This window comes from Azolla caroliniana, unplaced genomic scaffold, assembly GCF_043228905.1.
Source record: "Azolla caroliniana isolate FFs.n. ecotype wild unplaced genomic scaffold, voAzoCaro1.0.p SCAF_9, whole genome shotgun sequence".
Taxonomy (NCBI): Eukaryota; Viridiplantae; Streptophyta; class Polypodiopsida; order Salviniales; family Salviniaceae; genus Azolla; species Azolla caroliniana.
The window spans coordinates 1562066-1632199 of NW_028230444.1; the positions used below are offsets into that span (position 1 = coordinate 1562066).

The 70134-nt window shown below is 36.9% G+C and overlaps 7 protein-coding genes, 4 non-coding genes and 1 pseudogene across 13 annotated transcripts in view; 7 read left to right on the forward strand and 5 right to left on the reverse strand.

Annotated features, from left to right (window-relative positions):
- The window catches only part of LOC147859763 (ABC transporter F family member 1-like), a 4795-nt gene extending 543 nt beyond the window's left edge, over window positions 1-4252 (reverse strand). The window contains exons 1-6 of the mRNA XM_087324750.1: window positions 4119-4252; window positions 2279-2522; window positions 2070-2143; window positions 1768-1978; window positions 904-1138; window positions 1-782 (exon numbers count right to left, since the gene is read on the reverse strand). The exon at window positions 1-782 is cut by the window's left edge and continues 543 nt beyond it. Of these exons, the coding sequence (XP_087180876.1) occupies window positions 1-782; window positions 904-1138; window positions 1768-1978; window positions 2070-2143; window positions 2279-2500 (1524 nt within the window). The 5' untranslated portion in view covers window positions 2501-2522; window positions 4119-4252. The remainder of the gene's footprint in view (window positions 783-903; window positions 1139-1767; window positions 1979-2069; window positions 2144-2278; window positions 2523-4118) is intronic.
- Window positions 4253-12120: 7868 nt separating this feature from the next.
- Window positions 12121-18292, forward strand: TPR3 (Tetratricopeptide repeat (TPR)-like superfamily protein). Its single transcript, XM_087324751.1, has 8 exons — window positions 12121-12398; window positions 12942-13035; window positions 13253-13303; window positions 13492-13671; window positions 13760-13942; window positions 17291-17410; window positions 17612-17745; window positions 17895-18292. Exons 1-8 carry the CDS (start codon window positions 12265-12267, stop codon window positions 17950-17952), a joined length of 954 nt encoding a protein of 317 aa, XP_087180877.1. The 5' UTR covers window positions 12121-12264; the 3' UTR covers window positions 17953-18292.
- Window positions 18293-19335: 1043 nt separating this feature from the next.
- On the reverse strand, window positions 19336-27306 carry LOC147859765 (uncharacterized). The gene is made up of 8 exons (XM_087325018.1): window positions 27047-27306; window positions 26328-26384; window positions 25221-25397; window positions 24212-24317; window positions 21029-21074; window positions 19999-20095; window positions 19594-19643; window positions 19336-19517 (listed from the first exon to the last, which is right to left on the reverse strand). The coding sequence occupies exons 1-8, from the start codon at window positions 27239-27241 to the stop codon at window positions 19397-19399; spliced, it is 849 nt and encodes a 282-aa protein (XP_087181144.1). The 5' UTR covers window positions 27242-27306; the 3' UTR covers window positions 19336-19396.
- Window positions 27307-31082: 3776 nt separating this feature from the next.
- Window positions 31083-31206, forward strand: LOC147859766 (U5 spliceosomal RNA). Its single transcript, XR_015530289.1, has one exon. It is a non-coding gene; the product is annotated as a U5 spliceosomal RNA (small nuclear RNA).
- A 2664-nt stretch (window positions 31207-33870) lies between these two features.
- On the forward strand, window positions 33871-33994 carry LOC147859767 (U5 spliceosomal RNA). Its single transcript, XR_015530288.1, has one exon. It is a non-coding gene; the product is annotated as a U5 spliceosomal RNA (small nuclear RNA).
- Window positions 33995-37006: 3012 nt separating this feature from the next.
- On the forward strand, window positions 37007-37130 carry LOC147859768 (U5 spliceosomal RNA). The gene has a single exon (XR_015530284.1). It is a non-coding gene; the product is annotated as a U5 spliceosomal RNA (small nuclear RNA).
- Window positions 37131-38745: 1615 nt separating this feature from the next.
- On the forward strand, window positions 38746-38868 carry LOC147859769 (U5 spliceosomal RNA). Its single transcript, XR_015530290.1, has one exon. It is a non-coding gene; the product is annotated as a U5 spliceosomal RNA (small nuclear RNA).
- A 1553-nt stretch (window positions 38869-40421) lies between these two features.
- LOC147859770 (U5 spliceosomal RNA) lies at window positions 40422-40538 on the forward strand (annotated as a pseudogene).
- Window positions 40539-41609: 1071 nt separating this feature from the next.
- On the reverse strand, window positions 41610-46576 carry LOC147859771 (uncharacterized). The gene is made up of 2 exons (XM_087324280.1): window positions 44502-46576; window positions 41610-44369 (listed from the first exon to the last, which is right to left on the reverse strand). The coding sequence occupies exons 1-2, from the start codon at window positions 46417-46419 to the stop codon at window positions 41848-41850; spliced, it is 4440 nt and encodes a 1479-aa protein (XP_087180406.1). The 5' UTR covers window positions 46420-46576; the 3' UTR covers window positions 41610-41847.
- Window positions 46577-49965: 3389 nt separating this feature from the next.
- LOC147859772 (eukaryotic translation initiation factor 4B2-like) lies at window positions 49966-53143 on the reverse strand. Of its 2 annotated transcripts, XM_087324503.1 has the most exons (3): window positions 51936-53143; window positions 50496-50832; window positions 49966-50360 (listed from the first exon to the last, which is right to left on the reverse strand). In XM_087324503.1, the coding sequence occupies exons 1-2, from the start codon at window positions 53069-53071 to the stop codon at window positions 50541-50543; spliced, it is 1428 nt and encodes a 475-aa protein (XP_087180629.1). In that variant the 5' UTR covers window positions 53072-53143; the 3' UTR covers window positions 49966-50360; window positions 50496-50540. The 2 variants fall into 2 exon arrangements, with proteins under 2 accessions (XP_087180629.1, XP_087180628.1); XM_087324502.1 differs by having other exon boundaries at window positions 49966-50832; window positions 51936-53142.
- Window positions 53144-55840: 2697 nt separating this feature from the next.
- On the forward strand, window positions 55841-58838 carry LOC147859773 (eukaryotic initiation factor 4A-3-like). Its single transcript, XM_087324371.1, has 4 exons — window positions 55841-56032; window positions 56972-57078; window positions 57198-57628; window positions 58029-58838. The coding sequence occupies exons 1-4, from the start codon at window positions 55974-55976 to the stop codon at window positions 58662-58664; spliced, it is 1233 nt and encodes a 410-aa protein (XP_087180497.1). The 5' UTR covers window positions 55841-55973; the 3' UTR covers window positions 58665-58838.
- A 4808-nt stretch (window positions 58839-63646) lies between these two features.
- Window positions 63647-70134, reverse strand: part of LOC147859774 (protein ARABIDILLO 1-like) — a 7543-nt gene continuing 1055 nt past the window's right edge. Inside the window, exons 1-13 of one of the 2 annotated variants that reach the window (XM_087324776.1) lie at window positions 69980-70134; window positions 69368-69874; window positions 69097-69255; window positions 68929-69009; window positions 68704-68835; window positions 68025-68152; window positions 67820-67907; window positions 67618-67712; window positions 67462-67525; window positions 67150-67325; window positions 65857-66078; window positions 65683-65767; window positions 63647-64237 (exon numbers count right to left, since the gene is read on the reverse strand). The exon at window positions 69980-70134 is cut by the window's right edge and continues 1055 nt beyond it. In XM_087324776.1, coding sequence (XP_087180902.1) covers window positions 64049-64237; window positions 65683-65767; window positions 65857-66078; window positions 67150-67325; window positions 67462-67525; window positions 67618-67712; window positions 67820-67907; window positions 68025-68152; window positions 68704-68835; window positions 68929-69009; window positions 69097-69255; window positions 69368-69874; window positions 69980-70134 — 2081 coding nt within the window. In that variant the 3' untranslated portion in view covers window positions 63647-64048. Of the gene's footprint in view, window positions 64238-65682; window positions 65768-65856; window positions 66079-67149; window positions 67326-67461; window positions 67526-67617; window positions 67713-67819; window positions 67908-68024; window positions 68153-68703; window positions 68836-68928; window positions 69010-69096; window positions 69256-69367 lie in introns of both variants that reach the window. The other variant, XM_087324775.1, reaches the window with a different exon arrangement.

A 70134-nucleotide genomic window follows, 5' to 3' on the forward strand; every position in this document is an offset into this window, starting at 1 on the left:
CCTTTGACCATCAGATAAGTTCTTCATGGGCATAATTTGTGCCTTCCCAGTAAGGCCAAACTTCCCGATCGCTGCACGCATCTTTTCTTCTTCTAGACCAGGATACTCTGACATCATGTATTGTAACGCGGGAACATCAAGATTCAATTTATCAGCCAAGTGTTGATGGAACTGGGCAATCCTAAGATGGTTGTGACGTCTTACCATACCATCAAGTGGGGACAATTCACCAGTCATAAGCTTCAGTAATGTACTCTTACCCGCTCCATTAGGCCCAACCAAGGCTATCCGTGAATCCAAATCAACCCCAAAATCAATATTCTTATAAATAAGATGTTCTGGTGTATAGCCAAAATCTACCTCAACAAACTGCAAAACTGGTGGAGGTAACTTCCCAACATCAGTGAAACGGAATACAAGAATTTTGTCCCTTGAAACCTTTTCTGTAAGACCACCTCTTTCCATCTTTGCTAGAGTCTTCTCTTTACTCTGTGCTTGTCTAGCAAGCTTTGCTGAACCATGCCCAAATCTAGCAATGTACTCCTTCATATTTGCTATCTGATCCTGTTCCCACTTATATTGCTTCATCTGATTCTCCTCTAAGTCCCCTCGTGTTTGCACATACTGGTCATAGTTTCCAGTATATAGCTTAAGCTTCTTGTTCTGCATATGGATTATATTTGTGCACACCCCATTCAGAAAATCTTGTGAATGGGATACAACAACCAGGATCCTTTCAAAATTCTTTAGCATTTCTTCTAACCAGACACAGGCTTCAAGATCTGTATAGAATGGACATCTTTTAAAAACAGTATAGTTTGCAGCCAACATAAGTGAAAATAGTGATAATACATTACAATTGTTGAGCAATAAAGAGAATGAAGTTTAAACGACAGAACTCACCAAGGTGATTAGTTGGTTCATCCAGGAGAAGTATAGTTGGGCACATAAACAATGCTCTGGCTAATGCTATTCTCATACGCCAACCACCAGAGAAATCTCGAGTTTTCTTGCCTTGCATTGTTTTTGTGAATCCCAGACCATGAAGAATTTCAGCTGCTCGTTTCTCTGCTGTGGTTGAATCCATGGCTTCAAGACGCTCATATATTCTTTCCAGCGCTTCACCACCTCCAGCATCCTGTAAACTCCAAAAACCAATTTATTTTTCAGGAATGCATTGCTTTCTTAGCATCGTGATTTGCTCGCTACCTTGAAATTGGTTAGAATTTTGTAGGTTGCAGTAATTTTCATTCAGAAAGTGACAATTTTACTTGCAACAGAAATATTCGCTTGTAATGTCTAGAATCAAAATTTCAAAAAAAGGTACTTCCTAAAATATCAGATGATTGGGTACCAAACAATGGGTGTAGATGAATCTCCAGACATTACTCATTGACTACTCGCTTAAGGGGAAGAGAGTATCGTCACCTCGGGGAGGTCATAATCCTTACGTTAGGGACCATGATTAAATTCAATTCAATGTCTAGATGAACATGTATGAGAAAATACGCTAATTCAACTGGGCAATATCATCTTCTAAACCAGAATGAAATACAATTGAAAGAGTCTACACCATACGATGTCATTTAAGAGGAAGTTTCAAATACTTTTTAATAATAATGCCAATTCATGAGTTCGTTTATATAAATACCAATTGATGCATCTCAGGTCCACTCCATTATTTCATTAAGAAAAGAGCAGAAACATGAAAGTCAAAACCAGGTCGTAAGGTTCTCCACATTCAAAAAATATCAATAATTGAACTACCTGGGCAGATAAAATTTCAACTTCCTTTTCCAGCTTCAACCTCTCAGCATCCACGTTCATGACAGCTTGGAGGGCAGTAAGTTCTGTTGCCTCAATTTCCCTTGTCAAGTGATATATATCCATATGGTCTGGAATAGGGAGTTCTCTGCAGCCTATAGCATCCAAAAGTGTGGATTTACCACATCCGTTCAGTCCCAATAAGCCGTATCTCCTATCAAATAAAAAAGAATGTCATTGTAAATAGAGTAATCCAATCACATCCAGAGAAAGCAAAACCCACCCAAATCCACAATTCATAATACCTTCCATAATTAAGTTCAAGGCTGGAATCAACAATCAACTCATGCCCATGGAAAGTGAGTGTCAAGCTCTCAATCTGATGACATAGACATGATTGTTTCAGCATTAGTAAATTGCAGTTACCAATTTTGTCATGATGTTTTAAGACATTTATGTAAAGCATCTATAACATGCATAGATCTAAATTCCTGCAAATTTTGTGATTCCTTACATGTATATCCCTAGATAATGCATGTGAGGTTAAGATTCCTGTGCAAGTTCTGTCGCTTATTTGCATTGCCGCCAATTCATCAGTTACTCCATTGGTTTGTCCCTCTGTGACTTCATTGTTTTTTGATGAAGTTGCAACCACAGATGCAGACTTCGAGCCTCGTTTTGCAACTGCAGCTGCTTTCTTTTGAGCAGCTTTCTTCTTGCTTGCATCAGATACCATCTTGTCTAGAAACCTTGACGACCTTTAAGAGAAAAGATGGAACACCAGTAAATTGGGCGTTACTACCAGATACTTATTAACATACTCGTACAGGATTTGACACATTAAATCAATACATAATCATAAGTGCATAAACAGAAATATAAAGCTCTAAAAGAGTGAACACAAAGATTGTTCGAAGTGAGTCGCATCCCTTTCTATGACACGTGTAATGTGGAATTAAAGAGAATAAGCAGAATAGAACACGCATGTGGAAAGAAAATTTCAGAAAGGAACTACATAACATATTAAAACGGTGAAAAAGCTGAATTATCCAGACCAGGGCTTATTAGAATCATACAAATAATAATGTGCTTCTACAGATATCTAAACTCATAAAAGTTTATATGTTATTTTACTATATTCATGATTACATATTTTTCAGAAGAACATCACATTATGATTGGTCACCAAATAGCAGTCTAGCAGGACCAGGCTCTCGATGTTCCAGCCAGCAGGACTAAATTGAAGCATATAACAGCAATTATTCCAAATAAATACAAATATATATAAAAAACAAAGACGAAAGTAACCTACTACAACCTCTTCTTATATTCAAATAGGTCGAATAACTAGGAAAAAAGAGACCAAGTATGTAGCAAACCAAATTTCAAGAGAAATGCATGCAGCAAGAATAGGAAAACTCATCCAAATGATTCTCTGGGAAGATTTAAACAACTACCAAGTGTGAAAAGAACTATATTTTCAACAGTTGCATATTTGAGGAAATTCCCAAATAGCGGCCAAAAACGATCATCCATAAGTAGGGAAAGAACAAAACATAAAGAATGATGCAGCCTGTTCATCTCTCCTGCTATGCCGTTTTAATAAACGAGATTACTGAGATTTCAACAAAGAAGAGTTCAGCAAAAACACAAAAGAAGATCTATCCAAAACATAAAGAATGAACGATATATCCAAGATTTCATTCTAGAATCTATAGAGAATTAGCGACAAAAAGACAAAATCGGTACGCAGAAAATAAAATTCTAAAGAAAATGAAACATTAACATCCACATACCTCTACATTTTAATAATCAAGAATAAGAACAAAAAAAAATGTTTTTTGCGACATACATATAAGAAGGGCACGAGCAGTGACTCGTATTTCTTACTGTTCAAACTCGAGAGGTACTGGTAAATAAGGAGCAAACGGGAACAAATATTTGTGCAGGAACGCACCTCTCTCAGGCATGAGTATATAACGAAACTGATACAGATCCCTATAATGCTACAGATCCCTACATAGTATGTTAATGCCCCATAAAGGAAACAAAGAGGGGGCTAGTATGCAGAAAATACCTCTTGAAGATATAATAGGTATACAACAAAACCACAAAGAGAGGATCACTCTTATCTCTCTATAATGTTCTAGTATATCATCGGATACAGCTAAATAACGCATGAAACAGAACTATCATGAATACAGGAAAGCAGATAGATCCATGATTTCCTCAAACACGTGAGCTAATACAGCAATAAGATGGACGAAAGGGAAAACACGACATAGCCAAGACACGATACGAATACAGAGAAGATGCAAATATGCAATTTGTAAAAAAAAAACGAACACATGTACCTTTTTGAAGAGTTTCTGAGAGAGTCGATAGAAAGGATCAGGGGGGTTATGCTGGAGGCAAAATAGGGTTCTGCCGGAGAAGCAGGTAGCAAGCAGAGATATGTAAAAGGACTGAATCCTGATTCTCTCCGTCTTATTTGCTGAAGCTTTGTGGTGCTGAGCCCTAGTCCTTCGTCTTCTGCAGAGGAGAAAATGGCGATGGAGAGCTCAGAGAAGGAAGGAGAAGCTTCGGCCGCACTTTGTCGTCTCCTTTTCTCTTCTTCTGGCTCTTAACACAGGGACGTGTGAGAGAGCGAGAGAGAGAGAGAGAGGGAGGGAGAGATAGGAAGGAAAAAAAGGAAGGTCATCTGTGTGTCTCCCTTTCCTTTTATAGGCCGCCCCTCCCTTCTCCTTTTGGCCATGGCCTTCTTGCTTTCCTTTATTTCCCCATTTGCCCCTCCCTTCCCCTTTTGGCCATGGGCTTGCTTTCCTTTATTTCCCCATTTGCCCCTCCCTTCCCCTTTTGGCCATGGCCTTGCTTTCCTTTATTTCCCCATTTGCCCCTCCTTCCCCTTTTGGCCATGGCCTTGCTTTCCTTTATTTCCCCCATTTGCCCCTCCCTTCTCCTTTTGGCCATGGCCTTGCTTTCCTTTCTTTTCCCCATTTGCCCCTCCCTTCTCCTTTTGGGCCAATGGACCATGGTTTTCTTTATTTCCCCAATTGCCCTTCCTCTCTTCCACTTCATCTCCTTCTCCTCTTGGATTGTGTTGCCCTTGTGGCCGGCCATCCGTCCCAATTTTACGTCCACAAATCTTCACATGTGTCTTTCACCCTTCTTAACTATCTATTGTGTCAGTTCATCTGTTTTTCCCCGGTCAGAAATATGTTGAATTTGAATGCATAGTCAGTCATATCATCCCTTGTTCTTTCCATACTTTGTTACCTTTATAGAATGCTTGTTTGTTCCTCGATCTTTCTTCAGACACTTGTCTGGTCAATTCATCTATTGTTTCTCTCGATTGTGATCATGCTATTTGATTCAATTATAATTCTCGTGCATGCTACCTTTCGAGTAATGGTATTGCCTCTACCATCTCCTTTAACTTGGTTTTATCTACTATTTGAATCAATTATATGCTCACCCCATCCCCTCTTTTCTCATTTTTTTAAGGGTTATCTCAAGTCACTCATATGGATAATGGAAACGTTGGCCATTTCATATATCAAAGAAAACTTCATCATCCTTTTAAAAATGTTTGTATGATATCTTTTTGGTTTCTTTTTTATGAGATTGGTGGCTTTGCCTTAATGATTGTGCTTAGTTAAAAGCTATGCCTTCACCCATTTGAATCAATATTAGGATGAACTCTAGTATGCCACGTCTTTCAAAATACAAGCAAATGCTCAAATCGGCATGTTCGAGCTCCTTGTTCAATACTTTAGAAGTATGCGTGGCTAGATGGCTTGCCATTCACCTACGAACTCATTTACTCAGTCAAAGAGTAATCTCTTGAAATGGTTGGCAAGAGGAGTAGGCAACAACTTGTATCCATCTCATAATTGGGAGGAGAAAATTCAATCAAAACCCTCAACCTTTTCTTCTTAGTGATATTTATCAGGTAATGGAACCACTCTCCCAAAGTAAACAATTATTTTATTGGAAAGCTCCAATGAGGATTTGGTTCTAGTTGAGATGTTGAGAGCCATAGGTGTACCACATTTTCCATTAATTCTCTTTGAAATGTCATGTCAAGGAACTTTGAATTTATAGTATTGTAGCGTGAGTAGGTAAGAATTCTCACTTTCCAAGAGAGAATTGATCAAACCAAATCTTGATTGTTTGGATAGGAACCAATGTACATTTTTGGGTGGCGACCGAATGTTGTGATTGTTCCCCTTGGTGAATTGGTTTGCATTCCACATCATTATGCCGTAATTTAGCTTTAGTGACTTTATCATGTGACCACCTAACAAAGGGTCATTCTCATGCTAAAATAGTTTGAATGCCTAGTTAAGAATTCATATGTTTGCGTTTTGACACAAATCAACATAGTAGATCGGTCTCACCTGGTTTCATCCCTTTGGACAAGTAGCTCAAGTCAATGTGTCACGCTCTTGTTAGCTTATTGAGAGTTACTCTATCAGCTTGTTAATCATTGTCTCATGGAGGCATGGTGCCACCTCATAGCACAATGTTGCTTTCTTGGCATCCATTAACTTATTGGGAAGATTCTTACATTGTGCCACCGCTCAATATCTTCCCCTCATCTCGCCACTTCCTCCCTTCTCGACAAGTAGCTCAAGTCAATGTGTCACACTCTTGTTAGCTTATTAAGCATCACTCCATGAGCTTGTTAATCATTGTCTCCATGATGCATGGTGCCACCTCATTGCAGAAAGTTGCTTTCTTGGTATGCATAAACTTATTGGGACAATCCTTCATTGTGCCACCGTGTTATTACCTTCTTTGGGTTCGTTTATATTATTGCATGGGCTTGTACCATATGCATAAGGGTTGTTAGTGGAATCTACTCAGCCATAACAATGTGCGTTTGCTTCTCGTAGTTGATGTTCCATTATTGCTAGTTTTACCTTGGGGTACTTCATGAATCAAGGAATGTGGTGAAACTCTATATATGTTGTGGCTAGGGTTTTGAGGCTCTTTGTTAGCTATGAGGTTGTGTCTAAGCCCCCATCAAGATGTCACGTGTTGATTTGTCCTATTTATAGCTCTCCGAACAACCACCATTGCGGTCTACTCCCACATTTCCTAGTTTACCATGAATAATAAAATGCCATAACATTATAATTGTTGTATAGAGTAAGGTCAATTAAAATATCTGAGATTGCTTTGGATTGTCTTACTTTTCCCTAGTCTTACACCAACAATGGTCATTTTAAATATCCAAACTCATACTTTGATCCACGTAGTTATGAAGTTATAATTGTTGGGGGAGTAATGGAAAAATATGTTGATTTGTTGTGTTTGTTGAGATTTCTTCTCGAAGCGGAAATGGTTTCTTACTACTTGTCGCAATGACTGTGGGTAGCTCTTCTCTTATGTATGACAAGGGCACTACATTCTTATGACAAATGTTATGAAAAGAGAGTGAGCGATTTTTCATCCATGTGATTATACATCATGTGAACAAGTAGGTTTGTTATCTCAACAATTCTTTATATATACAATATTGACTATGATTGTTTATAGTCTATGTCTCATTAATCACACAAGAGTAGAGGATAGAGTGTCTCATTAATCACAGGGTGTCCTGCTTAGGGATGTCCATTGTGTTGATGTGTGCATAGAGAGAGAGAGAGAGAGAGAGAGATTCTATTATCGTATTCGAAGGTCAAATATGACCTATGAAACCAAAAAAATATCACAATTCACATGATGTGTGAAAGTTAGTAGTGATTCTCGATGTTCAAGAACTCTACCAATGAATGTTGCAATTAAGAGTGCACATTGTGGCTGTGAGAGAAATTTGTGCAATGATTGGGCTTGGTCGAAGATGTGTGGAAAGCATGGTCAAATGTGATCGATGGCTGACCATTGTATCAAAGCGTGATACTTAGACTCTCGAACTCGTTTAGAGCAAAGTGTGCATAGTCGACCACTCTCATCAATCGTGCCCCAACGCCCCGTCTTACATCGCAATGCATGTGAGCTAAGTTGCATGGAAGCAATGGTTCGAATGGCAGATAACGTGGTGGGCTCTAACATGTATCGATGTGTATGGTTTCCCCGTTCTATGAAGAATATGGTTTTGTAGTTAGGTGCAACATGTGTAGTATAATGTGTGAAGCATGAGCTTCCACATTTTCCCCATGTCATGATACATTGGTGTTGGAAAAAGGCCTCACTTACAAAGGAATCTAGTGCAACATCATGAAGCAAGTGTTAGGAAACGGGTCCCTCCAAATGGGAAGAGAAGAGACGAGTTGATGAGGAACTCGGCCGAGGCTGAAACCGAAATCGTGTAGACAACCAACTCAGAAGACTATACTTGTAAATAGTCTAAATATGCCCTTATGGGCTACACTTGTAAATAACCCAAAAGGTGTACTAGTATATAAGAACTTAGGGCAATCATAAGATGATGATGAGTTGTTGTTGAAAAGTTACTTAGAAGGTAGTTGCCTTAGTAATTGTGTACCTATAAGTGAGTGAGAGTGTGAGAGTGTGCAACTCTGTAGCTGTCTGTTGACGAAGTAGAATCTTGAGGTCGTTGCCTCGGAGCTTCTAGTTGTACTCCTCATTTTAGTATAGTGATTTTGTTTCTCGAGGTTTGTGGACCCCCATGGTTTTTCCCATTTCGGGTTTCCATGTTAAAATCATGTGTTTCTGTCTCTTGTGCTATTTCTATTTTCGTACTCTTTTTGAGTGCATTATATTTTACGTTCCCTACACCCAAACATCCGAATGCAAAACCGGTTGTGGCCGGTCACGATTCTCGACAGCAAGTGTGTTACATCCCATCTACCAAACCATTTTTCCATATCTTGCATCCAACCATAACACAAAATATGTGTCTTTTGGATATTTTTGCTTGCTTCCCATGCAATTCTAGAAAGTTGATGTGAGGAACTTTTGTGAACCTTAAGCATGTATTCAACAACCTTTTCCAGGGCCAATATCTCAATGGGAAGTGATCATGTCTCAAGGAGGAGGAGGGTGTAGGGTGTTTGTTTCTTAACCTGTAGAAACTTTGCAAGAAAATGTTATTGGACATTTTCAAACTCTTTCCAAGTAGATTTAGGGATGCTACCACCCAATACTTCCACTCCATAGAGAAGCACTAGTGTCACCAAAGTGTCGAAAAGTTATTTCTTGAGGGCCCAACACTTAATATCTCCATGATTGCATGTGTTCTCAAATGCATAATATGCTCGCTTTCCCGCCTCTAAGTGGCGAGTAGCACATTCATTCCATCTATGATTTGCTTGCATCCCATGCAATTCTAGGAAGTCGATGTGAGGGACTTTTTTGAACCTTAAGCATGTATTCAAGAACCCTTTCCATGGCCATGATCTCAATGGGAAGCGATCCCGTCTCAAGGAGGAGGGTGTAGGGTGTTTGTTTCTTAACTTGTAGAAACTTTGTAAGAAAATGTTTTTGGACATTTTCAAACTCTTTCCACATAGATTTAGGGATGCTACCACCCTATACTTCCACCCCATAGAGAAGAACCGGTGTCACCAAAGTGTCGAAAAGATATTTCTTGAGGACCCAACACTTAATATCTCCAAGATTGCATGTGTTCTCAAATGCATAGTATGCTCGCTTACCCGCCTCTAAGCGGCGTGTAGCACATTCATTCCATCTATGATTTGATGGAACTTCAAGGCCAATATATTTGAAGCTTTCCACACATTCAAGTGGCTCATTGTTGTACATAATGCATGGTTTATCTCTTTTTTGGCTCTTCACAAGCATAATCTTTGTTTTAGAGCTATTGACACTTAATTTAGTATGCATGCAAATTTTTTCCATTGCCTTCATAAGCTTTTGTGCATATCCTAAAGTATTTGCAAAAAGCACTACATCATCTGCATATAGCAAAAGCATAATCACGACATTCCCAATGGCAACTTCTTCAACACATTCTTCCTTTGCAAACTTGGTAACCTTTTCTTCCAATTCATCAATGCATAGACTAAATAGTGTTGGTGAGAGTGGGCCTCCTTGCTTAACACTAGTAATGCTATTGAAAAAATATGAAAGTCTATCGCTCATTTGCATACAACATATAACCTTCTCATATATATCAGGAAATTGTAAGTATATCACTTGGTGCTTCGAGTTCTTCCATTTGCCTCAAAAGATGCTCATGAGGTACCATATCAAAAGCTTTCTTGAAGTCTACAAAGCAACAATATAAACCTTCACCTCTAAGGCGACTTTCCTCCATTAATACTTGAAGCGTGACAAGGTTATCAATGGTGCTACGGTGTTTTCGAAAACCAACTTGTCTATAAGCTCTCTTACCATTTTTTTCAGCCCATGCACTTATCTTTGATTCCACTATACATCCAAATAATTTTGCCATTAGCAAGCCAACCATGATAGTGTGATAGTTGTTTACATTATTTACATCCCACTTTTATGTAAGGTTTGATCCAATTTGTAGTCCAATCGTACGACATACCATGTTGCAATGCATGATTAAACATATCAATTATCCATACATGTGCTTCCTTTACTATTCAATTGAGCATTTCAGCCCTTATACATTGAAGGTCGCTTGCCTTGGAATTATATTTTTATTTTTATTTTTATCGTCCATAAAGAGGCCAAATTTGACCTATGGGACCAAATTATACATGTGTTCTTGATATGTGTCTCCTTCCTAAGAAGGGGTATTCATACATTGAAGCACAAAGTCTTTATGCGTGAATAAAGCACACACATATGAGCTCAACCTTCTCAGTGGTATCTTAAGTAATGACACTTAAGTTATCACTCCCTCTTAGTATGTTTGCATATCTTGAACAATTTGCACTACATGTCGAGCATGTGAAGAGCAAGTGACATTCATCCTCTACAATGCCTTCATTGCATCCTTTGCATGTCTTCAAGTCCGTTACATTTTGATACCATGATGCAACTTCAATACCTAACTTGTGAGATCGAGTGCAAAGTAGTGTAAGGGCTTTATGAGCATTACTACTCATATTGGTAATGAGAGAGAGAGAGAGAGAGAGAGAGAGAGAGAGAGAGAGAGAGAGAGAGAGAGAGAGAGAGAGAGAGAGAGAGAGATGCATCATAATTGGAATATGCGCAATGCTTTTGTATTTGATGGTAGGCATGGAGTGAAAGCATATTTGCGAAAGTTGAAGGTAGTACTAATGTGACAATTTTCTTTATTGGAGCAAGTGGAAATTCAACCATACTCCATTGTGACACCCAATGTAAGCAGTGTTTTTCACACACTTTTATTAATATAATTGTGTGTTTTCACCAAGAGAGAGAGAGAGAGAGAGAGAGAGAGAGAGAGAGAGAGAGAGAGAGAGGGATAGATTGAAACTTGTGTAACACCACGACAATATGATTGTTAAAACTCAAGTCGTTGACATCGCCTAGATATTGGCTTGCGACTTGCAATGATCAATGACATTCTCATGCACTTCCAATCCCAATACTATAGAGCATGGCATTCATTAGTTGGACATGCAACAGGGTCATCACTCATTCAATTGATATCCAAAAGAAAAGAAAAGAATAGTACGCATAAACAAGTTGAAGTTTAGTGAATGATCCTTTTTAAACTCATTATTGTTAACTTTCATTGATTCTCCTTTTATGACTAGACAATAAATGTACATTATGTAGATGTGTCTAGTGCTTACACCCAAGTCATTGAGGTCTAGTATACTAGACCAAAAAACCTTTTGTAGTAAAGTGGTCATTGTCACGATTTTATAACGCAATTGCAAGCTGTAATTGGGCACCATTTCTAACATATGTCAACCTTCAAACATATTGACAAACCACAATCAACATTCACACTATGAGATTATGTTATGCTATGCCAATGCCACATAACAATGCCCTTTCACAACATGCAAGTCCAAGTTAACTAAATACTTAGCTAGTAAATGGATATTTTAACACGAAGCCCTTTTAGAAAAGGACAAGAATAGTACCCATCCAATGCTTACCGGGAACTCTCCACACACAAGAGTAAAATGATGCCTTGCTATGAGCGTTGAGGGGGGGAGGCGGTGGATTTTTAGGGTTCGGGGTTTAAGGTTTTAGAAACTTCGGGATTTATTTGCAAGGATGAAAACTTGAGAATACTTCTACAACTAATACTACTAGTACTACTATGTATCAATTGCATATATTTATATGTAGTTTATTTGAGAGGGCTCTTGGAGTTAGGGCTAACTATCTCTTCATCACACCGTGGAATTTGAAGGGTATTCTTGTAATATCATAAAGTTCGTGAGATCCTGCAAATACTTGGGGGGAGGGGGGGGGCTCGATCACACATTCAAAACTTGAAGGGTATTCTTGTAATTAATTAAAACCAAGAAAACCAGAGGAAGAACCAGACGAAGAAGAACAGATTCGCCATCGCCATCGCCATCGCCATCGCCATCGCCATACCTCGCGCTCACAGAGATCGGTCGTCCTCAGTACTCACCTGAAAGAAAAGGAATGGCTGGCTCAGAGCAAACTTCATCTCTCAAGGACCAAGGGAACGAACTGTTTAAGTCTGGGAACTTCCTCAAGGCTGCCGCTCTATACACTCAAGCCATCAAAGCAGATCCTTCTAACGCTACTTTATACAGGTCATTTCCTTATCCAGTAGTGTCTTCTCGTCTTCCTTCCTTCCTTCCATCATCATTCTTTATTCTTCTACTTTCGGCTGTTACTTTCTTCTTGCGAAATTCGCCTTGATTGTCCGTGGTCCTTTACCTTTTCTTTTTATGGAGAGACGTGTTTTTTTCGTGCCGTCTACTTTTATGCCTTCTTTTCCGGAGAGAATTGGTTTCCGTTTTCTTCTTGTTCTATGCTATCTGTATGTGTTTTTATGGAGTTTCTTTGTAAGGAAAAGATCTTCTGTTCTTTTCATTTCTGAAGTTTCTTGCCGAGAAAACAAATGCTATTTTGCTTCATTGTCTTGTGCTGCTATTTCTCTTCTCACGGAAAGAGGTTTACGTACTTCTTTACGAAAATATGTTCTTTATTTGTGTCTTTTGTTGCCATTTTCAGCGAGAATTTATGTTATTTGTTCATCTTCTGATGCAGTTTCTTTCTCAAGGAGAAAAAGATACTCTATTTCTCTTTATTTCATCCTCACAAAATACACTTTTCCCTTTGTTCTTCTGCAGCAACCGTTCAGCTGCTTTCTTAAATCTTTCGAAAGTCACCAAAGCTCTTGCAGATGCAGAAATGACAATCAAACTTAAACCGACTTGGGAGAAGGTTTCGTTATTGTTTGAAAATTTTCCTCTTCCATTGATTGCATTGTACAGCTTGAATTTGTGATCCTTAACATATATTCTTATTCATTGCATTATTCAGGATGATTTCTGTAAAGGCTCTTGTGCATGTTCAAATGTTTTGGACTACATCTTTGATGCCTTTGTTGAGCTCAAGCTCATGATTGTTAACAGACAATTTAATTCTTTGAATTGGCTAGGGTTATTTCCGCAAAGGCTGTATATTGGAAGCAATGGAACGTCTTGATGAGGTATGGTAAAATACAATATGGTTTTGCAGATTCAAGTAAAGAGATTTTTCATTTTATGCCATTTTGATGAACTAAAGTCTATGGCTTCTATTACGTAGGATGAAATTCAATCAAGTTTTGCAGATTTAGTTTGAAAGTTTTTCCATTCTGTTCCCTTTTGACAAACTAAGTTTGGGCCTTCATCAAAGGCTCTTGCAGCCTACAGAGAAGCACTTGAACAAAACCCCCAAAGCAATGAGGTTGCCACAAAAGTAAAGAGGCTAACTCAATTAATCCGAGATAACAAGCGTACACAAGTTAAGGAGGTGACAAAGAGCTATTCAAAAATTGATAAAAACTTAAACTTTGATCAACTGAAATGTGAATTGGTAAGCCTCTAGTCCACAACCATTTCACTTGGAATTAAAAGAATTGCAAAAGGTAATTGTTATGACATCCTTATTTTTCTAATCACAGAGCAAGGTAGTGAATGATGATGGTATAGGAGAGTGTATATGCAAGTTCTTTAAAGATATTTTTGACATGTCGTCGAAGGATTGGTGTGAGAAAAAAGGAAAACTGGATGCGAGAGTGTACTTCTACTCAGGAAAGAAAAATGATAAAGCTGAAGAGACACTTCCCATTGTATCTGTAGAAAAGGCAAGTCACATTCATTCCATTTCCTTAATAGCATCTGCATTGCATCTTTTTTCTTACTGCTTTGATAGTTTAAAAGTGCCCTAGTTTTTGCACATTCCAAGGGTACAATGACCGTCATGTTATTTAACATCTTTTGTCCTTGTTGTAATCTAGATTTATAAAATGAAATGCCGTCTGATTCTTCCTTAATTCAATTGTACATGCTATTCCCTATAATTGAAGATGTTTGCTTTGACCCTTTCGTAATAATATTTAAACATCCATGCGATAATGAATAAGTATTTACTTTTCAAGTAAATGACAAGACTGTAGATATAATGGGAATATAATGTTTCACTAGATCTCATTTCAACTTTTTTATGCCATTTATCATCTGTTAGAAATCGAACATGCTCTTTTCTAGTCATTGTTGGTGTGGACAAATTTGCCAAGTACTGTATCGTGGTCAGGAAAGAGAGCAGTTGACTAAATACAGTAGATGGGTTAGCTGTTAGGGTAAGGTAACATATGCCAGGAACCTCTAAGCTGAGTTCTTCATGTCAAGCCATTGAGTTGTGTCTATAACAGCTAACTCAAGAGCACATGCCCTATGCCTTATAGTGCATTATTCCTTCTATTGTAATCATTCTTTCTGTTAATATTGCATAATATCTGTCTTCTCCATTGTGTCTATATGTTGATTAATTGTTTGAGCATTGGAAGTTTCTCTGGAATAATTGGCCTCGCATAAAAGCTATTTAACAAAAAAAATTTGGACGAAGAGATTTGAATAGAGGCAATGGTGAATAAAGAAGTTTTGTGAATCCTCAGTCAAATGGTGAAGATGGCTTCGACAAGTGGTGTTGGTGACTCCTAACAGGGTGAGGCCATGGTCACTATAATGTAGGTCTTGCTTGCTTGACAGGAAACTCTACACTCTATGGAAGTCCAAGATGTCAAACCATGTTGGAATTCTATGAGCTCATGGACTCTGTGATTAAACTTGATGTTGAACCAGTTAGAACAATAGATCTGATGGTCGACATCCATCCAGCTTCAATAGATTTGAAAGCATGGTGAACCACCAACAATAAGGGTTTGCATGATTAGACAAACTACACTCTGTGGAATGATGGTGGACGTATCTTTGACCCCAATGAATTTGCAGGCATGGAGAATGTAGATTGCGGATGTCTTGTATGCAATTGTCACGAGGACTACTGATTCATTGTTCACGATGATTCAACACATGGGAAAGTTGGTGAGATCAACATGAGATGCGAAGTGAGACTATAATCCAAAACTTAGTTAATCAACATGCTTTTGAGCAAATAAAAGGGAGAAGGGAGATGTTTATCAAAAGGATAAAACACCTGTGGAGCTAGATGATTGTCTGGCATAGAGTTGGCATGGAGATGTATCTACACATGTTGGCCATCCAGCAGGCTACTTGTAAAAACAATGGGTGTAAATTAGTAAAACTATAGTATTAAGTATTGAGAAAGGAAAAGGAAATGGACAAAAACTGGGTTATTAGAGCTAGGTTCCACATAGGGACATCAAAGGCGATTGTTGAGAGATATGAAAGCAATGCTCATTCATAAAGCTGTGTAGTTAAGTTGAATGAAAGACAAATAAGGTGATAAAGCACGTTTTCCCCTACAGCACACCCCCTATATAAACACCACACCAGTATAACCAATCTAAAGGATAGAGAGAGAGAGAGAGAGAGAGAGAGAGAGAGAGTATGATTGATGTTTTGTCACTAAGCACTTTCCCAAGGTCTCCCACTGCGCATCATTAATTAACTAAATGATTGGGTATGTGTTAAGTATGCGTTGGCAGTCTGAGTGTCCAGTTGCCCTCGGTAACTAATCAACTAACGGAAGTACTGAAGCACAATCAAGGAGCACTTTCCTCTCTTATCCAGTCCTAGTTGATGCTCATTCACTCGTAGGAAGTATAATTGGCCATAGTGTTGTCCCTATAATTAGCCGCAGTATGCTACCTGAAAATGAGAGTGGAGCTGTGGCTAGCGGAGAAGCAGATGCTTTGGGATCCACAAGCCTTACCGAAGTGTGCTTGCATGTTGATGCAGTGGAAGACACATGATCAGTCAAAGGATTTTGATTCGTAGCTTAAGGGACGTTGAAGGTGTGTATGTTACAGTGGGGAACAACCAGAGATGTTCAGCCAAGGGAAGTGGATCAATAATGCAAAGACTCCATCGGGTGTATGAAGTGCTTGGTAGATTTAGTTTTGGTACCTCCCATCCATCGTAATCTATTGTTGATGTGTTGGTTGGTGGATGCTTACTATGAGGTCGTCTTTCACAAATCAAGTGTGCTTGAGTAGACTGCACTAGTTTGAGCAAAGCTGTGGCATCAACACTTTGGGCACCTGAGTTTCCTGATCTTGCCATCAAGGTTAACAACCTAATGTATTATAGGAACCTTAAAGAGGGTTCTAAGATTCTTCATGTGAAGCCATCGAGCTGTATTTGTATGAGCTTGCTTAGGAGCCCATGAGGTAGAGTTCCTGTTGTATCGTGCCTATTGAAGTTGTATTTTGAAACAAATACATTGAAGTCAAATTGTTTGTTGTAACTTGTCAGGTCTAGAGTGTAGAAAAAGGTATTTTACATGTGATAGAATTGATACTCTGCAAATAAACATAATCTCTTTTTCTCCATTGTTTCTCTGTATTCCGTAGCTGCTTTATTTAGTTTTGTGCAATAACCTACAAAATAATTCCTTTAAAAGTTCCTTTCATCTCTACTAGCATTTGAAACTACATTAACTTTGTGGAATTATGAATAAGCATGCGATATTTGTCGTTTGATCAGTTCATAGAATTTTTTTAATAATATGGGTAAAATATTCTTGTTTGTGATATATATCATCTCTTAGAAGCTGCTGAGGTTCTTTGCAAATCATTCCTTACAAGTCTACTTAATCTCATTAGTCTGGAAACTGTATTAACTTTGTTCAAAGATGTTACTTTGTTAGAATCTTGAAATTGGATCTATGCATGGGTAAAGTATTCTTGACAATACCACATTGCAGTCCTCTTCTAGTTGAGAGTTTCAAGAAGCATAGAAGCATAGAGTACATCCATAAAGTGAGTTTTGGGACCAGCATAATTCTCCCATCCCTAGTGTATTCAATTTCTGTTACTTATAACTTTGGCATTTGCAATTCATAAAATTGTTCTCCCTACACTGGATGATATATGTCATTGCAAAAAGTATATGCAGTATGATGTTTATGGTACCTTATGTTGTTTTTATGCATTGGCCATAAATGCAAAATTATTAAGAAAGATAAATTAGAAATCATAATATCTGTTTTATTTATGAGTTTCTGGCAGGCCTTCCAATCTCCAGATACATTATCAAGCTGTGTGTCCTTCCTGAGACAACATGCTGTTGACACATCAGCTATAGCAGCGTGCTTGGTAGTTCCAAAAGAAATCATTGCTTTTCCACAGGTAATGATTTTCTCAATGCTATACATAACTTATCAAGTATACCCTGAATACAATACATAACTTATCAAGATAAACCTCATTAATGCCCCCAAACATTCTTTGCTTCCTCAATAGCCGTTTGAAAAAGGGTATTTGAAATAAGTAAAGCTTAGGTATTTCCGAGTTGTTTCCTGTACTTTTTATTTAATAAGACAAATGCAGGTATGGAAAGGGCAAGGTTCAAGGAGATGGAGGCATAGCCAGTTGGATGGATATTTTATCCAGCTTGAGTTGTCTTCTTTCAGAAGATTATGGTTTATTCCTTGTGAAGTAGAAAAAGGCCAACCTGTATGTAGGTATTATTCTACATTTTGCTTGCAGAATTACATATTTCAGAACAAATATTATCTGCTTGAAGTGGTTTGACCAATTATTATGGTTTTTAAAGCACATTATTTAGTGCAAACATATGTTTTTAACTTTCAACTCTTTGCAATTTATGTAGGAATGCGGAGCAGTTAGACACCGATGCGCATGCAGTTATGGCACCGCTTTTCAGATGACATTTTTCAGATGAAAAAGCTTCATCTCTCTAATATATATTCCTGGAAAGCTGATATATATTCATATACTTTTGTAACATATGAAAGATTTAAGTGAAAGAGATTGAGGGAGTAAGAATCATGGTTACCCCATGGTTGCCGTGTCCGGAACACCTTCAAAGATTATGGTATCAAAAACTGATGCTCCAAATATTTACATTCAATTTATAGTGGATTCATGTCTCTAGTCTTTGTATGTATGTGGGCTGACCAGTAACAGGATATTAGGGTTTAGAACAAGTACTACCTACATATATTTAATGCAGATTTTAGTTAATAAGAGCATTCATTTTGACGTAAATTTTCTCTGCATTGAATTTCATGAAATGAGCACAATGCATGCATGGATAATGACTGGCATCTGCACAATCTCCTATGGGGTCTTCTGGATATTTCTTCAGCTTCTCTTAAATATTAGGGTTGTTTTTTAAGGAAAAAAAGCACAAGGTATCCTAACTTATTCAACGAGCATTCAGTAGTAGTATATCGTTTGAGAATCTTGAACTTCATAAATTTGTAGGGATTTATGAACACCATATATATTACAAATTCCATTAGGTACTCTGATATATGAAATTCTATAGAAGCAATGTTTATCAAGGAGTTGGTGATTTGAAATTTGTATTATAAGAGGTGGAGTTAATGTGGGCAAGCAAAGAAAATGCAACATATATAGGACACGTTCAAAACAATTAAAATTAATAAAGTTTTGAACATTGTAAAGAGTTAAAAATGATATCAAGTAGTGCACGTGAAATCATTGTAGGAGATTTTAATGATACTAGCTATGATTCACATTTGATCTATGCTAAAAGTAAACAACATTTTAATAAATACCCTTTTATTCTACTCAATACCCTTATTTTATAAATGATGACAACCTTATTTCTTAAAAAACCCACAAGTGATGTACAAGTTTTTGCATGAATGAAATATACACAATCCATATGCAAAGAAGGGAAAGTGTGAATACAACAGACAATACCATGAGCTCTTCCCCTTTATCTACACTCCCACTATTCTTTTAAAGCATTTCTACTAGTACATCTCATAAATTGAGCTGTTTCAAGAGTTTTTATATGCATAGTCTCTTGGCATTTTATAAAAGGAGACCCTTGCAAACATAATATCGTGCGAAGGAAAAAGCCCAATATTTTTTTGTTGGTAATTTCTTTCCCCTACAGTCGGTCTACAGCCCCCACCATTTTTCTGGCGAAGAGGCCATTTGAAAATATACTGAGAAACTGCCATGTATATACGGTATTTATCCCTCAAATTTCAATAATTTATTATCTATTTGATATTATGGTTTCTACAAGTCGTACTATATGAAAATTCATCACCAAAGTTACAATATTGTTTTCTCAATGGATATTGAAAAGAAAAGAAAAACTACAGTTCAACACTAAGGTGCATGTTTCCTCACTTTTTTTGCCTCAAGCTTTTCAGCAATCAGTAGCTCAATCAAGGATGCAGACAGACATAAGATAACTATCCCTGTTAACAGCAACCGTAATGGCAAATACCTGAATAAAACGAATAGTTTTTTCTTGTTAAAACACACATTACTAGCAAGTATTAGTTTATTGTAGACATCATTACCATGGAGGCAAAAATCCGTGGTTAGCAAAGATTACATCCACAACAAAAGCCTGAAAACGCAAAGAAATAAGTTACATATAAGTACATCCACTAAATGATTGGGAACTATAAAACTGTGTTCTGTGTTTAATAAACATGTACAGCATCAGTAGTTATATATATAGAAGGTTCATTCTTAGCTATGTTTCAGAAGGATCTCATACATACACTCTTCTTTGGATATTTCTGGTTTGAAAACAGATGTTGATAATCAGTTATAATCACTTTTTGTAGCTTTTCACCTCCTGTCGTGGTTTCCCACCAGTATTAATTATAATGTATTACAAAAACAACATGTGTACCTACATATCTATGTATCTTAAGTGTATGTATGCTTGTGTATGCTTAAGTGTATGAAAAACATACCACGCCAAATGAACAAATAAGTAACTGAAGTCTTGGAACTGTAGACATTAACAACGCAGCCCAAGCCACCAATGATGGCACAACACTCCAGACATATCTGCCATATAGATTAGGGAACATGTTTATGATTTCCAAGAAAAACGAATTTTCATAGATAGTCATCATATGTTTGTCTTAAAACAAACTAGTAAAGTAGGCTTGTCCAGAGATAAGATGTGTGCATGACATTACATGTTTACAATAATTTGTTTCAAAGTGTGATTAAAATAATCTTAGTCACTGTTTATCTGATAAGAAACTTTCATAAGCAGTATGCCTTGTCATGAATCTTTAAGTGGTCATCATTGCTTGTAAAGGTTTAATCGTATGCATAGTCAATGAAGGTATCAAGTTTCTCTAATCAATTGATTATTGAAAAGGCTATACAGAATCTAGAAACGTCTGATGTGGGGGTATTTGAGTAATTTATTAGGTTATCTCTAACCATCTTACATGGTTGTGTGGTGCGACTTATGTTGATAGGCAGAGGCAGTTATATGACCAAGGAGAATTATCATACCAGTTTTTGTTGCTATGAGTAAAATGCCATGACTTTTACAGTTAAAAGTGAACAGGCAATGGAAAATGGAATTTTGATATCTAACTTTTAACAGTCACCAGGCCACTGCATTCAACACAATAAGAGGAGTACAGCCAGTCTACTACTGCACTTGGCACAACAAGAACTCAATCTAATACTGCACTTTGCCCTCATCCAGTCACAGTGCTTTGTTGGAAATATCAGATAAAGACCAGATCCACAGGGACACCCTGGCAATGCATGCTCTAATGCCTACAATCAATTAGAATCTAACTTCACTAATCCTACCCAGCTCAGGGTTTTGACCATCACCTAAACAAGCTTTACATTTAGGAGCTTCACAACCACAATAATAAAAACTCAACGTGATACAGCACTTTTATGAGTATCTGATTATATTAATTTTAAATGAATTACCACAGGAGGCATAACAAGAGATGCATGACTCACCTCAGAGAGTTACTAGCATAATTGAAAATTTTGTGGTTCGGAGATGCTGTAGAAAAAATATAATATCTTACTTCAATACTCCAAAGTTTTAACTTAATGAATCAAATATGCAATTAATAAAATTTCAAATGTAGGATATAAATGACAAAAGACATTAAATATAGCTACACTTGTTCTATATATATTTTGCAGAACTTTCTCATACTTCCTGTAGACTTTTTCATGGCTGATAAAATTCAGTAGTGGCCTATCTACTTTTTCATTACGTTATGAATGACGGCATATTAATCTTTACCTATTATTGGTATTGATGACGAGAGGAAAATTATAGTTCATAATAGTATCTCATGAACACTATGCATGCTCTCATTGCTGAAATCTCGATATACATTATCTGGGTCATAGAAATTCAGTATAGTGGTTCATGTACTTAAACATTACTTTATGAATGATGATATATGTATATTCACCTACTCTTGTTTCAGATACAAGAGAGAAACCCTTCTACAACAAGAGAATTTGTTGCCCACGAGGATAAAGGGGAGGTATATCCCACAATGACATTAAAAAATTGCATTACCTACATCAAGAATTCCTTGGGTCTCAGCAGGATACCAAAAACTTCTCTGTGGGATGGGCCACTTGCCATATCCACTGCTGAACAAACAATTTTATATTTGAATCATTCCTTGTACTCCTTTCATCGTTCTATCAGTAAAAGTAGGAGCCAAATCTTCATCTACTGTTAGACATGACTAAAGATATCAATTATGGTTGGTAAAAATCCTCGTCCCTCAATACAAGCCCCCATGATTGGCTATTAAGTATTAGGCTCGTAGATTAGTATTCATCAAGAAGGCTCATAAATTAGTATTCATCAAGAAAGCAACCAACTCCTGAACTATGACAAATGATGGATCCCAGCACCTATCATTGAGCCAACAAGACCTTTTGTGAATCCCTTTCTTTTCTTTTCCTGTACTATTTTTTCTCCTTCTGTACCTAATAGGAAGGTTGTTGGTCAGATTTTATTTTATCTGCCTGACATATATATCACAATGTTGTATTTTGGACTACTTTTTATCTTTTCTATTTTTATCTCTGAAGAGGTGATTCAATGTAATGTTGCAAAATACAAAACAAAACATCACATCCTGTTTTTCATGTCATCTCAGAACTTTGAGAAACCTACATTCACCTAACTCTCACACTCATTAGTATCACTCACATACAGTGTACATACACAAATATTATCCAACATAAAAATAATCCCAAATATTCTTATGCATTCATTCTAAGAAAATTTTTGCTACCATTCCTATGATGCACCCAATGCAATAAAAATTGCAAATAAAAGAAAAGAACAAACACATCAAAGAATGCAAGTTAGTTATCAGGCCAACAGTAGATTTCCCTCCCACATTGTAACAGCCTACAGATATTGTGAAGCAACAATGAAGGAACAGCCTTACATTATTAGAAAAGATAGAGATTGCAAAAGCTAAAAGAGAGTGCAATATGAGTCACCTCGCCTATCATCAGGACTGAAAACCATATTTTGTGGTGTCTTGAGTCACCTACCTCTCCGAATCACCCACCCCGATGCATGAGATTATGCACCCAATCTTAACTGTGGATGGATGCTGTTGTGTACCATCCAAATAGTGCATGTATACCTGTTAAAATAGCATCATAAAAGTCCCCTATTTATCATGCATGTCATCCCTTGTCTTTCTTCTCTGTGCATTAGACAAATAGGTTCTTTTTCGTATACTATTTTATACATAGAGATTGAATCATTCAGACTCCAGTACACCTGAATATCCCCCCTCTTTCCATTGAACATTCCCAGAATTATCTCAGGAAGGAATAGATGTAAGTGATTTGTTCAACTAGCTCTTTCCTGCACACATGCACAGTTGTTTGGTTTTTTTCCAGATCTAGAGAGCATACTTCAGATAATAAACTACATGGTAAAAAGGACTATTGATTCTTTGAAAGAATCAGGTGTTCCTTGCATTACACACAGGCATGCTCTCGTAAACTCTATAAAGACTTCATGTAATTTGGCATAGATTAGACTATTGCTGATAGAGGTGAAAAGTTAACAAATCATTAAGCTACCTATAGCACAAAAGAACCTTAAGTATATTTCACATTGCACAGTGTTTTTTTGTTTAATTTACAAGGATCATTGTGTATTTTTTAAGGAGTGACAATCTATAATAAAGAAGGGGGTGTATGTATCGTATGTACGTATATATAAGATTTCTTTTATAAACTTTCCTACACCTGTCCCTAAACCACTCTCATTCAAATAGAAATCTTCTTTAAGAAAAGAAACAAGTCAGCTTGAAGTTTTATTAAGAAACCTTAACATGTAATTTCTACTTATGAAGGTTTTTGTCATGTGTGACTGAAACTCCACATAAATATTACTTTCATTGTGCTGCTTAACTACTTGATAAGGACTTACTACTCATAAATTAATTAATATAATGTGCAAGCCGTTTACATACAGTACAGTGTGACCTAGCAAGGATACCGTGTATCACATTCATCTTATCTACATTTTCTTAATATCCTTTTCTAGTTGCATATGATTTATTATTTATGAATACAACTCATATGCAAGTTGGTAGTATAGCTACCTACAAACTTGGAGAACAAGTGTTCAAATTCTTTTGCCTTGTTCTTGTTTCTTCGATGGTGCTTTCATCCATATTCATTATATAAAATGTGTTAAATCCTATAAGGGTATATATGTGCAATGTATAAACAGATATTTCCACAAACCATAAATTAATCATATTCAAAATCAGTTTTACTATCACGCTCAGTATATAAAATTCATTGCATATGTTTGCCACTGGTGATTCCCAAAAGAGAAGGCCATATAATTCCATGAATTTCTTGAAGTACATATGTGGGGTGGAAGTTTGAACCAATGAAGTGATTTTCTTCATTATTAAGTGGTTATGACCATATAGCTTTAAGCATTGTAGAGGGCTCTAATGCAAGTGTACCCTTTGACCTCAACAATGCGGGCATGAAACTACCTAATGTTGGAAGCTTCGCAATCAATTGAATATTTTTACAGGGGTGCTGGTAATCTTCAACAAATCAAACAAGTTACAGATAACTAAAGATTCAAATAAATAACGATGCAATAAAATGACGTACCATTAACACCAGCCATTGCGAGCCCCCAATGTGGACTGCCCAAGAATGAGAGAATTGCTGCTCCATAAAGTGATTGTGCTTCTATAGGGTTTACAGCTAAGACCTCCTGAAGATTTCCTTCACATAGAAGAAGGAATCTCAAGCAGTGAGAATATGTTAACCATAAATAATGAATCACATATAAGTACATGTGTGTGTGTGTGTATGTGTGTACATAAAGACTAATATATAGAAAATAAAAATGGTGGTTATGGATTCCTATTCATTCATACAAAGTCCTGGTCTGTTGTATAACAGTGTCTAATCAGAAGAAATATTGGCTTCTTCACTTGATCCCAATACATATGATTTTTACATGGAAGAATGTAAGAATATACAACATCCATCATTCAGGTTAGTATGTACAGAATAAAGCACAATTAACATACCAACAAAGAAATACAGAAGAAGTTATAATTTAATAACACTGTCTAATTGCAAGAAATATTGGCTTCTTCACTTAATCCCAATACATATCACCTTTACATGGAATAATGTGTGAACTTACAGACAAAAGAATATACATACATACATAATTCAAGCTAGATGTACAGAATAAAGCACAATTAACAAACCAACAAATAAATAAAGAATATTATTACAAATTCCTAGACAAACATCATCATTAAGCACACCGGTTAATCGATATTTACTATTGGGATCAAGCAAAGAAACAAAATTTCTATGAAGTCAATATGGCTTTGTATTCAACAAGATGTTTCGACTAAATAATGTACATTTGTTTAATGTTCTTGTTCACATGTTTCTGTTCTTTGTTCACAACATATTAATCATGCATGCATTTACATTACATGTGCACTATTTAATTCGTGGTTTTCCTATATATTTACATATTTCTTTATAAGGTCATAGGTATTTGGATAAGGCAGCAAAGCAGAATTGCCACATGCTTAAAATGTCTTGGAATACAATATCAGTTTGCAGAAAAAGGAAGTTATATAAAACTCACAGGCAAAGGAAGAAAATATGGGATCGGTGGTGTGAGCACTAAGAACGGCACTGCTCCTGCTATACCAAGTACCATAGGCAATGCTGGTGCAGTAGCAACGCTGGACATGAAGATTTGAAATGAGCTGGTCTTTAGACCATCTTTCTTCACGGCTTCAGTTTCAGACGGTTCTTTCCCCTATGAGAGAGGAAGTAAAAAGAAAAGCATAAGAGAACATTTTGCAAAGACAAGATCCAGAGTTCAAAACATGAACGACAAAAGAATCAATGAAGATGTAACTTCAAGTCCAAATCATGAATATACTTCTCTGCAAGCACATACCTAGAGTCCAAAACATGAAATAAACATTTCTCAAAAAGGAGGCCAAGAGCTCAATATATGAGTTTAATGTCTGTGTAAAAAGCATATATCTATTATTGAGATTCCAATACATGAATAGACCATTTCTGGAAACACAAATATATATTATCTAGAGTACAAAACATGGATGAAGCCTTTCTAAAAGCACATATGTTTAATCCAAGAAATCGGTAAAACGTTTGTAAAACAGAGATTTGGAGTCTAAAACATCAATAAAAAAAATTCTGAAAGTAAAAATCTGGAAGAACGGAACATTTCTGAAAGCCTACATCTAGCGTAGGGTTCAAATCATAAATGAAACTTTTCTCAAAGCACATATCTACAGTTCAAAACCTGACTGCAACGTTTCTGAAAAGATAATTCTGGAGTCCAGAAAAATTTCATGAAACATTTATATGAAAGAGTTAATATGATATGAATCTAACATTTCTGATGAACATTTTTGAACGCACATGTCTACAGTTCAAAACATGGAAGAAACGGTTTCGAATTCATATATCTAGAGTCCAAAACATGAATCAGACGCTTATGAATGCATGTACAATACATGTGAAATAATTTGAAAGAGCATATGTAGAGTCAAGAATGTGAATGAAATATTTCTGGAAGTCTAGAATTCAACAAACAAATAGAACAGTTCTGAAATTTCACATCTACAGTCCAAATCATGAATGAAACATTGTTGCACCCACGTACCCAGGGACAATAACGCAGTCTCATAAATAAAATGAAAGAATGATGATTTACCTCTGGTGCTGCAGAAGTTGCAAAAGCACGCTGTGAAGTTATGCCTGTAAAGAAAAACTGAAGACAAATAAATGAATTTAGATTACCAAAATGATGGAATTGAAATGGAACTACAACAGTGTGCTTGCTTGTGTGGGGAAACTGTGGTGAAATGAATGAACTTGATCCAGAGAAGTACAGAATTGGAGGAGATTAACAGGCAGATAAACACTTCAGATATATTTCTTCCGGCGATGAAAAATATTACCCGCATACCAAGCTCAATTGCATGCATGCATACATACATACATACCTTGGTTGCAAAGAAGAAAAAACTTTGCATAAACACCTTGACTGTGGTGAAGAAAAAGATTTACATGCATAGCAAGCTCGGTTGATTGTGGAAACATACATACTTTGGTTTCTATATGTAATTTTTCTCGTGGAGAAAAATAAAAACTTTACATACCTACGTGCATTGGTGATGACAAACAAAGAAAACACTTTCGAATCTGTGATAAAGAAAAGATTTGTACGTACATACATATTTCTCTCGTGTAAAAGGAAAAAGCTTACAGAAAACCTCTCTACCTTGCTTTGTAGCGGAGACAAAGATTCACCGGAAGATGAATATTCAATAGAGTACCTTGCTATGTGGAAGAGAAAATGATCTACAGAAGAACGGAGAATAAACTTGCTTTGGCATGGAGACAAGTATTAACAAAAGAGAAACAGAATACCTTGTGGTGCGATCTGAGGAAGGAAAAGACAGGAGGATTGTTCGAGGGAGGGGATATGCAGAAGGAAGGACCGAGAGGTGTGAGGGGAGATGGTTGAGGAAACGGTGGAGAAAGGGATGGGGAAGGAGAAGGAGGATGAAGCAGAGATCGAAGGCGAGGTGAACGTCGCGCGACAGCAAGAAGCTTGGAAGCCATGGATGAATCGAGGAGCAAACAGACAGACAGACAGAGAGAATGAGAGGGAATGAATGGAAATTGGAATGACCAGATCGAAACAAAGCTCAGAGAAGTTTTACATTGATTCTTTCTATTACATCATACATATTGAGATGTATATATTATGTATTGATTCATTTTATTCATTTTATTCAATTGTCATCTTTGTATAAAGTTAATATGTATAGGAAGGCAATCTATTGACATAAATCAAATAGAAATCATAGATAATTTTTGATTCATTGATTTGTTAGACATGTATTTATTCAATTGACGGCAATCTATTGACATAAATAAAATAGAAATCGTAGATAACTTTTGATTCATTGATTTGTTAGACATGTATGTATTGATTTATTCAATTATCATCCTTTTAGTAGGTCCAATATGTATGTAATCAGCACAATTGTCCGAAAAAGCCCTTTATTTTACATGGCTCTAGTTATGATGTAAGCCCCTTTGAACAGCCAACAATTGGGTACAATAGTATTTAGCTTGTATGCACCCTAATTAATTGTCAGCTCTCTCATAGTCGTGTACCTACATGAAGACAAAAGAATTAACCTTCCTAAATGGAATGGTTGTGTAGCTACATGTTCTAATTCGTCCTTGATAACATTCTCAAAGTTGTGTAGCTACACGTGAAGACAAAAGTTAAGATTCCTAAATGGAATGGTTGTATGTTTAATATTTCATATGCCTGATAATGAAGATCGGATTATTAATTGCAATATTTTTCTTCTTGGTCTAAGCCCCTCCAACTATCTTCGTAGTCACCATCATTCGATGGTGTAAAGAATCAAAATGATGGAGATGTGTGAACTTATTCTTGCTCCATCCTTGTTTGCCTTCCTCTTTAGTAGCACCATTATCAATGGCTTTACGAATGATGATAAATAATATCAACTTCAGCGAATGTAAGAGCAAATACAAGTTCACAATGAACATGATAAAAGGAGACACGTCGTGGATGAATTAGGAGTGGAGAGTGAGTCGGTGAACCGACAACGTTAAAACATGGACACCTCCAAATGTCTCAAAAATAGGAAATGGTTGGGTGGCCAAACATATCTTTCATTTTAGTTATCCTACATTCAAAAAGAAGGTTACTCCAAAACTATAAAAAATATAAACATTGATAGCTTGTGATTCCATTGGGATGGAGCAAATATTCTTTTGCGAGGTAATAAATAATACTATGTACTCATCCCGTCACAAATGCCCTAACCGTAATTGTTTTGAATTGGGCTTCTTTCAATAGTTAGAGCTTCAAACTATACAAATCCTAGTAACAAACTACTCAAAGCAATCCCCAGTTATCTTAAGGATTAGTTCATTTTCAAAACATGCAATTGGATTAGGGTGGGCCTTGCAAAGCAAATGGTCTTTGTAGATGGGTGGTTGGTTTCCAATATAGCATGGTAGAAGGGTGGGTGGCTATATTTTAGTTAACGAGGTAAGTGCTTGTTCATCCTACAAGGGTGGTATTCGTAATGCTCAAATAATTAGGAAATGAATATGATTTATCCATGGCCTCTTACACGACATAAGAAGAAACCACAAGTTGATTTTGCATTGTGCGCATGTTAGTGCAATTACACATTGGAATCCATAGAGGTAGCAAAAGGGATTTGGTGAGCACCACCTATGCTTCCATAAGAACAATTGCCTAGTGGATAAGTTATTTTTCATCAAAATATCAAGGTTATAGCCATAGATTGACACATGCGTGATATTATCCATGCGCAATATTCTCAATATTCGAGAATACAAAATGGCCCCAAGAATATTAAAAAACCATTCGTTTGGTAAAATAAATATAAAAAATTAATTAATTATTAAAATAAATGTATTTCACCAAAAAAAAACAATTATTCATTAGTAGATTATAGTGTCAAGAGAGTTTATGAAACTTATTTTAATTAATTAATTTTTTTAAAACGAATATTTTTATATTTATTATACAAATATGATTACTATTAGTATGAACTTTGAAGATATGATTAGTTTGGAGTACCATTTTTAATGTCAAGATAAAAATATCCATAAATTTTGAGGAAATAAAAAGTGAGAAATTAATGAGCCTTTAGTTTATTTTATTTATTTATTAAAAATAAAACGACTATACATTTATTATAAAATTTTAGTAGTGTCAATTCCCCAAAGTCCCTCTCTTTTATTATCCCCCTATTTATTGTTAAGTTCTTTTTTTTTTTATCTTAGGAAATTTTTTTAAAAAAAGTTTTTTTTTTGGGGGGGGGGGGGGTGTTAAACGAATACTTGACTACCCATTCGTATTCTTATTCGGTTGCATTCGAATGGGAAACCCCACGAATGCGAATATGTCAATCTATGGTTATAGCCTTAGGGATAACAAGCTTGAGGACAATATATTGTATGAATTTATGTACCATTATCATAAAGTCTTCGAGTTGTCAATGCACAAGAATAGAATTTATGTTGTATTTTCCAAATACTAATTGAAGCAATGTCAAAGTCAAAACTATGTGGCCTACTGTCATAAGGTTGGAGTCTGAATTCATTATAGTTGTTAGAGTTTGCCAAGTTGGTCGAGAGTTTGTCTGAGTTGTCCACATTTATGTCGTGAGTCATGACTCGTCTTTCAACAATTTTATTTGCTTGTAGAGTGTAGGTTGCCAAGGAAGTAAAGCCCCTAATTCCTTCATTTACATAAACTACATCTCCAAGTGGAGAAAGTTTTTTGAGACCATGACATCTCTTGCGAGTTTACCTAAGCTCATGTGAGTTGGCGAGTATGTTATAATATTGTAGACACTATATATTTTGCCTAACTAATATTGGCTATTCACCATGTTTAGGTTTCACATGTAGCACACGAATATGTAGTTAGGTATATGAATGTAATAAAAACAATGAGGATAAGATCGTTGATTTTGAATGTGTCTGTTATATTGTCTACATTTTCTCTATCCCTAATGTGTTCTTTGTGAAATCCCCTCTATGTCCTCCTCTCCTCTATTCCCATTTTCAATTAAATAAAGTACAATGAGACCATGATATATGTATGGTTAATAAAGGAACCATGACAAGCATCACATCGTGAACAAAGAATAAGGTTATTATGGACAAGATTGCCTCCATTTAGTGATCAAGCAAATGCTAATTTTTGAATCTAAAACCATCAGTCGGAATTGCAGTATCATACAAGCTAGTAATCAAATACTTAAATTGATACAATATATTTAAGATCAACAACAAAAAAGTGAACAAAACACCATAATCTTTACCACGGAAAATGCTCTAGGAGGGATAAAAACTCAATGGACTAACGAGTGATAGCAGTGATTTGCTCAAGGTGTCAAGTTTGGTTGCTACACAATAAGGCATTGATGAAGGAAAGAAAGTGGGCTATACATACTAACAAGATTGTTGCAAGATTTTCTTAACTTTGGGTGTCCTCTTCATGGGACCAAATCTTGCAATTGGTGCTTGTTCTCATACATTCAAGTAAATGACATCTAAGATTCCATCTCTTAATGACATAGTTAAGAAGGGTGCAAAAAGCATAGATAAAGAGAATAAACACAATGAAATAGTGTAAAATGTAGTGCAATGATGCATCAATCATATTGTCAATTAACACAAGAAGATTGTCTAGTGTTAATATTCTCCGTTGAACAATTTCCTTGTAAGGATAAAGATGAAGAGGTTTGGCGTGATGTGATGGTGAATAAAAAGAAGTTTAGTGTTGAGTGAATGCTTATATATCCCATATACTAAGGACAAGAAAGGTTTGGGCTATAAATACGAGTATTGATATTTATCTCTATTCATTGGGATGGCGTGGGTTGAGCACAGAGCGAACTATTCTTTCGCCTTTTACTAAAGAATACCGTGTGCTCCTCCTACCTTAAACGCCCTAACACCCAATTTTTGGGAGGGGAGGCTCTCATTTGAGCTTCCCACTATAAGTAAATTGAAATAAAAAGATGAACAAGGTTGATGTAGTATATTGGTAGAAAAGAGAAATGTGCTAGTAGAAAGGGTGGTGTGCTTAGAGTACATCATAATCTCGATGATAATTGTCAATGAACTACATGACAACATTCCCTTGTAACAAGTAATTTAACATTTGCCCATCAATAATTTGATTGTTTAACAACATTAATTTGTTGAAAAAATATATTTGTATTTTTGTGATTGTAAGATGCATATAACAATGTTCATTGAAACTATGAATATGACAATTAAACTTAGAATACATCCTAAATTCGATGGTAATTGTCAATGATAGACACAACAACATTTCCGTGTAACAAGTAATTTAACATTCGGCCATCAATAATTCGATTGGCTAACAATATTAATTCAATGAAAAAATGTATTTGTATCTTTCTTGGGAATACATGTTGATGTTATTTTGTTGCTATAACAAAGATGTTATGCTTGGATTCTTGGTGCAAGTTGGATGGCATGCAACATGAGTAAATATTCATAAACACCAAGCATGTGACGTTCTCAAAGCAATGTCTTCATATAATAGAATGTCTTCTTCTGGAGCTCACACATACTAGATGTTCTCAAGGATCTTTAATTTCCTAGGAAATGACTCGATCAATCTTGACAATAGCTATTTTGAGAACTTCAAATGCTCTAGTCTAATTTTAAACAATGCATCTAAGCAAAACCATGCTATCATCGTCATGTTTACCAAAATTACAAGATGCCCTACCTTTTGTAGTTGGGAATTGTTGGGATTGACTACCTAGTACCTACATATTGTCCTTGTAACAACAAAGTTCAATATTGATGCTTAGAGCCGTATCATAATGTTGACTGAGTTGTAGATGCCAATTTTCATTTAGAGCTTCCACTATCAAATTGTCTCGCATGTTGTTCCATATCTCTTTGTTGGAACCCTACATATATTTTGTTTCTTGACTAAGTACATTTGCCTTGAAAATTGAAATAAATTGGATTAAAAATTCATTCATAGTGGTCTTTTATTATAGAATGGATTGGGATGATCGTTCTCCTATGATGGTACTTTTTAACTTCTATAAAATGTTACCAATGTTTATGATAAAGTTGTGGGCTTGCATCATTGCTTTCTAAAGAAATTTAGCTTGAGTACTCCAACGTGTGCTTGACATCACGACACCATTGTTGTTGAGGGAAGGATCCCTTGGAAATAAATGGTAGTTGGTCAAAGCATGGTTTAAACTTGTAGCTTACTTGTGACATATGTGTTGTTAAGTGAACAAATAATACTTCTAGAACACAGTAGGAACTACATACATAATGATATGCCATATTTGTGCAATCTCACCTTTTGTAGTGACATTTGTCTTGACAATTGACGTAGACATCAAGATCCATATAGAAACACCTCATTTTTATCAAACCTATATACTTAACTACTAATCTTGAGGCTTTTAGATCGTTCACATATTTCTTGTCTATTTTCCTTTCTTCATGTAGCTTCACGAAACAATGTGATTTGGAAAAGGAATCTATAATTGAATAATATTGAGTATCAATGGACATCAAGAGGATTAAATGTTATTTTGCAAGCAAAAGAGTTATTCTCAATCGGTAAGGTATAACAAAAACTAGACAAATGTACTTCAACTTTGTGATGGCAATGCATTCATATTTCCTTATAATATGATATATATAACCACGAGGATAAGGTTTTTGTTATATTGTGAAATGCACATAAGTGATCAAAACCATCCTACTTAGCTTATTACTTCTTGCTCAATTTATAGTTGATACAAAGGTACCCTTTTGGGCGGGCTTAACTACATGCGCGCTAAAAAGGGTGTGCTAAAAGGGTGGCACAAAGGAACACATGACCACAATATGTTACATTGCTTACTCTATATTTTAGGCATCCTTCCAAATCATTGTTTCCTTTTTCTCTATTGATGTCTCAATGACATAAAGAAAGTATCAAAATTAAGAGCAAGTGTATAGTAAATCTGTACATAGAGCACGATGAAACAAAATCAAAGGGATTCTAATGGTGCATCTATCACATTGTCAATGGATATATAAGATTGTTTAGTGCTAATTTTCTCCATTGGTCAATTATGATCTAACAAGGGCAAGTGTTGGACGTGTGGGATGTCATAATGATGACCAAAAACCACAATTGGGAGAGTCCACATATATATTGCATGCAAAGGATTATAGACAACAAGCTATAAGTATGACCATTGAGGTGTTTTGTCGGTCATCAAGATGGCATGGATTGAGCATAAAAGTCAGAGTATTCTTTCACCTTTTACTAGAGTTTTTTTTTTTTTTTTTCCCGGTCCGAGCACAAATGGCATAACCTAAATTATTTTGAATTGGGGAAGCTCTTCTTTCGTAAGATGCAACTTCACATCTTACAAATACTAGTGACACAATACAATGCAATTTACTATTATGTACAAGCTCCCTATGGAAAGGGTGGTTGTCATATTATACATGCAAGTAAACTATGGGGACATATAACGCTCTTATTTGGTACAGCCCTTTTTGATGCGTGTGGCTGAAGAAAGACCATCCCACATACAAAGGCAATGTACCTCCAGCCCTATAAAATGAAGACATTAGACTTGGTACAATTCATCGGGATGGCGTGGGTTGAGCACAGAGCGAACTATTCTTTCGCCTTTTACTAAAGAATACCGTGTGTTCCTCCTACCTCAAACGCCCTAACCCTAATTTTTGGGAGGGGAGGCTCTACTACAGAGCTTCCCCTTGTAAAATGCTAGAAATAAACCTGGGAATCTTTTGATCTAAAAGCATCTCATTTTCTGTGACATCTATATTTAGCTCTCTGAGATGTTGATAGTCTACAGGGAATGCTTCCCAATTTTGATGGTAAGCGTGATTGTAATGCACTTGAAGTAACAATGGTATTGAAAATGTTACAAGAGTATGCAGTGGATTGAAAAATGTTCTTACTTGGGTTTGTATAAATCATCTCATGTACAAGAATGTGAATTTTTGCTTGTATTGCATTCCACCACCCCAAAATCTTATATGTAGTTATTAGATATCGATCAAATTCATGAATTCATTCATTTGGAGAAATAAGAGATGATAAAAAGTTTATGTTGTGCATGCCATGAGAATCATATAACATGCTTTCGAAAGAGTATGTAATGGATTGAAAAATGTTCTTACTTGGGTTGTATATCTGATATCATGTACAAGAATGTGAATTTTTGCTTGGATTGCATTCCACCACCCCAAAATCTTATATGTAATTTTTAGATACCGATTAAATTTACGAATTCATTCTTTTGGAGAAATAAGAGATGATAAAAAGTTCATGTTGTGCATGCTACAAGATTCATATAACAAGCTTTCGAGGAATAGTCCATGAAAGATTAGAAGAATCATACAAAACATTGAGGACCAATGTAGAATGGGCTTTTCTCTACATGCCCAATGAATCAAATTTAATCATGGTAAAATATTGGAGTAGCTACTAATAGTGCTGAAGCCTGAAAGAAGGGGTGGGGAAGGAGGCAATGGCATCACCTAACTGTACAAGAGTTGTCCTAAGTTGCATAGCATAACAATATGAGATCAGAGCAAGCTATTTTTTTTGTAACAACACATGAAGGATACAAAATATGCGAAGGGTGAAAGTTTATCTTACGTTGTTAGTTTAATGTGTTCATTTGTTGAGCTTTCTTTAACTTGTTGGACTTTGTCCTTTTGTATTATGAAGATGGTCACATAGAATAGATAAGGAAATCTAAAGCCCTTGCAACTACATCTTATTTATCGATTTTTGTCATTCCTTGAAGGGCATAATCTCCCATGGTTTACCCAATCAAAGGGTGTATATCTGTCTCTATCCTAGAAGAAGAAGGGTGCTACTTTAATCAACATTGTATCATGGGAAATGCATGCAACAATGTGCAAGTGCTACTACACGAAGTTTGCAAGAGATGTGCTTAGGAAAGGGCACGAAACCGAGCTGGAATATTTGTTATTGAAGAAGTATGGATACAAAAAAACAAGGGTAATAGAAAATACTCTTGGCTAAAAATAAGCTTAGGATAAGGTAACAACTCACTCGACTACTGCGGCGCAAGTAATAAGAATGTGACTCAAGGAGATTCCAACATGCTCAAAGTAAGTTGGTACAAGTTAAGAAATTTTTTCATTATGCTAGTTTGGTATGTATGATATATAGCAAAACTAATGCTCTTCTCCTTAAATGGAATGACATCATATTCATATCCCTTTGTGCTTTCATGTGTATAACCATGATGGTAAGACTTGAGATTGCACTTGTTACATTGCCTACCCCTCCTCTTTCCCCACTTTTGTCATCCTCTTCTTTATCATTCTCCTCATGACATGAATATGATCAATTCCATGACGGATGCATGAGCAATGAGAGATGATGATAAACAAAGATTGTCTAATTGTGAATGTTCAAATGATTACAACTTTAGAGGAGGCACGCATGTGTGTGTGAGAGAGTGCATGTTTAATGTGAGTGAAGATTCAATTTCTTAATTGTAATGAAATGGTGATAGTTGTGATTATGAAGTTCAATGTTCAATATCTTTAGACTTTGATTACTATTTTAAGGCATTTTCAATACTTGGCCACATTTTAGAATGTGGATTGAAAAAACATGTAAATTTAGCTATAAGTATTTTAATACTCAACTATATTTTAGAACTTGGATTGAGAAAAACATGTCATCTTTAGTTCTTGTAATTAGCTCAAATGGTTTGATACCTTGAAATGGTTGTTGAATGTCCCAAAGATATTACTATGTTAAGCTTAAATATCTTTGAAGAGTCAATGAGATGTAATGAACATAATGAATACTATGAAAGGCTACCCTGCCATATGTCATGATGTTTCCAGGGGGATAGACTAGGAAAAACACATTAATTACATTGTGGATGTACCAATTGTTTTTTTACAATAGGAATGATATACACTTCCCTTGATTCAATATGGTATTCTACCTATTGTATGTAGCTAATGAGTCCTACCAAAATGGAATCCAATTCTCTTTATTATGGCTGATGATGGTTCAATTGAAAGGTAGGGTAAATAACAAAACCAATGTTGCATATAGTGGTGATATGTCCTCCTTTCGATAGCTTGAATCTCTAGGTTAAGTTGAGATGTGAATGTTGAGTTCTCTCAACTAATGTTAGGATAGGAAACTATAGCTAGGCATTTGATATGTCGGAAAATGCCTTTCTTCTTAACCGGACATTGTGTAAAGTCATATTCCTTCGTAAGTTGATTTCAATACCCAAACGCATTGCTGATACTGAACATGTACAATGGCACACATACTCTCAATCTTTATGATGGCATAAAGTATGCATCAAGCAACCAACACACACACACACACATACATGGGGAGCTAATCAAGAGTACAATATGGGTGGTAGAGTATGACATAAATATATACATATATCTATGATTGATCATGTACTCATATACATATATACGGGAAGCTGAACGAGAGTATATGATGTATGGTAGAGAATGACATATACATACATACATACATCCATATGGTTATGTGCATTTCACAATATATATACCATTCTTCATGTACTCATATACACATATGGGGAGTGGTAGAGTATGACAATGCAAATAGTATAATAAGTTGGAGACATTTTCATGTTTAGTTACGTATCCCACATACAAAGGATCAGTAACCTCAAAAGCTATAAAAACTAGATATTGCACATGGCAGAGTGCATCGGGATGGCGTGGGTTGAGCACAGAGCGAACTATTCTTTCGCCTTTTACTAAAGAATACCGTGTGCTCCTCCTACCTCAAACGCCCTAACCCTAATTTTTGGGAGGGGAGGCTCTACTACTGAGCTTCCCCATTACAAATGCTCCTAGAAATAAAAGCAAAATTGGTTTTGGTATAACAACTCTGTACTTCAACAGAGCAGGTAAGCCATCTAAGTTTAAAGTAGATCTACCTTTAATTGTTAGTTTAATCACTGAAGTGCTATCCTTAAGGAAGGAAAGATTGTTGGTAATTTTTTTAACGAACATATAACTAATATATTCCTCGCCCAATATATTAAATATGTTATAGAACAAGTGTAATGTTCTGGGCATGTCCAAAAATGGTGGATGTGGATTTGTTACACATAGATAATATGACTTGGCTGTAAAATGTATGTTGTAGATTCAAACTTGATTGAAAATAAGCAAAACGCAGGTAAGGAAGGAAAGATTGTTAGTGTGTTTAACGAACATAGATGAAAGGCTAAATAGTTATAACATATATCCATGCCATGCCCAATATATCAAATTTGGTATAGAAGAAATGTAATATTTTGGGCATTTCCAAAAATGGTGGATGTGATTAAGGAGTTCTCTGTACATAGGTATGACTTGGGTGTTAAATGTATGGTGTATAGATCCAAACTTGATTGAAAACAAGAAACGCTCAAAATTTGAGTTGAAAATGTGTTGCATGTAGATATTTTCTTAGAATGTCTTCGAATTAGAAATACACATGTACGTGACAATTATAAGTTATATGCAAGTGTAAATGAAGGTTGCACACCGTGATAGGTTAAAGGTTTGGAAGAAACAAATCTCGAATAATGACTTAAATTTATTGCGACAGGCATTGCTTGTATTAAGAATTAAGAATATCAAGAAGTCTTGTTAAAACATTTCCATAAAAATGAGAGAGAATGCAAACTTAAATTATACTAACAACTTTGTGGATTTGTAGCTAGAAAATATCTCTTCTAGACGAAGTAACAAGAATTGCAAATATCTCAAATTGATGAGTATAGGGATATCTTGTCAAATGCATGTGGACAACTCTGTTCAACCAGAGGTTTGTCTGTCATGTGGACAACTCTGTTCAACCAGAGGTTTGTCTGTCCTCTCTTAAAGGAGGGTATCTTTAAAAGTAAAAGTGAGACTTATACACTCTAGACAATGCAATTAGTCAATTTCTCAGGGTCGTTATACCACATTGTTAGGTACAAATTACAATACAAACACAAAACTATCGTCTATGTGTTCTTTTTCCATTTGAATGAGCATAAGGTTAAGAGTTTCAGTTGCATGTTTAGTAACACATTGTAGTTTCTCTCTCCCTCCCTCACATCATCATCCCCCACACTCTATCATCATTCATGGTGCAAGAGGAAGAAGAGCCCCACCATTTCAATCGTGCATCTGCATAAAGAAAAAATAAGTTTGGCTAATGCAAATGTGTATCATATGATATACGCAAAGAGAAGGCAATTCTAAAGAACCCTAGGGACACAGAGGAAGTGACATGAGTCATGTAGGACATGGCATTCATTGGTGGTGTGAAGAGGAAATAGGCAACAAACTGTACTATTGCCCATAGACCATGGAAGAGACAGAGAGAGGTCATGTTTGTTCATATCCCACATACAAAACGAAACCTCCCGTGCTTTATATAAACCGATTTGGATACGATTCTAAAGTCCATCGGGATGGCGTGGGTTGAGCACAGAGCGAACTATTCTTTCGCCTTTTACTAAAGAATACCGTGTGCTCCTCCTACCTCAAACGCCCTAACCCTAATTTTTGGGAAGGGAGGCTCTAATGCTGAGCTTCCCCATTACAACTTTTCCTAATTGGCAAAAAGTACCAAGGTTTGTGGTTTGTTGCTCGTGTTGTACTTATTGAAAGGGCTGGAATTCTTTTTGTTATGCTTTGCTTCCCTAGCCTCATTGATATTATTGAATTTCTGTATCGCTAAATTAGGCCTGCCAATACATATTGCATTTACAGATCATGCAGATCCAATCCATGGAGGGGGATGACCGCATATTTCTTAGGTTTTTTGGTTGCTGCTTGATTTGAATTTTGTGCATTTAGTTTTCACAGATTTGTCATGATGACGAGAAGAAGTTGGAAGGAGGAAATGCTCAAGGACAGATATGTAACACATGCGTATCTTTGCTAAGAGGAAAATGAGAGTAGAAATATGTGAAATTGAAGGGTACAAAACTCAGAAGCTGAAGTGGATTTGGGTCATACTTATAGAAATCTTCAAGAAATTAGTTAGAACAAATTCTCAAGGAGAAATTAAAGAGTAACATTGAAGAAATTATTATGTCGCCATTTATATGAGAATCTTCGAGAATCTGACTAACATTGAAGAGAGTATTATGTAGCCATTTACATAAGAATATACTAGAATCTCTGGCTGATACAAGAGAGGGAAGAACTAGTATGAATGAAAGTTGTGGGTTGGCTCTGCTGTGAAATTGGACGAAACTATTGGATCAAGATTGAATGTGAAGGTTGTGGGCACGATGCTTGGCACATGAAATTGGACGAGAGTGTAGAAAGAAAATGCATTGTTAACGGCTTGAGAGCTTGATGTGTGAAATTATATACAAAGAGATATAGAAGAATGATTAGAGGTGACATAGATCATTTTAAACATAAAACATATCCATCAACATCTTCTTGACACTTTCGTTAGATGGTAGACCGTTGCATTTGTAGGGTTATGAATGTCACATTATTCATGCTTGAGTTGTTTAGTGTTTCTCACTTAAGACGTTCAAGTGCATGTGGTCTACCCATCACTCACTGTAATGGATCATGAAATCCGTGGGCAAAAATTTGGGGTGCAAGAATGTGGCTCCACAAAAAAAGGCATGGCATAACACAAGAGAAGACCTCATTAGTAACTATTCCATATTGAAATGTAATCAAACTCAATGTTGTTGAAGCATGCAAGGCACGGAGAATCGTTTTTTTGATAATGTCGAGTATGCACCATTAGTAGCGAGAGGATCGAATCTTACCTACAAGGAAGAAGAGTGGCTTCAAGGTTAACGTACAAGAAACCGTAGAAAATCTTGTTCATGCTTAAATGAGATGAAAATAAAATCATATTTATTTGTAATTTTATAGGTATAATAACCACGAGGAGAAAATTCTTCTTTGGACGTGATATATTGTGACTCGTTCTGCACCATGTTTTAAAGTTTAAACCACTCTATCTGATGTCTCTGTCCACATCTTGTGATAAACAAAAAATGGGTGGATCGATACGAAATGTAGATAGCTGCTACTTCCATATCCCACATACAAAGGACAACTGAGATTGTCCTATAAATACGAATTTTCAAAGGTGTTATCTTTCATCGGGATGGCGTGGGTTGAGCACATAGCGAACTATTCTTTCGCCTTTTACTAAAGAATACCGTGTGCTCCTCCTACTTCAAACGCCCTAACCCTAATTTTTTTGGAGGGAGCTGTCTATTTTAACAGAATGGCCTTCCCTCATACAAATGTTTGTAAAGTAATCAAAATGTGAAGTTCCAATGGTATCTCTGAATGCAAGGGTTGCATCAGGGAACCGTCAAGTGTGAGTTGATAGTGCTGCGGCAGAATCCTGGTTTGCGAAGCTTATGATAGTTTGCAATGTTTTTTGGCCCCTCTCATATTTCAGTGTGCAAAATCAGTCTCATTCAGCTTTTAGAAATGGATAGTTTGTTTACGTTTTTAGGGCAGATGTGATGACGTTATTCAGAATGCTTCATCTAGACGATTGTTGGGTTTAGGGTTTAGAGAAATTCAAACAGTACTTCTCTCGGACATTCTCATCATGATTATCATGAAGTAGCTACCACCCAAGGTTTTCAAGGCATATGTTTTTGCAATGTCTAGTTTTAATTAATCCTTCTACCCTTTAAAGCAGTTCACCAGTGATTAATTGGACCTCCTATAAACAAGGAGTCGCTCTAGCAGTAATGTGAATGGCCTGCTTTTCCTCTAGTATTGAGCTAGACTGGACGAATTGGTAATGATGATGTCCTGTACCATCACTCAAAATAAGTTCTCCAGTTCAGTAGTAAACCTTGATTCTGAGATTGCTGATGCTTTGCTATGATGCTAATAAATCTATGTTGTGCATAAAAGTTCTAGGCATGAATTAAATATGCCTGGCTAGCATATCTAGAACTATACTTTAGATATTGCTCTCCCTATTATTGGCCATTGTGGAAATACAATCACTTTTTGTGCATCAAAATTCCCAGCATACCATTATAAGTTGGAATCACACATTTATATAGTATTTGTTATATATTGCTGCATGGCATTACACCTTGTTTATAAAATTCAGAATGAAGCAACATTAAATAAGCATGACGGAACATAATTTAGGTGTAAATGTGGCAAAGAATGTTGTGAAATTTCTTACAAAACCGTTAATTCACATCATTTATATTTTCGAACATCGCCGCTGATAAACCCATGGTGAACCTAATTGAAAACATGCTGCAGGGCATTCTTTTAGGCGCATTTTCAGAATTATGACAAACCGACACACATCTTGAAAATTTGCCCTGTTTTTAATTTAGCATTATCATTAGGTCCTTCGCTGTTGTGTACAGCAATAGGAGATCGCTTCGAACAGAGGACTGAATTAGGCAGCCAAATGAAAGATCTGTTATTGTTCTTTATCTATCCAAAGGAATAGGAAAATCTTAGCATACACCCTGAATGTCCATCGAATTAGAGTAGCAAGAAGGAGAGAGAACAGAAAAAGGACTGGCGTTTCACATGGGATGTCATGGAAACATCGAGATATGATGGTTCGTCCTCCTACTATTGAACCTCTTCATATTCTCTTGCACAACTTCCGATGCCTTCCTCTTCTTACCCATTTCTATCAACTCTTCTGATTCACACATGGAAGGGTTATGAATAGCTCTTTTGCCATCCCTACTCATTATTCGGAAACCTTCATCTGGGTACTTCTTTCTTATCCTTGATCCACATTCTTCCCCTCTTAAACCACTACTGTTGAGGAATCCAGTACCTTTCTGAATATGAGGAACTCTTGCCCTAGGATTATTCCCCTCACATGGCTTTGGAAAGGGTGCCACAGACTTAACTTGTGCATTCACATTCTGATGTTGAGTTTTTGTATTGTGCCATTGGGAGAATTCTCTGTATCCATTTCTAGATCCTTCATCTCTTTGCCTTGAAACACTCCTCGTATACATCCCATCATCCATGTTTCTTCTACTAATTCTGTCATATCCTGGTGGATTCTGATCATCCATGTTTCTTCGACCACTGCTACCATATTGTTGTGGATACTTGCAATTTGTTTCTGAGTACCCTATATCATTTTGCATTATGCAATCAGCATTGTATTCATTGAAAGATTTCTGGGCGATCGCCCTTTCATGTGAGTCATCATCACTCAAGGAAGATAGTTCACAATGGGCACCAGATAAATCTGCAGGGTTTCCTTTCCACTTGAAATTCCTTCTACAATCCTTAGGTAAGAGTCTAATCTCGTGTCCAGCCAGAACAAATACCTTTCTCATCGACAGTAATGTAGACACAAATTCTGGATTTGTAAGAGTGGCCATAGCAAAATTTCCATCTTGTTCAAGATACCTGACAACAAGCATTCCAACCTCAAGCTGTCCAGTGTGCCAAAGAGACCTCTCAAACAACTCATTCAATGCTCCGCGAATCAGTCTATAGTTATGTTGAATTGAGAGACCCTCGATAACAATCATGCAATCATGATTGTTTGAGCGTAATCCTGAGGGTGATTCATTCCAATTTGCAGCGGGAATTGGTGATGCACCAATAGATATGATACAATCTGGTTTCTTCACAGGTTCATCCCCAAATCTTCGTAATTTCAAGCCGACGTTATTATTTGGATCCAAAGAAACACTCCTTGCTCGTTTGGATCCCTCAGTATCTGATAATTCAGCTACAAATGGCTGAGCATTGTGGATATTTGAACCATACCCTGCTCCAGGACGCACATATCCTGGAGGCCGAAGGATAATATATGGTACTTTACTCTCTCTGCATATAAAGATCTGTGTGTTCTCAATGTACTCATCCATAATAGCATCAACAAAGGCCTCTGTGTTGAACTGGAAAAAAGCATAATCCTTTCCTGGCTGAAGATTTACATACTCCAGATATCCTCGTTGATTGCTGTTCCTTGCAATGAAAGGTAATATCTCACCGATTGTTTTCATTACATAATCAATCTTGAACTCTACTCCAGGGGGTGCTATTCCAATATAGAGAGAACGTTGTGGGCATATTGTCCCTTTATGTCTAGACATTAGAGGAACCGACCTTGTATCCCGACAAATAAAGACATCAGGGCCGATCTCTCTTAGGAACTCAGGAACTTTCGCACATTTAAACATAAGAGCATCAGCCATTAGTTCAGAAGTCATCTCTACATAGGCATCACTGGATTCAGGAAGAAGATAAACACGAGACACATACTTCCAATCAGTAGGACCATCAGAACCACGCAAAATTGTGCTGAAATAGCTCTCAAGGTAGTCCTTCTGCCATCGAAATTTGGGGATATTACCAACAAAAACCACTCTAGCTGGCCTTAATGGCATATATTCAATCAATGGCCTCACAGAGGTATAGGTTGCAGTACAGCCTTGAATGTTAAAGTGATATCCATTTATTCCCCACTCAAACACATCCAACTGATTAACTGAAAGAACAATCTGAGCAACTTTTTCAGTTGCCAATTCTATGAAAGCAAAATCCTTGACGGTTTTGATAAGTTGCACCTGACCCAGTCTGGCAGGAGCAAAATCAAATCTTTCAAGGAACTGTTCCATCATAGTTCGCAAAAGCAAATCCAAGTTCTCAATACCATCTGGTATACAGCCCACAAAAACAGATCTTTCTTTTACAATCTTTATGTGATTATTGGGTTTCTCTGAACCCACATCTGATGTCCATTTCCAGTTCAACTGTATTAAATGATTAAATGGAGTACACCCTGCATCAGGTAATTTCAGGCCATACTTTTGTGGTTCGTTACGTTGACTAACATAACCCAATGTGTGCCCTTGTGATTCATCATAGTGATTAACATAATCCATAGCACACCCTTGTGCCTCATAGTATTGATTATCATAAGCCAAACCATACTCATTAGATTCGATGCATTGATTATCATATGTAAAAGAGGGACCTCCAATTAATCTGTTATCTGGTCCATTAGAATGGCATGGTAATTGACCACCTTCACTCTCCTCTCCTCGCTCAGACCCTTCGCCAATTTGCCACATATGCCCTGGTTATTAACAATCCACCACACAGCAACTGATAAGCAATACATCATAGCAAATATCACACAAGCACGAGCAATCTTTAATATCTTGACATAAATATGGCATTCAGGAACATAAAGCACCAGCAATCCTACCTTCTGCAATATCACATGGCATAGATGGTGCTTGGCCTTGGAAACAAGATCGTTTGCTAAGGGAGCTTTCAGAAGAGTGATTGATTGCATTTCCAGATTGAAATCTATCAGCACATCGTCCCTGGGTCTTCTTTGAATCTGCACGCTCTGATCCATTATTTAGGCTGGATAAACCATACGCACTTATAGAGCCTCTTGTTCGGCAACCATACATGTCTGTGCTTCTCTCGGATACTATCATGTGACTGGACCCAAGTTTGCATCGATCAGGATGGCTATTCATAGTTCTTCCACTAAGACTAAATCCAGGGGGTTCATCTGGCAGTGGGCTTTCTAGCACACTTTTCTCTCTCATGTTCAGCTTTGATATATCAGTGGTCTGACCTTCACATCTACCATGCATTGTTGAAAATTCTCTATCTGAACAACCTCTAGAAAAGTTTGCATTATCTAGCGAATCATCATGCATCAAGTTTTGATATTCCTTCTGAGAAGAATCTCTCGACGAGTAATCATTATCTTCACAATTTCTGACTTTGTTCTCTGTAAAAACATCATCAGTGGCAACATCATTTATATGCCCATTTACTGAAATGCATTGTTCTGTATCAGCATCAAGTGACTGAGCCAAGCTTGCTAGTTCAGTGACCATGGTACTTGCATGACAATTCCTATTTGATTCATAATATCTCACATTGTCCACACAATTTCGGGCAGATTTCTCTCTACTTTTTCGTAGAATTTTTTCTTTGAGAGACTCAGCTATGATAATACCTAAATTTGAAGGAGCTTCATACTCACGTGGTAGTTCCCCTACAGATTGGGAGGTCTGAAAAACGACTCTATCTGATGATTCTTGGACTCCAGTTAAAGGAGATTCAGTGTGCAACTTCTGAACTACAATAGTATTGTGTATACTGTCCGATTCAAAGTCTTTCACTTCTTTGACTTCTGAAGCAATATCTTGTTTGCCTAAAAGACCAGGTTTCGAGTTTACTTCCATGACTTCTGAACCTGCATCTCGTTTGCCCATTACAAAACAAGTCTTTGCTATCACTTCCTCAACTTCTGAAACAGTGTCTTGTTTGTCTAAAATACTAGGTTGTGTTCTCAGTTCATTGATTTCTGAAACAACATCTTGTTTATTTGAAAGACTAGGTATTAGTGTCACTTCTTCTACTTCTGAAACAGTGTCTTGTTGGTCTAAAATACTAGGTTGTGTTCTCACTTCACTGATTTCTGAAATGACATCTCGTCTGTTTGAAAGACTAGGTTCGGACTTCACTTCCTTGCATTCTGAAACAGCATCTAAAAGACTAGGTTTGCCTTTGCCTTCCTTCTCTTCTGAAACATCACCTTGACTAGATTTGCCTTCCACTTCCTTGACTTCTGACACGTTACTTCCTTTTTCTCCAAGACTAGGTTTAGCTTTCACTACCTTGACTTCTGGAACAGTATTTCGTTTGCCTGCAAGAATAGGTTTAGCAGCACGCCTGCCTCTCTTCACACGAAGACGAACTTTCTTGGCCAATTCACTAATGGAAACAGAATCTCTTTGATTACGAGAGTTTCTTCCACTTCTTCGCAACACAGGAGACTGTTGAAAAACAGCTTCTTCTTCTTCTTCTTCTTCTTCACCTTCTTCCTCTTCATTTTCTTTTTCTTCTTTAAGTATACCTTCAGTCGTACTGTCTTTTACTTTTTCCATAACTTCATCTCCTCCTGTAAAGCCCAACATATTTGAAGGATATTTCTTATTTCCAGTGTCGGATGAAGTTCTGCAACCCTCAGACGGCTCTATATTGCAGCTATCCGATGGAGAAGCTCGATTTTCTTCGACAATAGCAGAAGGGGAAGGAAGGAGACTCTGGTCAATGTCGATGACCACAGAATTCATGATAGCAGAGGAATCTACCATTCAATCATGAGAGATAGGTAGGAATACATCCAATCGGAAGAATTCAATGGAGATGGAGATAGAGAGAGAAGCTTTTGGCGAGGCTAACAGGAGTCGGCTGTGCAGAGAGAAGGCGAAGGAACCATGGAAGCTTGGGACGTACCCTAAAACCTTTTTCTTTCCTCTCTGTATGTATCTCCCTCTCTCTTCTCTCCTCCGTCGGCACCGAAAAGAAATATCCTGAAGAAGAAACAACCATTAACGATTTGGTTTCACACCTTGTGGCCTAACGATATGTCTCTCTTTTGCATACATACATATATATAACCAAAAACACATAAACACTTTGGATTCTTGTTGGTAGTAAAATCCTGAAGGCGACATTGGCACTGTTACATAACAATCGGCAAGGGTTCGGTTCGAGAGTGTCAAACTGAAACGGTTTAAAAAAATAAAATTCGAAGCTTAAATTGAACTAAACCATTACAAAAAATTCAAGCTCAAACCAAACGGTTTTTGAGACGTTAAAACCGAGGTTTTGCAATTTGCTTTTGGTTTTCATGTTTTAGATCAAAATTCAAATTTTCACTTTTTTATTTTTTTAAGTGTTCGAACCACGGTTTCAAATTGTTTAAATGGAAAACCGTTAAACCGATAAAGGCTCGAACAGAAACCAAACCGTTTACAAAAACCGAAAACTAAACCTAAACCGAACCGTTTAGACCGTTAAGTTGCGGCTTCGCGGTTCAATTCGGTTCAAACCGAACCATTGCCGTTTTGATCTCGTTTTCTTGATGACAACGGACCACGGTGTAGTGTAAAATCCCAAAGGAACAATCTATCTGAATGGATCCATAATGCTATATCACAGTAGGTGTAACATGTATCATTTTTTCAGGAAAGTCAGTCTATCCGTTTCGAATAGGAATAGGAATTTGCGGTTGCGGTCGGTGAAACTCTGACCATCTTGATTTGGGATGGTGGCAAGATAAAAACCTGGGGAGAGATCTCAAATGTGACATTGGCCCACGCACACACAACCAGTTTTGTTCCCGTTTGCATGACGACAAGACGGAGACATCCTGAAGGTTCCATTCACCCGAACACATCAGTGGTTTGGTGATCATTTGCATTATGGCATGGGAGAGAGATCCCAAAGGCAAACATTTTGACCCAAACACAACTGCTAGTAATTGATCCTTGTCCTCTCACTCATTGTTATCTCGATTGATGGTGTCACTAACTTAAAAGGTCACGATCCATGTATGGCCAAGATGTGTTCGTGTATCTTAGAAACTTTATTCCATTGTATCATCGAGATTGAGTTTATCCCTTGGTCGATGATCGACAAAGTAACACATCCCTTCCATTATGAGGATCGGAAATAAAGTATGCACATATATGCAATGTTTACATTCATGGGGAGGGGGGGGATCATTTACTTGTCTGCTTTCTACAAGGTCGATGAGGATTCGTGGATCATGTTATACAACTTATGAGTAGAAGAAAACATAAGAGAAAGCTACTACATCATAGTATGTCACAATGGTCACTCATACCATCACCCTATGGATAGATCTAAAGTTGGAATATTTGCCTCCCTTACTTTTAAGGACTTCAAATGTATTTGGATAGTACATTTGGATAGAGCATATGACAGGTTAGCATTGATGAATACATTTTGGAATTTTACTTGTCAAAGTTAACCGCACAACAATTTGCACTAAAGCAAAATAACTTGGCAAATTGATATTTCTTAATGGCAAATGAGTTTTTGGCTAAGTTATTGTTGAGCTATTTTGCTACAATGCATTGCCAGATTACTTGACATAATGCAATGGCCCTAGTACAAGGGTTTTGGATACTTTTCAATTGGAGTGTTGGCCATCACTAAAGCAAGTTGTGCATTGTTTATGGAAGCTCATGTGGTTGACGACTACAAAGGTACATAAAGGGCCTCTATTTTGTACGAGATGCTTTTTTATGAAGGTTGAAATATGATCACAAAACATATATTTTAATAGATTTTATCTCTATGATGTCTCAATCCATGTATTACAAACTAGACAATTTGGTCATTGTTCCTATGGTTGTGCCAAAAAGTGGGGACTTGCATAGTTGTAATGTGTTTGTATCAGTTAAGGAGCATTTGCATATGTTTCACATGTGATAAAGGAGTAAATGGTCACGTAGATTTGTCATTTTAAATATGTTGAAAGATAGAAAAAGTATTTGTAAGCTCAACTTTATCTACAAAGTGATGATCTAGGTAGTAAGTCATGTTGGTACTCATAACCGGAAGTTATAGATTCATGCATAATGATGTTACAAAGGCAAACTACAAAAATTGAGCACAAGTCGGAAAGAACTGTCTATCAAGACAAAATCTAAAAGGATACCCAACCACACATGTATGCTTGTTAGCACCACCATTGAAATCAGCTATTGACATGGTTGCTATCATAGTCTAGTGAATTTCATGTTTTAATTGATGACTTTAGCTTTGTCCTCAACATTGCCTGCTAGTACATAATAATTCACAAATCCAAAATACTCCAGAGTGTAGAAACCAGTTATTTTCAACCTAATAATGTATATAGTATCTATCCAATACTCCAAATCCTTTATAGTTAAGGGTCAAGACCTGAACTCTATACATAAATATTTAAGGTTATGAGCCTAAAACCCTAATTGCATTAACTCTAAACTGAATACTCCATTAACTCAAAAGCCCGATTTATCAACGGAAACACATGATTGGACTATATATAACTCAAGGAACTTATGTAGTACTTGATGCTCCATGGTCATTTACATTTGACTTCAATGCCATCACAATGATTGGGTTACCATTGCCCAAGTTTGCCACAAACCTCAATAGAATTGATTGATAAAAACAAATTGCATTGCCCTTCTAGAAGAATTGAAGCAAATGTGCATGTTGACATTTTTGACACACCAGCTTGATTAATGTTACAATTTATCATTTATCACATTGGGAAAGGCATAAATTGTAAAAGTTTGCAAAGAATTTCTTGCTAGATAGTACGCCATGTCCTCTCAAGTTCCTGCTAGTGCATTCATAAGCTTTTCTCTTAGCAACAATTCTAAAGCTCAAAACATACATGTACACAAGATGGTATCATGAGTGACACTAGCATGTTGTAGAATTGACTCTAATTCTTATGTTTGAGAAAACATCATCATTGCAATTATTGTTAGCAAAGAAACATATTAATTTGTTTATAATCTACTGAACCGAAGTGACATTACTTTTAACTATCAAAACCAGTGGTGTTAGTAACTGTTAATAATGAATGCAGAACATAATATCTACTCTGAAAAGTTCATTGTCATTATGAAGTGTACATATACTTAGCACATTCATCGATATGAATATTCATTCCTCACGACGACATAAAACAATGCAAAAGACTATTATCCTAAATTCTATTTTTTTCTCCTTTTTAAATCAACAATCCATTTCTCAACCACAACTGTCTCATCATTACATATCCAACTCTTTAACCATACGACCATAAGAAATAAGATAATGAACATAAAATATCATGTTAAATTGACTCAACAGCCTCAAAACTCTATTAAAACTCTCTCGACAAATTACAACATATCGAGAAATACTTGGTACATTTAAAACATCCTCCTAAATACTTGGTACATATCAATAATCCTTGTACATCACGGATGATGTGCATCCTTTTTTAAAGAAAAAATTACTCCAAAAATCTAGTGTTTTTTTTCGTTTCTTTTCTTGCAAAGCCATATCTTTTTCTCAACCAAAATTTAGTCTTCTCATCATATACCCCAAAAAATCCTAAACCACTCGATAATCCCACTTTCAATTCAAACCAAGCTCTCTCACACTTTCCAGTGATGTGGCTTAATTATCGAAGCACCACCCCTTTTTGGTAAAATATTTAGCCCAAAATCAAGAATGCGCCCTAAAAATAGACTTCAGTAATGAACATATACATCTAAGGAAAAGTTAAAAAGAGAGAAATGAAGGAAAAAAAGAAAAAAATAATAAAGAAAAAAGAGAACTTGAGAGAAAATCATTAAAAAGAACTTTTACTTGCCAGAGTAATAAGATGATCTGAAGAAGAAGAACCTTATCATTCTTCTCACCACCGACCACCTCGTCGTTCCGGAGGAGGAATAACAGAAGGGCGCCCATTACTTGAGTTTCGAGACCATGCATCAGTTGCCCGACCATTTTCCTTCTTCTCACTGGACAAGGTGAGATTCTCAAGTTTCTCTTGTGATTGAATAAGCTCCGCTTTTAGTTCGGCTATGACTTTCTTAGCTTCCTCATCTTCATCATCATTTTCTTTCCCTTCGCATTCAGCTTCCTTTTCCTTGATTGCGTCTTCTATTCTCTTTATCTCTTCTTTCAAAGAAAGCTCTTCTGAGGTCCTGGGAAAAAACAATCACATAATTTCATTACATTACAGGGTATTACATATACACGCCAAAATCAATTTACAGTGAAATTACAACATGAATCACTTCCATTTAAAAATTTAGAGATATCTAATGTACTCTATAATTTCCCTCACATACTAAGATAGATTAGCTCTAATCTTTATTCAGATTCCATTTCCTGTTCTAATCTTTCAGACCGAAAACGTTTTGCGTAGCTTCAAATTCAACAGACATCTGATTACATATTTAAGCTAGGCAAATGCCTCAAACCTCTGATTTGATGATCATGTCTTATTTTTACTATTAAATAGCATTTTACTTCTAATCTTATTCAAAACTAATTGAGAGTATACTAATTATATCGAAGATCTTCTCTAGCTATATATGAGGACAAATGCACTCTAAACTTACCCCATAAAATAATTACTTCAAAATCATGTGAAAAAAAGTTTCCAATTTGTAACCAAACATTTTTTAACTTCAAATGCTAAAATAACTGAAAAAAACTGTAAAATTGTACACTCACTTAGAAACCCCCAAAAGAAGAAAACAACAACAGCTAAAAAGAGTAGGTATTTCCAGCAAAAATTACAAATTATAAATACATACATATATATTAGTAGAATACATTGAAAAATGCTTAAAAATAAAAAGAGAAGAATGCATGTCAAACAAATAACTGAGGAAAAATTGTAAATTATATACCAGTGATGGATAACCAGAAAAGTATACTAATTATAGTCAAGAAGAGATCATGATTTCCATACAGATAGCTAGAAAAGCTTGTGAGTTTTACAAAGACTAGCATCCAAACGAGTCACTTATGATCGCATAAACAGTTTTAGAAAGAACAGCATCCAAAAAGCAAAACCAGCAAATTTTCAGAAAGAATATCATCCAAAACTAATAGCATCACACAAACAACAATTTTACCATCAAAGAAAAATAACCAGCTAAGTTTTATGAATATCTTCATCCAAAACAAATCAACAAAAACCATCATTTTTTTGCAATTTAAGAAAATAACTAGCAAAATATTTTTCTACCAAGGCAACCAGCTAACCCAACAGGATTAACAACCAGAGACTAAATACCTGTCGACTGATTTCGGGTCTACATCGGTATCGAGATGCCTCCAATTCAACCCTTTTTCCTGCAAAACCACTTCTCGAGGCTTTGCTTCACCAAAAGGATTAATTTTACGGGCTGGTTTCTCTATAACCGCTGTTTCTTCAGAGGTCGGCTGATGCTCAAGAGGAGAAGGCTCTTCTTTTGCAACCAAAGGGGCAGAAGTATCAGAGGGTTGCTGGGTCCGAGGTTGAAGCACAAGGCGAGGCCTTTCTTTGGAGGCAGAGAGGGGGCGTGAACCATCTCTATCTCGATTCCTTATCCATTTATCTCCATCAGCTCCATCCCTATCTCTAGGGAGACCAAAATCCTTATCTCTATTGCTAAATGAATCATAGCTCGGGGCGACAGAAGACCTCTTTGCCGAGGCCCAATTCTCGACCTCATCCACAACTGATTTGGAGGTGTCAATGCCATTCCGAGCCGAGAAGTCATATTTGGATGAGCGCCGATCACCTGTACTGGCAGGAGCAGCAGGGGTGAATTTCTTCGAAGAGCCCCAATGGTTGTCCTCATCAGCCTTGGAAGAGGAGAAGTCGCCCATCCTCCGCCGCCCACCAGCATCATCATCATACCGCCCTGTGCCTCCACCCATACCAGAGGGAACAAATTTCTTTGTGGCACCCCAATCGTCGACATTGTCAGCCCTGGAGGGCTCATCTCCGGAATCACGGCCAAAGCCGCTCTCCCGACCGAATCCACCATCGCGGCCTCCGTCCCGATCCGACCTCCTCCCACTGTCTCTATCACCGCCGCTACCACGGAAACCGCCATAGTCACGGAAACCACCACCGAGGCCACCAGGAGTGATTTCTTCACCAGATCTATCGCGGGGTCCGGTGGGGAGCATCACCATGTCTTCATAAGTGAGACCTTTGGAATCGCTAAGAGAAACAGGTTTGGCTGCCATGAACTTGGCGAAAGGGACAGCCTGTGGCTTCTTCTTCTTCGAGGCTTTAGCGCTAGCTGCTTCACCTAGTGAAGGGAAAGCTGAGGCATCGACAATCGTTGGTAATGGTGGGGGCATGGAGGCCTCTTCTGATTCTGCAAGTTCTGCATCTGCGGCCCAAGCACCAGCTCCTCCCCATGATTTCTTCGACATAGCTCTAGCCGTGCGTAGGCTCTTCTTCTGTCCTTCGATGAACGATACTTTCTTCTTCTTCTTCTTCTTCTGTCTCTGTGTGACTCTGTGCGTCTGCCCTGTTTCTTTTCTTTCTATCTCTCTCTCTCTCTCTCTCTCTCTCTCTGTCTTTCTGCGTTCAAAGAAAGAAAACCACCACCGCTAGGTCTAGGTAAATGATAATATCAGCAAAATAAAAATAAAAATAAAACACAGATATTAGCAAAATTATTAATCATCAAAAGCTAAACATTCTATTTTATTTACGTTTCTATACCCCCCCCAGCTATTTATCTGTTCCCTGTTCTTTGCTTTTGCGTTTGCGTTTGCGTTTGCGTTTGCTCTTTTGCTCCTTGCTCCTTGCTTTTTTGCTCCTGTGTTTGTTGCATTTTGCTTTTCCTCTTCCTTTTTGCTTCTTTTTTGCTCTTTGCTTTTCCTGTTGCTTTTTGCTTTCCATATTTGGGGCTTTCCGGTAACCCGTGTGCGTTCTTCTTTTAGACACCCCCCCCCCCATCTGTCAGATTCTCTTGCTTTTCTTTCGTAGACAAAAGAAGCCTGGAATATCTCAACAAGTTCTCTTGGCTTCGCCTACACTCGTTTGCCATGCCCCCTGCTTGCTTTTTTGTTGCTTTTCGCATAGAGATTCGTTGCTTCCTAGCATCAAAAATCTTCTTCTTCTTTCTCGACTTGCATCCAAATGAAAGAACCCTACACCTCATGGATTTATCCTATATTTATTTATTTATGTTTATCTTTTTATTGCTTTTTGCTTCGAGATTTTTTATATTTGTTGCTTCTCTTTCTTATGATTTCTTGTTTTCGGATTTTTACTTTCCATTGAAGAGAAAAGAAAATCTAGCTTCAAATGGATTGTATTCTATCCGTGCCTAGTGTTGAACCCCGCTTGTGAGCTAAATCCTAATGATTTATACAAATATACTAAGCTCTATGTTCTATTATATCAATTCACTAGTCATTATCCATATATCATTGACCAGGTTCAAGTGTGGATAACAATCCATGTACATCCACAACGTGCCAAGTTGGATTACATGAATTTTTGAAGTAACATGCCAAGTTCCAACCAATCATTTTCATGGTGATTCTTACTAGGACTTGGTTTTATAGATCAATCTTATGCATAAGTTATAACTAATCGAACACTTGAAAATATTCGAGTTTAACTTTGTTCCTAGGTCTCATTCCACTATTGGATTCTCTTCTGGTGATAACACTCCTCTCACCGCCTGACTCTTGTTTCCCTGCTATAGGCCCCCTTCTCACTTGCTCCCTACACCCTTCTTTGTAGCACTACTTTTATACTTATTCTTTTACATTTTTATGGTTATTGAGAATTCTAGTCTTCTTGGAGCTAAAATCTTTAGTTTTGTTTACGATGTATTTTTCCTTATATCTTGTGGTACCTTTTCGTAACAACGAGACCCTCTTTTTAGAAGTAGCACTCCCCTCGCCACTATACTCTCATTCCCCTTCTCTAGGCCCTCTTCTCACTCACTACTTGCACTCTTCTTGTTGGTAGCTCACCTCTAACCCCTGACTTACTCTCTCTCTCCCACTATGTTGTCACCCTTGACACACCTCTCACTCGTAGATCTCTTGTCATTGTTAGGCTTTCCCCGATCCTTTATTGATAAATTTATTTCCACCTACTTCCTCACAGATACAATTGTTCTTCCTTGGCCTTCCTTAAACTACCTATATACAAATTATTGTTCCACTTTCTCCTTGCAACCAAACATGTCCCACTGCTGCCCATATAAGTTGTCTTGAAGCTCAAGACATTCTTGACACAAGTTAGAGCCTCACAAGCTCTTCTTCCTTCTCTAATTTGGTGTGTAGGGTTTAAGGTTTAGTGAGGACAAGGAAAACATGTTTAATGTTTTCTGTCAATGTTCTTGAGCACATTAAAATCTCAAAAAACTCATATGAATTGCCTATAGAAGTTTGAGACCCCCCCAACAAGCATTGAACATCCTCAACATGAGCCACAATTTCCCAAGCTTTGGAGACGTGATTGTGTGCAAGGACATTAAATTACAACACTTGTGTTGGACAAGCATGAAGGATCCCTAAGAGAAGAAAGTCGAGGGCTTGTTTACAACTAAGTTTGCAAACTTTATTTCGATTATTTTGTTCACACAAAACATTTTGATAATATCACGAAGTAGTTTGAATTTAACACAAGTAGCAAAAGCACATTGGTTACAATCTTCCTCTAGAGTAATGTGCATCAACAACAAAAAATCCAAAATTTCTAAAGTAACCACAATATATGGACAATGAATATGTGCATCCATATATACATATTACATATATCCTTCCATCGAAGGCACACGAGACATGGTCGGTTATGTGGTTCGATCGGAGTTGTGGAAGTCGAAGGGCAAGGGACCAATTTTCATGCACCAAGAGACAAAACACATGGGTTGTATCCCCGATCGACCAACGTATAGCTAACTCATGAATATAACAACTTGACAACCGAAGAGAAATAATCTCAACAATTTTCACTTCGATTGAAAGAACACATAACAAAACACATGGGTTGTATCCCCGATCGACCAACGTATAGGTAACTCACGAATATAACACAACTTGACAACCGAAGAGAAATAATCTCAAGAATTTTCACTTTGATTGAAAGAACACATAAACCTCCCCCCCAATCCAGAAATGAGCAAAGATTGCGTATGTGAATAGACTTTAGTTTTGGGTGTGTGTGAGTGTGACAAAGCCTCTGCATACTTCTCTCCTCTTCCTTTGCTCTGTTCCTCCACCATCGCCATCGCCATCGCCATCCGCATCTCCATCTCTCCCTTCTTTCTTCCTTCTCTTTCGAGCTCCGCTGTTCCTTCTTGCTTCCATGGCTTCTGCTTCAGATAGTTATGATCCTCAAAGCTTCGACGCCAAGATGGAACAAGCGTAAGTACTCTTTATTCTGTCTCCCGCACTCTGTGTCTTTCTAGATCTAGCTCGTTCTTAACGTAAATTATTATTATTCTTTTTGTGATTTTTATTATGATTTTTTCTTCTTCTGCCTTGTGAAGTGATAAAAGGACAGATTTCCCGCCAATTTGTGCCTTGGTAAAATTTGGAACCTTTCCCATGCTAGGGTTTTCGTAAAGTTGAGACTTTTGATATATTACAATTCTCGTACTTTAGAACCTTTTTTCATATAGGCTTCCGTACATTGGTAGAAGTAAGAAAATTGGCATATTAGGGTTAGATTTCGGGTAGTACAATTTAGAAACCTTTTTATGCTGGATTTTTATTTGTGCTGTTATAGTTTAGCACAGATGCTGGGTTTTTATTTGTGCAGTTGTAAATTTCAACCTTCGACATTAGGTCATCCTGTGGAACATATAACTCTTTCCATTAGGTCCTCTGTGTGCAATGATGTACTAGAAGCCTGTTTGTAAATTGTACGTTTTTTGGGTTTTGTGAAATAATGGATGTGCCACTGGCACTTTGTTCGGCAACATGGATCAATGGTGTCATACCGTGCAATGACAGCGTTTTGGGGGTAATATGTGGTTAAAATGGCTTGAATTTCAACGTGTTTGAAAACATTTCACCAGATTTTGTAATATGGATGTTTCGAAGATTTCAAGAAAAATCCGTAATTATACTCAGAACGCTAGCCAAAAATAATCTAATTGCGATAAAGAGTTCAGAGAACAGAACCTTTCCATTCAATTTTTGTTCTGCAGTGATAAGCAATTCTAACACTGTTCTGATGTTTTTGTTGTCGTGGTGAATTTATGTTCGACTAACATGAAACTCAACTTTCTGTTGGCTCCGAAAATAAGAAACATGTGTATACATATATATGTCAATAATGTACACATATTCTCTTTACAGTCTTACAGGCGATGGAGATGAGGTAAGCTCAACCTGGAATGAGGTATGCGAAAGTTTTGATGAAATGGGTCTCCATGAGAACCTCCTCAGAGGCATATATGCTTATGGTAAATCTAATTTCTTCTTTGATATAAATCAATATTGAGGATATATTCTCTCATATTCAAATAAAACCAATTTAAAAAACTAATTACAGCTATCTAAATAAACTACCTTGCTAATTTAGGTTTTGAGAAGCCGTCTGCTATCCAACAGAGGGGCATTGTACCTTTTGCCAAGGGTTATGATGTAATCCAACAAGCTCAATCAGGTACGGGAAAGACAGCCACATTTTGCTCTGGAATTCTTCAACAATTGGATTATAATCTATTTGAGTGCCAAGCACTTGTATTGGCACCTACCCGAGAACTTGCACAACAAATCGAGAAGGTAATGAGAGCTCTTGGTGACTACCTCCAAGTGAAAGTACATGCTTGTGTGGGGGGGACTAGTGTTAGAGAAGATATCCGGATTCTTCAAAATGGAGTACATGTAGTTGTTGGGACCCCGGGACGAGTCTATGATATGCTTCGCCGTGTCTCTCTTCGTCCTGATCATATCAAGATTTTTGTTCTTGATGAAGCTGATGAGATGCTCTCGCGGGGTTTCAAGGACCAGGTAAGGATTCAATGGACTATGAAATGTGAAATACGGTGCTATCACTATTGTTTTAATCTGTGATAAGCTTTTGACCGACTCTTCACCTGCCAATTATTGGACATATGAAGGTTTGTAAATCCCAAAACCTTAACACTAACCCTGAAATCTAAAATCGAAACACTAACCTTAACCCTTGTCCTAAAACCCAAACCTACCCATGCCCCATAATCCATACTCCGCAACATTAACGTTAAACCCAAGCGGTAAATTCAAACCCTAAACTCTAAAACCCATCACCTATACACTAAACTCTGGATCCTAACTATAACACAACTTGAAAACCCAAACCTTAAAAATTTTAAATGCTGAACCTAAAACCTTGAATAAAGCTAAACCAATCTTTATTTCTGGGATGTAGATCTATGATATATTTCAGCTTCTCCCACAGAAGCTACAAGTGGGAGTGTTTTCGGCCACAATGCCTCCCGAGGCGCTTGAAATCACCCGGAAGTTCATGAATAAACCTGTGAGGATCCTTGTAAAGAGAGATGAGCTCACCTTGGAGGGTATAAAACAATTCTATGTAGATGTGACAAAAGAGGAGTGGAAGCTTGACACCCTGTGTGATCTCTATGAGACTCTTGCGATCACCCAAAGTGTCATCTTTGTCAATACCAGAAGGAAAGTGGATTGGCTTACCGATCAAATGCGTGTGAGAGATCACACTGTCTCAGCGACTCATGGAGATATGGACCAAAATACACGAGATATAATCATGCGTGAATTTAGGTCAGGGTCGTCGAGAGTACTTATCACTACCGATCTTTTGGCTCGTGGAATTGATGTTCAACAAGTGTCATTAGTGATAAACTATGATCTCCCCACACAACCCGAGAATTATCTTCATCGTATTGGACGAGGTGGAAGGTTTGGGCGCAAAGGTGTGGCTATCAATTTCGTTACCAATGAAGACTTGAGGATGTTGCAAGATATACAAAGGTTTTACAATGTAACAATCGAAGAGCTTCCCAACAATGTAGCTGATCTTATATGATGATAAAAATTGTAGTCTATAGGGTTTGCAAAGATGTCTGAATTACTTTTCTTCGAATCTTTTTGTTTTGTTATGGTTGTATAGACATAAAAGTACAAAACAACCGATGTACTGTCGTTTCTATCTTGAGCTTTAGTTTTCTATTTGAAGGGATAGTAGATAGCTTTATCCTTTAACATTTTGGAGTGGGATATGGTGTTTTTCGTCTTGCTAACTTGACTTGTTTTTTATGACAAAAAAAATGCATTCAGTGTATAATTAATGGGGTAAGTGCCAGAGGTCACATTCATCCAATTAGATATATTGTTGTGAGACTAATTTTTATGTTTGGTTAGATTTGTGCTGACATTGTCCTCAAATGACTTTTGTATGGTTCCATCTTTTAATAATAAATTTATTCTTGTAAAGCTCATATTATGTGTGCTGAGAGTTTTGAATGCGCCAAGATCGATTGTGATGACCCTTGAGATTAATCGGTAATTAGTCTCCTAATAATCAAAATATTGAAGACCATAGTGAATGACAATACAAAAGGATGTGATTTGTAGCGCTAAGTTGCTATGATTAACAAATGTGATCCTTGATATCAAACTTTCAATGCTTTTAATGCTATAACTTGAAAACATTATTGACATGCAATTTACCAACCATTAATAGCAGTATATGATATCAGAAAGAAGGTGGATTGATAAAGAGAAAGACAAGGCGCTAGGTTAGCATTAATCTTACAAGCCATTGATTGCAAGAGCTAGAAATTCATGTTCATTGTTAACAATCTCTTCCTACACAACCATTATCCAAGGGGAACATATTAATAAGCAAGAGATAAAAGACCATTCTTTTGTGACAATTGTTAGAAGTTAAAGATATTTCCTTCCGTAGAGGATTCAATCATTATAATCAATAATTGAGTTTGATGGGTGTCACACCTGAGTAAGGCCTTCAACAACAAATTCACAAGTTATGAAGGAATGTGATAGGAGAAATTTGTTCATCCATAAGGACATCAATATTGTTAAGTGAATCTGAAGTGTGGCCTTTTTTGGTTGAGAGGTGCTTATTACTCTTAGTGCAAGCATGTATACCAAATAAAACAAGTAAAGGTTATAGACAGCGGTACAAAAAAACTATTACAATTAATCAATGCATAACTCCCAATGCTTGGTGCTGGTTTGGATCTCTAAAAGCTAATAGATTTATGAGCATTAAATTTTATGTACGTTGATTCAAGTTTACCTATACACCAACAATTTTGTAAAGAAACTGTTCACTTTAAGAAAGGCCTTACAAAAAACACTTAATATATACTGTATTGCATTAAGAAGGCAATGCTATTCAGTTCCAACAAGACTTGGATTGTGAAAGTGAATTGTAAAGTCTCTTTGCAACAAAAAAGATGACATTTTTTGACAATTAATACAAGTACATTAGATGCATTGTATGAGACTTATGGAACATGGCTCCAAAGCATGAACTTTACCACTATGACCACTATGTTGTCATGGTTGTCCAGAAATCTCAAACATTTTGCCTAAGTGAAGATTGTGATCTATAGGAAACGCTTATGTCATCTCAAGTTAGTAGGGAGCGTTTATTGGAAGATCATTTAACTTAATCTTTAAGATAACTCACAACTATCAAGATCTTATACTATTGACTATGACCCAATAGAACCTTTTTGAACAATGTGTCTCTTGCTACACAATTTGAATATTCTTTGATCCCAACTCATCCAATATTTTTAACATGCAATATGTCAACCTAGGTTATGGGTTTGTAAATAGTCTAAAATTTAATTTCTAATATAGGATAAAACCAATGTTTTTATATACAACGATGTTGTTCAAATATATACACTACATGTACATAGAGAAGGTGAGAGACTAGAATCATAAAAGGTTCACAAATCATCCACCAATGAGATATATCATTTACCTAGGTCCTAGGTATAATAACACATGATTGGAGGATAAGTGTTCTCCCTTTAAGATCTTCACAAAGGCCGAGGTTGGTGAAAATCATGATATTGGTGGATTGGCTAATTAATTTCCCTTCAAAATGTGAAGTATTTATTTGGCACATGTTGGTAGGCGAGCTTCTGGTTGCAACCATTTCAAGGGACAACCCCTCACTTTGTAACGGCATATAGTAATGTCGAAGTTTTTGAGGAAGACGAGAACAAATTATTTTATGGGTGAAGTTTAGAACACATTTTCCCTCATATGTAGCTAGAGGAGATCTTCAATATAATTAGTATATTCTCAATTAGTTTTGAATAAGACTAGAAGGAAAATGCTATTTTAGAGTAAAGATTAGACATGATCATGAAATCAAAGGTTTGAGGCATTTGCCTAGCTAAATCAGTTTGAAAATGATTATGGGCGAAGTTTAGAACACATTTGCCCTCATATGTAGCTAGAGAAGATCTTCAATATAATTAGTGTATTCTCAATTAATTTTGAATAAGTCTAGAAGGAAAATGCTATTTAAGAGTAAAGATTAGACATGATCATGAAATCAGAGGTTTGATGCATTTGAGACATTCTGAATCCACTTATTCACAACAAAATATGCATAGTTGATGAGTTCCCTCATGCCTTAACACGCTATTCTTATATCAAAGAGAATGTGAGTTAAGTTGTATCGAAGCAACGGTGTTGATGAAGGATAAACATATAGGCTCTCTAGCATGTATCAATGAGTGTGGTCTCCTAATTCTCAGAAGATGGTTTTGTAGTTTGGTGTAACATATGTAATCTAGTGTGTGTAATATGGGTGTCCACATCTTTCCCACGGTGAGATATGTTGGTGTTCCAAAGAAGCCTTGTTCATGGAGACACACCATAAAGCAAATATGATGCATTCCATTCCAAACCATTTCTTCATATCTTCTATTAATCTATAATAATTTGGGAGAGCGAGAGAAGACATTTATAAGAGGCTGATATTGTCTTATGAGAAATTCATGATTACAAATAGGTTTTCTAAAGCTCCATGATCATGACCATAATGGATGCAATGATATGATTTTGGAGATGGTTTACAAGGATGAAGTGCATAATCAATATGTACAGCATTATTTGTATCAATGAGTGACTCAATTCTCGAAAACAAAAGTGATAGAGATGCACCCATTCGTGCTTGCAATGCGACTCCTAGATTTATGTAGGAATACCATGACTTGAAACTTCAATGGCTTGCAATCTTGATAGGTCAAGACAACTTGTTTGTGAGTTGGCACGGATGGTAGAAAATCATGGCTTTAGTCTTTCCTAGGTTTATCCCGAGTCCTTTCTTGTAGCAGAACCATCTTAGGCATTGAGATGATGTTGTAGACCATCATGATAAATTTAGACACTAAGATTATGTCATTAGCATTAAAATGAATGTGGACAAGTGTGATGTACTCCATTACCTTGATATACAATGTAACAAGAGTAGGGGAGAGTGGGTATCCTTGCTTCACACCAATGATTCTTGTTATTACCTTCGGTAGCCCTTTGGACACCTAACTCATCCTAGCACTTGCTCATATACTGCTTGCATATATAGGCCACATCATGTGAGGTAATTTTGAGTGCACAAAGTCTTTGTAGGAGATTTTCCCTTGGTATTTTGCAGAAATCTACAAAGCATCCATAAAATCACTTGCTTGTGGCTTGGCTTGATCCGCCAAGGAACGTAATGTATGGATGTGGTTGGTGGTAGATAAAGCTCTCTTATACCCCATTTGGCCAAGGGCTCATATATCTTTGACCTTCGCAGTTTAGTCCACTTCAGGCACCACTCCATGATAGTCTGATAATTTGGAGGGGCCCCACAATAGTGTGCATGGTCCCATTGAACATGTGTGCAATGATAGGGGCAACTGTGATTGTTGGATACACTTGGGTATCTCGTCTCTTTTTGTGTATGTGGGAGCACTTGCCATCATGCTCATGAATGTAAATGTGGAAATGTGCATGTAGTCCTACGTGGACAGATAATCATCCATGCTGAAGGTTCCTCGTTGCTTTCTCAACCTCATCTGAGGTGAAGGTGGATGTAGCAATGCTTACAATAAGAGGAGTTGGTAGGAGGATATAGTATAAACTTTCTACATAGGAATACCATAGGTGTGGATCCTTGATCTACGTCAGGGTTTAAGATTGTTTAATGTGTTGTCAAATAATGGCTGAATCCTTATGAAAAGGCGGTATAAATCCCAATATTGCGCTTCCTCATAAGTGAGCCTTTCTTTGACATGTAAAAGTTATTTTCTTGCACGCTAATTTGTTGCATAATTTCTCCAAGCTACTGATACATCTCTTTACATTCCTCATCATACTGATGATTTTGGGGCATATTCCCAAGCATGTGGTGTTTGAATGGTGTGGTAATGGAAATTAATGATAGCAACAGGCATGTACTACAATAGGGACTTGGGAGATGAGGGCATTGAGGGATGTGGTTGGGTCTAGATGGTAACATTTTGGCTGGACATTTCAACTATAAGTTTATGTTAAATCATGTGTAAGATGCCAAGTCCATATGGGTATCCTCATACAGATCATATATGGAAAGCAATGATCTCCATGATATCGTGATGGTATTGTCCATGCAACATGTGATCTCCTTGGCACATTGTTGACAGAGGTGTTTGTCTATGGGAGAAGTCAATGATGTATGATGTGCGCATCCTATGTGCTAATATAATGGCCCATTCCCTATGCTTCTGAATGTCAAGCTACATTTGGACAAGGTATATATATATATGAGAGAGAGAGAAAGAATTATCTCTATTCTCAGCTAGTCTTTCAACAGTTTTACCTTGCCATGAAATTCTCACTATTGTGGTAGGGTAGGCAAGGTTTTTTATGTCTTGTTGGGATATTTTAATATGTACACTACTGACAAGAAAAGAAAAGAGTGCGATCACTTGAAACTTCAATCAGTATAAACATCATAAAACTTCAATCAATATACACATTATAAAACTGAGCTTGCATAACTAACATGTCTGACATAAAGTGTTATAAATAATATATTGTTACAGATGATCAATCAGACCCCTTTATTGCTAGCAGCAGACACGTGGCTGTAACATAAAACTATCCCGAAAAACCTTGGAAATTCAACATCCAACTACCTTTAAATTGAACTAAGAGGTAATGATCTCACATACCCTCTAAAGCTTTGCTTTTGGGTTACGTACTTAGAAAAGTCCCTAAGAAGAAGACAAAGATATGTGTCTTTTTTTCTTCTAAGCCTGAGCTATGGTGATGACACGCTCCATTGCTTTATCATATTGGAGGGAGAAAGAAAGAAGAAGGATATAAAATAAAACAGTTAAATTTGACTACCATGCATGTGAGCATGCACACACAAAAGAAGAAGAAAGGAGGCTAAATGATGATATCACCCGTGGAATGCTCCAAGTGGCGCAGTATGATTCTTGCAAACACTTTGGCTTGAAGTTGAGATGTCAAATATGTTGTTGCAGCTGCAGCACCTGATCGAAGAACTCTCCCAGCGCCTGCCTTCTGAAGAAGGCTTGCATGGTGAATAGCATGTCTGCCCCCTGGCATGGTAAACTGCAAGGAATCCATACAGCACATGCACATTTATTTATTGATAAATAATGAAAAAAATCATACACATGCTTTTCCTAAGGATCGGTATGAATAAAGAAAGATAGCTCAACAATAGCCTAATAGCATATGAGACCAAACGAGATATTATCATCCTAAAAGCAATCATGGGTTGATTGGTGTTTACACGGTCATCTTACAAGTGACTATTAATCTATTTTTTTGACTGTTGTTCCATCAATTTTCTTTGATGTCTATCAAGGTTGAATAAGAATGGAAGGTACGTAACTCTAAATACGGATGGTGGCAAATCTTGAAACATAATTGGCATTTTAAATTGCCACATTTAGCAAAAGTTTTCATTTGGGAGTTTACCTTTGGGATTAGCTCTAAAGAGATGTGAACTAGCTACAAGCAATTGCTTCTTTGCATTCTTCAAGTGGAAGAATAGTACTCATTGTTTCATATAGTTTCTAATTGCTTGTCAGATTTGGGGTTACATTTGTCAAGTTTTGTCATGTTATTTGACACCAAGACAATGAGAGTTTGTACAATTTACACAGCTCATTAACTACACCTAACAAACCTCAGCTTTTCTAAGCCCTTGGGTATACCTAAGCACCATCAAACCTATAAGCCATCCTTATCAGCTACGATGAGCACAGATGTTGTAACAATTTACCTCATATGGGAGGGGATTTCACCTTTCAACCATAAGACCTCATTGCACATCACCTGCCAAAAATAGAGTGAACCTAGCTTGTACACCCTTGGCTATTTTTTGGCTATTAGCTATGGTGTTTGGACACAACAAATGTCATTCATGAACATCATCCTAGTCATCGACCATGAGTTATAGTATTTTCATTGTATCTGATCTGCCTATTGGATTTGCATGTGGAAGAAAGAAATATATATTAATGTTTTTTAAGAGGCCAAAATGTCCTATAAGCCCAAACAAGAGATTACATCTAAGTGTTTTCTTGTCTTTGAGAACAACAAATCCACATAAATAAATGTTACCAAGTAAAATAAATTAGACAAAAAGAGACTAAAGAATCTTCTTATTGGTACATACAAGGTTCTCAAGCTAATATATTGTAATTTTTGTCTTTCGAAAGATCTCTAGCATAGGTCGATTCAGAATGGAGAGGTCTCTGAAGCGAGAGAAGCACTTGAGATGTCGGGAGATAATACATGCATGCCCAAATAGAGGGTTAGATTTGCCTCCAAAGACCCAACCATAGAAGCTCCTTCACATACATGCCCTAATAGAGTGTTCCTAACTTTTCTAGGCCCTTGGTTATATTTATATCATTAGACATAGTTTGGTGTGCATACCACAAAGATCACCATTGAATCCTATGGCACTCATCTAGATGAATACTGGAACAATCTGTCTCATTTAAGTTGCATCTACAGAAGGATGTCAGAAATTGAAAACTCACCTGAAGGATTGCAAAGGCGGCACATGCCCGTAAAACTGGAGATCCATTTTTAAGCATAGCAACGAATCGTCCAATCTCAGCACCACTATAATATAAAACACGATGAAGAAAAAAGCAAAGATAAGAAAGAATATACAATAATCCTGCAGAAAAAATTACACAAAAAGGAAATACCTGCAACGAAGGTGTCCAACTTCCTGGATCCGAGCGGAATCAGCCACCGCCAACAATGCCGCAGGTGCCCATGTCGATGAAGCCATTGTGAGAGCCTGATGGTCTGAAAAGGCTTGAATAAAAGATTCAATATGACGCATTGCAAGCCGTCTTGCTCCATCTAAGCCACCATTTTTAGCAACGGTTTCACAAAATGTAGCTCTTAATGCAACTGTGTCCATCCTAAAGAAGAATATCATCATAGTTCAAAACGTTGGGACAAAGTCAAATATTTTGCAATTGCATAGCAATCTTGCAGAATAATATCCTAGTCACAGATATTTCTCGGCATGCAGCCTTGCTGACTTTCAGCATTGAGTGGACCTCACTGTAGAGTCCAAGATATAAAACAGATGGAAAAAAAAAACACAAACAGATTATAGTTAACTCTGACTAATCATTTTTTATATTTTTTCTCCCTTGTTTTTCAGCTTTAACTTTTGTTTTTATTTATTTCTGATGACTAAATTTGAGGATGACCAATTTGAACCATTTCCTCTCACCCTAACTCAATTGTTTCACCTCTTTTGTTAGTGTGATTCCCAGTCAATGTTTTCTCAGAGTGTTTTCTTCTTTTTTGGTGCATTGAAGGATAGTGCAATGAATAGAAAAATGGCCTGGCAATCTTAACCTTCTACAAGGTTACCTAGACAGGCTTAATTGCGGTATTTAGCATCAGATTCTAGGCTGTGGATTGTTGATCAAGAAAAACTTCAAGGGTTCATAAATTTGCCCTTTAATATCCCATAAGGGCCATAAACTTCAAAGGTTCATAAATTTGACCTTTAATATCTCATAAGGCCTATGAGACCTTACTAACTTTGTGGCGACTTGCTCGTGATTGAGCTGATCGAGAGATTTTGACGCTTAACTTTTTGCCAAAGCATCCATCATTTGTAACAAAATCATCTTTAGGTAGGTTATAGGTCACTTGGTGGTACCTCTATTCTTTTTACCTAGGATATCGCATGTCTCATTTGTGTCCTCCATGACTAGCAGTTGGAAATTTTAGGACTATTGAATTTAACATCTTAAAATTAGGAAATTTTGCATGAATGGTAAATCATACTAGTCATCATAGTAGTTGTGGAAGTGGGAAGATTTTGGAGGTCTATCACATATGCACATGTCATTGACTTCACAAAAAATCATCTTATTTTAGGTGCCATAAACTAATAAGGTTAATCACTTTGACTATCTAAATTCCAACAATTATAGGAAAAGGAAATGGGCGAACAATCATGTTAGTAGTACCTTCCATCAAATATATAAGCTAGAGCAAGCGCAGCCATGAAACGAGCCATCTTTGAGCCCGAGGAAGAACATAAGTGTACAAGGGCACGGACCCCCCCTTCTTCAACAATACGCCAAGCATTCCCAGAATTGAAAGCGAGATTCCATAGAGCACCTGCTGCAGTTTCATGTACATCCTACAAGAAAATACCAAAAATTTACTTAATTATGGATTAGTATGCCACAGTTTCTCATACTTGGTAGCCTATTAATCCCCAAAAAGACAAATACCACAAACCGATGATAGAAACAAACAGGAAAAAGTCCACTTGCCTCTGCCTCTGAATAAGCAAGAGTTATTAAAGGTGCAACACCACCATCACGGCCAATCGATATGCTGGAAAAGCAGGAACAAAACTCTATAATACATAATCCCGCTGTCTATATGATCTTCTCAAACACATCTAACAATTATTGAATATCCATTACCTGTTTGCTTCAGATACTGATAATCCCCAAAGGGCTCCAGCAGCTCTCTCTTGCAGGCCATGAGATCCAGTGCTACAACTTTGTGCAAGTGCTACCTGTGAAAAAAACATTAAATTCATGTTTTCCAAAGTAAAACAAGATGAAGACTTAATTGTTTTTTCAAGGCAGCTGAATGAAGAATGAATCATATTATACTGCCTACCAATGCTTCTACACCACCCACAGCTGCTATTGCACCTCGATTTTTATCATCGAAAGACAAATTCCATAAAGCCCCAGCAGCTTCTTGTCTGAAATACCAAAGAATTCGAAATTAAAGAAGATGCGTATTGACATGGAGGCAGAAAAGAAGTAATTCGGATAGGAAAAAATATTTTTAAAAATAGTATCAAAAAAGTGTTCATTACCTGACACCTTCACTCTGAGAGGATGTTAATCGTATTAATGCTTCTAGGGCACCAGGTTCCTGCCCAACTGCAGCATTATTGCCATTGCTATCTCCATGTGCTGCCAAGTTGGCGAGAGCTCGTGCTGCCTGATACCGACCCATATTTTTATCATTTGAATTTTGGAGCAACGACTTTACAACAAAGTTATTACATGCCATCAACTTATAGGCTATAGCATAATCATACCTTCTTTTGTACGTGGTGAACCATAAATTAAATGGCACATGGGTACTGAATCAAGGTATGGTTTCAGAACTCACATGATTTGTCCCTCCAAAATACGGGGATATGTAGTGTGTGTGTGTGTACACTAATTATGGTAAATGAACAAAAAACCCTACCAAACAGTGAATATAGACATTTGTAAGACCCTAAGACATCATGTTTCTCTCCAGGATGTTAAATATCTACTCTGAAAACTGTGGAAAAAACTTGATGTGTTTTAGGATCTCTCTTGAGCTCTGTAAGCTTTAGAAGCCAAATTTGCTATGTATGAAAAGTGTTTTCATACATGTCCTACGTATGCAGTATCTGCAAACACCTTTTTGCACAGACGTGCAAGTAGAATAATAATAAAAGGAAAAAACTACAAACATGACACAAACTTTTATCAAATGGTATTATCACCAAGACAGACCTGTTCTTGTATGCCTTCATGCTTGCAAAACCGTGCAAGTGTGACTAATGCATGTACCCCACCTGCAGCTGCAACCTCCATACTACACTTATCATCTGCTGCTAAGTTGGCAAGAGCTCCAGCAGCTCGTTCCTAAAACATGAAACATGACACACATAACTTGAGAAAAGGTAATTGTCATGTCCTATCAATACTTCAAAAAAACTATATGTATATCATTCCTACCAGAACACCATCACCTCCATTAGGCCACTTAAAGACCAGCTCAACCAATGCTTTAATGCCTCCTGCCTCAGCAATGGCACCCTGTAAGATGATAAGATTCTCATTTGTTTTTTTGTTTGTTCAAGAGATTTATGTAAAAGTAAATGCATACTTGATGAGATACTTCACCTTATGTTCTTCTCCAACAGAAAGATTCCATAAACCTCCTGCAGCCTCCTCGGCCACCCAACGATTCAGAGACCTTGCTAACATTGCTAGTATGTTAATTCCTCCTTCTAATGCCACAGATTTTGCAACCTCCGAATTCACAGAGAGATTTGCAATAGCCTAAAAATTCAAATACATCCAAAATAATTTTAAGAAAACAAAGAATTCTATGAGCACTTTTTGGATATATTTAAGAAACTTTGAAAACAACTTTACAATAGAATTTTAACACCTTTGCAGCCTCTGATTGAACTCCTTCTCGTCGTGACTTTGCTAAATCCAAAAGAAGGCTAACCCCTCCTCCTTGCATCACTGCTTCGGCTCTAGCAGGATCCACAGTGGCATTCAAATCATCAGTCACAACGAAAGTGGCCAATGCTGCAGCTGGTCTTTCTTGTACATCTTCTTGGGTGCTTTTAACCAATCTAAGCAATGTCTCTGTTCCTTGCTTTAACCAAAAGCTATCTAGACCAGGGATATTGCTATCTGCGATTCGGAGTAGAGCATGCGAGAGAACCCATTCTGTCCAATTCAAAATCTCTATGCAATTTTTATCATTATGTTTAAGATATTCTTGGGTGGCCCATTCATTGTTGCTGCCTATCAAGGCTTGAGAGGAGAGCAATGTTAGCCCCTTCTTAAGGTTAGTGAACCGTGAGAGCAAAATCTTCTTCTTTGGATAGAAGAAAACCGAACTACTCCCTTCTTCTAAGAGTGGGCAATTGAGGGCACAAAGTACCTGTAAGCTTTCCATGGCCAAAAAGCAGTTAGCAACCGCTGGTGTGATCTCAGTGCGAGAAACATCAAGAGCAACTAAACAAGGAAGATTGCTTAGCTGATGTACAGCTGTATTCCATTGAATGTTCCTCAATCCTGCCAGAGATAAAAACTGCAAATTTGTCGATAAAGAAAGCATTCTCTCATCAACAACAGAAGAATCAAGAAAACCCAATTCATTAAGATGTGAGCAATGCCTCGTAAGAGCTTCAATGGCATCTC

What these genes read in the sequence shown, in the direction of transcription:
- LOC147859773 (XM_087324371.1), top strand. Translation starts at nt 55,974, where the DNA reads ATGGCTTCTGCTTCAGATAGTTATGATCCTCAAAGCTTCGACGCCAAG. An exon ending in GACGCCAAGATGGAACAAGC is followed by an intron (nt 56,033 to 56,971) that starts GTAAGTACTCTT and finishes TTCTCTTTACAG; the next exon opens with TCTTACAGGCGATGGAGATG. An exon ending in CGCGGGGTTTCAAGGACCAG is followed by an intron (nt 57,629 to 58,028) that starts GTAAGGATTCAA and finishes TCTGGGATGTAG; the next exon opens with ATCTATGATATATTTCAGCT.
- LOC147859771 (XM_087324280.1), bottom strand. Translation starts at nt 46,419, where the DNA reads ATGGTAGATTCCTCTGCTATCATGAATTCTGTGGTCATCGACATTGAC. An exon ending in GCCATGTGATATTGCAGAAG is followed by an intron (nt 44,370 to 44,501) that starts GTAGGATTGCTG and finishes GTTAATAACCAG; the next exon opens with GGCATATGTGGCAAATTGGC.
- LOC147859772 (XM_087324503.1), bottom strand. Translation starts at nt 53,071, where the DNA reads ATGTCGAAGAAATCATGGGGAGGAGCTGGTGCTTGGGCCGCAGATGCA. An exon ending in GACCCGAAATCAGTCGACAG is followed by an intron (nt 50,833 to 51,935) that starts GTATTTAGTCTC and finishes GTTTTTTCCCAG; the next exon opens with GACCTCAGAAGAGCTTTCTT.
- TPR3 (XM_087324751.1), top strand. Translation starts at nt 12,265, where the DNA reads ATGGCTGGCTCAGAGCAAACTTCATCTCTCAAGGACCAAGGGAACGAA. An exon ending in TCTAACGCTACTTTATACAG is followed by an intron (nt 12,399 to 12,941) that starts GTCATTTCCTTA and finishes GTTCTTCTGCAG; the next exon opens with CAACCGTTCAGCTGCTTTCT. An exon ending in ATCAACTGAAATGTGAATTG is followed by an intron (nt 13,672 to 13,759) that starts GTAAGCCTCTAG and finishes TTCTAATCACAG; the next exon opens with AGCAAGGTAGTGAATGATGA.
- LOC147859765 (XM_087325018.1), bottom strand. Translation starts at nt 27,241, where the DNA reads ATGGCTTCCAAGCTTCTTGCTGTCGCGCGACGTTCACCTCGCCTTCGA. An exon ending in CATATTTTCTTCCTTTGCCT is followed by an intron (nt 24,318 to 25,220) that starts GTGAGTTTTATA and finishes GGAAATCTTCAG; the next exon opens with GAGGTCTTAGCTGTAAACCC. An exon ending in CACGGATTTTTGCCTCCATG is followed by an intron (nt 19,518 to 19,593) that starts GTAATGATGTCT and finishes CGTTTTATTCAG; the next exon opens with GTATTTGCCATTACGGTTGC.